This window comes from Chelmon rostratus, chromosome 9 (assembly GCF_017976325.1).
Source record: "Chelmon rostratus isolate fCheRos1 chromosome 9, fCheRos1.pri, whole genome shotgun sequence".
Classification (NCBI taxonomy): Eukaryota; Metazoa; Chordata; class Actinopteri; order Chaetodontiformes; family Chaetodontidae; genus Chelmon; species Chelmon rostratus.
The window spans coordinates 26466758-26533275 of NC_055666.1; the positions used below are offsets into that span (position 1 = coordinate 26466758).

General features: G+C 41.5%; 2 protein-coding genes across 2 annotated transcripts; one reads left to right on the plus strand and one right to left on the minus strand.

Moving 5' to 3' along the window:
• Positions 1 to 9681: 9681 nt before the first annotated feature.
• Positions 9682 to 48805, minus strand: slc36a1 (solute carrier family 36 member 1). The gene is made up of 12 exons (XM_041943963.1): positions 48634 to 48805; positions 45350 to 45485; positions 43641 to 43755; positions 43406 to 43496; positions 42524 to 42612; positions 39825 to 39914; positions 38890 to 38974; positions 36499 to 36726; positions 34672 to 34770; positions 33611 to 33777; positions 31719 to 31888; positions 9682 to 12302 (listed from the first exon to the last, which is right to left on the minus strand). Exons 2-12 carry the CDS (start codon positions 45384 to 45386, stop codon positions 12028 to 12030), a joined length of 1446 nt encoding a protein of 481 aa, XP_041799897.1. The 5' UTR covers positions 45387 to 45485; positions 48634 to 48805; the 3' UTR covers positions 9682 to 12027.
• An 807-nt stretch (positions 48806 to 49612) lies between these two features.
• On the plus strand, positions 49613 to 53117 carry atox1 (antioxidant 1 copper chaperone). Its single transcript, XM_041943964.1, has 4 exons — positions 49613 to 49757; positions 50276 to 50351; positions 51585 to 51732; positions 52040 to 53117. Exons 1-3 carry the CDS (start codon positions 49752 to 49754, stop codon positions 51707 to 51709), a joined length of 207 nt encoding a protein of 68 aa, XP_041799898.1. The 5' UTR covers positions 49613 to 49751; the 3' UTR covers positions 51710 to 51732; positions 52040 to 53117.
• The last annotated feature ends 13401 nt before the right edge of the window (positions 53118 to 66518 follow it).

A 66518-nucleotide genomic window follows, 5' to 3' on the forward strand; every position in this document is an offset into this window, starting at 1 on the left:
CGGCTCTCCGTTCTCAGCACTGCCAAGAGACTTTGCACTCAGTCAACTGTATGCAAATGAGCCAACTTCCTGTTATCCTGAAGTAACTTTACTGACATTGTCAGCACTGTCTCGGGTGGTTCACATCAGGCTAAATGCCAGCTAGCAGCTTGTGTCATCTGTGAGGTTTGAGCTCCAGAGTCACAGTGTCAGGAGCATCACTTAAAAACATCTTTGGGGTTTGAGTCCAGTCGGGAACATTGCTGCATTTCTGTCTCCTCATTTCCTGTCGTCTCTCTAGAGTCTATATATTATAACTTGGCTCTATAAGTCAAGCTTGTTAAAGGAAAGGAAGGTTTTGTCTAAATATTCCAGTTGCTATTATACATTCACATACTTGTGAAATACATGAATGTATAATATATGCTATTCTCTATATGTTATTCTCTTTGCTTCCAGGGAACTGAGCAGACCAGAGACATATTTTAATGTCAGGAACTTCTTTACTTTTTATGCATCTGCAGTCGAAAGCTGATGTACTGAGATATATGCAGGATTCAAGTTATCTAAACTTAATGAAGTATTCCACAATAATTACAAATGCAGTATAATTCTAGTTTGATCTTAATCAGGGACAGTGAATCGATCATCCTCCAATCTGATCAATCATTGCAGCTTTTGATGTAATTAAATTTAAAAAATGTGTGATTTTTCCTCATGTTCAAAGAATTAATGTCACATATTTTCAAGTTAATTTTAGTGGTCACAGCCTCAAATGGTCATTTCTTGACATGATCTTTGTTGATGTAATTCACAATTTACATTTTGCAGCTCAAATGCCTCAAAGTCTCGATCCAGTTGATCAGAGCAACACAAACAAAGCCCTGCATCACTGAAAAATACTTTTTCAAAATGTGTTGTTCCAGCGTGAAAGAAGTGGGAGGATGCAGCTGCAGACGGTGCTAAATCCTCGCAGGCTCTCCAGCAACAGTTGATGCTGCAGCCAGCGGTGAGCGATGAAACAAAGAGCAGAGATTAAAATAAAGAGGAGCAGGTGGAGGAGGAGAGGTGAGAGAAGAGCGGCGAAGAGAGGAGAGGAAAACAGCCTCGAACTGAAACGCTGGAGGAGAATAAAGGCGTGGGGAGGAGAGAGGAGAGGGGGTCTCCAGCAGGAATGAGGAGGAGGAGAAAATACAGGGTTAGAAAAAGAAGGAAAGGAGAGGACTGATGAGTGGATGAGGAGAAGAAAATGAATGAGAGGAGATTATGAAACTGACCTCGAATACCTTGAACTTTGAGCGTTAGAGGTCTCTTTTAGGCGATGACAGTGAACGCCACATGAAGCAGATGTGCTGAGTGGAAGTGAAGCATTTTCTTCTTCATTATTCTCTCAAAATATTTAGTCTCAGGCCACATTAAGACAATAACAAGCTGGGAACATGCTTGAGCTTTCATCCTGTTCTCATTCAGGTTGTCAAATACCGACGACTGAGCTTCCTTCTGTTTTGAGCTGACTGGCTTGCTAACAGTCATTAGACTAGCAAGCTTGTTAAAGATAGAGATTTTGTGGTGTGGTTTATGCTTTTCACAGCGATAAATGATTAAAGACAGCACTGTTGAGACTGTTTTGGTCCACGATGTCAAATCGGGTGTTAAATTTCACCAAAGTTGAACTTACTGCAAAGAAAATGCACAGTTTTACTTCACCCCCTGTAAGAAAAACAAATCGTGCCCTCGATGTAATTATTATCCACGTGATGAAGAGGGCAGGAGGGAAGAAGACGGGAAAGGAGGTGACAGGAATGAAGAGGTATCGTCATGAAAAAGGAGATGGTGATGTGAGAGGAGAGGAGGCGAGATGGAGGCAGGAAGGATGGACACGTTCTCTGAACAAAAGCAGGAATTTATTGCTGCTTTTGCGTCATGTGTTGTCATCTTCTCTGCTTCATTTCCCACGCAGTCATCTCCCTTCTTTCACTCCTCCTCTCTCTACAAACAAGTATAAATCAGCCAAAGCTGCACTTTGCAGGCCACTCGCTTTTCATGTGTTCAAAGATGCTTATATAAGGCAATATAATGAAAACAGCCCCCGTGCACGTTTCATCTCTCAGCTACAATCCTGGTCACGTGGTGATCGTCAGCTGTGAGCTTGAATTTCAATCAAGAGGAGAGGGGCTGAGAGGTGACCCCTGGATCCAGAAGATGTGCTCAGGTCTGTAAGGTCAGGTCATTAATGGACTTATGGGAGCTGACCATTGATTGTCCCCTACAGATGCAGCTGGAGAACCCTCCGACAGGAAGTGAATGGCCCTCACGTGTCTGCAAAAATACCTTCTGACCTTGCTGCAAATGCGCCGCCGGCGTAAAGAAGCCGATGGCTCATTTCCATTGTGTTTTAATTCAGCAGAAAGCACGACAGTTGGCTGATTAGTGACTGATCCTCCTCATAATGTGAAGTGCTTTAGATGTCATCTGCGGCTGCAGGCGCAGAGCTAACCTTTTGAGGAAAGGTCAACTTTAAAGACGTCTAATGATAATAATAATTAATATAATAATCGTGCATTTCAATACAGATTCAACAAACTCTTTAGACTTGTCATAATCACCCGTGATGAACGCCACCTGCGTGGGGGGAGCTCTGTGAGCAGAAAAAAGACTCTAGTAGCTTCTAGTCCTACTTTCACCAACCAGCAGACAAAAACAGTTCAGCAGATATCAGAGCAAACAGCAAAAAACAAAGTACAAACCTGATTGCAAAAATGTTGTGTTTGACATCTACTCACCTGAAAACAGCACAAAGACAAACAACATATTTAAAGTTTGACCTCATCAGCTTCATCGCTTGTTGTAAATATCTGCTTATTGTGCTTATTGATGCAGCAACACGTTTCAAACACGTTGGGACAGGAGCAACTAAAGACTGGGAAAGATGTGAACGCTCCAAAACACCTGTTTGGATCATTCCACAGGTGAACAGGTCGATTGGTGACAGGTGAGAGTATCATGATTGGGTGTGAAAGGATGGAGCGAGGTTCACCACTTTGTGAACATGTGATTGGATAAAGGATGCAGACTGCATGCAAATGGTCGATGATGTGGTGAACAGAATACTAATTTTGCATTATGTTTGTTTTAGTTCTGTATTTTATTTTGTTAATTTTGGACTCATGTATGAAATCCACATTTATTAAGATGGAGACACTATGTCTCTGAAATCCAGTTAGAAGGAAGAAATGAAAACACAGAAGTTAAACAAACAACATTAAAATGATGGTAATAATACTATTTTTCAACAGTGATATTATGCAGATTACTTTACCTCCCATTTTATTTCCATTTCCTGCCACCTTATACTTCCATTCCAGCACATTTCAGAGGAAAATATTTTACTTTTTACTCAACTATATTTATTTGATTCATCTTTGATTAATATTATTAATACAAAATATAAATCACATGATATATTGTTATAGGTTAAGCTACCCAGCAGTAATTAAACTAATTAATCACCAAATGATGAACACATTAATGCATCAGCAATTATAATCCAATAATATAAATATGCTTCTGAAAGGGACCATTCTGCATAATGACTTTTACTGTCTCTCCCTCTCCCTCTCCTCTCTCTCTTGCTCCCTCTCCTCTCTCTCTCTCTCTCTTCCTCTCCCTCTCTTACCCCCTCTCTCCCTCTCTCTCTCCTCTCTCTCTCTTCCTCTCCCTTTCTCACCCCTCTCTTTCTCTCTCTCTCTCTCTCTCTTCCTCTCCCTTTCTCACCCCTCTCTTTCTCTCTCTCTCTTTCTCTCTCTCTCTCTCTTCCTCTCCCTTTCTCACCCCTCTCTTTCTCTCTCTCTCTCTCTCTCTCTCTCTTCCTCTCCCTTTCTCACCCCTCTCTTTCTCTTTCTCTCTCCCCCCCCTCTCTCTCTCTCTCTCTCCCCTCTCTCCCCCCTCTCTCTCTCTCTCTCTCTCCCCTCTCTCTCTCTCTCTCTCTCTCTCTTTCTGGTTAACTTCGGAACTGGAAATGGAAACCGAGGAAAATGTTCTGTCGGCTGGCAGAGAATCAACAAATAATCACTTTTTCCACCTCTCTGGAGTTCATTCAGTCTCGAGTCCGTCTCTGAACGGTTGTGTTCTGGTCCTTCATGGGTCCTTTTCAGGGCTGATACAAATTTTCTGCCCCATTAAGACCCACAGAGCCCAGCATGTGCAGTTGTTGCTCAGTGGAGAAAAGTCTGCTTCCACTGATGTACTGTCAAGTATGAATACATTTTTTTCTATATTACAATATTATATATATTATAAGATAGTACTTCTGTGACTGACTAATTACTGGAGAAAGTCCAGCAGGCGTTCATCATGTTCAATCGTCTGTGTGTGGCTGCTGCTTTTCAATTAGAGGGCGATTGGCTGTTTTGCTCGTGGCGAGCCCCCCGCCATCTCAGAAGAGACGATCACCCTCCCAAAGAGAAAATATGCATTATTCTCTGCTCGGCTCTCTCACAGTTTTGAAATGGAAAACGTCTTCCCAAAGATGAGAAATAAGAGCGGGGAAGCCTTTAAGCCGAGCGTCCACAGGGAAGCTCTGCTTATCTGCCTGCTCTCAGTGAAAGGTGGTGCAGCTGCAGATTCCTGAGAGCGTCGAGGGAGCTTCCTGCTCTCCAAACTTCAAAATGTTTCAGCTCCATCCAGAACAACACTAACAGCTTTACAGCCGTCTCAAGGTAACAGCAGGAGCTGCTCTCATTAACACAAGCATCTGCTCGGCGAGGCGCAAAACCACCATTCTGGTCAGGGTTGAGCTACGACGTCTTAACATTTATGTCATGAAGTAATCCAAACAGTCCTCAAAATGTGTTACTACAGATAAAGAGATGAAACTGGGCTTACAGGAAGTGTTTTTGACAACATTTGAAATAAAAATGTAACCAGATTCAGTTTTACCAGAGACTAATATACTCATTTTCAGTATTTATACCATCGAGGTGTTTCCATACCATATATTGCATGATACATATCCTCTCTGATCCTCTCTTTTCTTCTTCTTGGGTTAATTTTTCACATGAAGTCATTTAAGGGACGATGAGCAGTTTTCAATATTTATATATTTTATATCCTGGACGGTGTACGTACACGTCTACACCCTAAAAGGCTTTTTCCCAAATTAAAGGAAACAAAATGATCCCAGTGATGAGATGTATTTCTTTCTGACAGAATAAAAAAGACAAGTAAATAATAAAATAAATAAAAATCAAAGTGTCCATAAAAATCTTTCAAACCTCTCCTGCATCATAATCTGCATCTCCACTGTGTGTCTGTTAAAAAAAGAGGCCAATCAGAGTTTTATCACTATATTTAATTATACTGATAAATAACAGTCAGAAAATGAAAAAAGGTCTTTCAGATAACGTAACACTGACGATTTCACTCACATGAAAAGTCTTTTTTCGCTGAGCATCTATAACGGAATAATAACCGAAAGGGAAAAGCATTTCAGCTTCACAGAAGTAAGGTGAAATATTTGGTTTATCAGTCATCTCGTGTCAAGCTCGGCTAATGAACGTCGTTCCCTGTTAATCTCATTCAACTCAGATGAGAGGACGGGCTGATTTATAGGCATATAGCCTCACTTTTCATTGGTGGAAGCTGCCCAAATGGTATAAAAAGTAGCTTGAATTATCACAGCCTGGTCAAATCACTTCCTGCCTGTGCCACGCCGAGGTCCAGGTGTGTTCTGGCTCGACACACAGCGGCTAATGTAGGCAGCTAACACGCTTGCTAACAAACACAAGCCTTTGGAAGCTATAGTAACCTTATTTTGGGGAAATGTGAGCTTTCATTGGAGGATTTCTTTAATTTAACAGGAGATTTTGGAGAGTTTGAAAAGTTTCCATCAACACCTTAACAATTTAAAAGTATATTACACATGATTCTCCTAAAAAACAACATGTAGGCTCAAAAGTAATCCCTCTCAGTCTTCACATATGACCCACTTATTGTTACCTGCAGAGCCTCTGCTCTCGGCTCGTATTTTCTTCTTTTCTTCTTGTTTTCTGGGCTGCAACCTTTGGGCGGCGGGTGTGGAGCTTCCAGCCAGCTCGCAGGTGAGGTTGAGACTATAAAAAGGTGGCGACCAGGCCATTTTGGTCCTTTAGCCGCCCTGCCAGCTTTCGCAACCACCAGGACTAGAGCTGCTGGCCGCCGTGCTGTTTCAGTCCAGCACATAAACACAGTTAAAGAAAGAGACAAACCGAGTCTTTTAGTGTCTCGTATGTGTGTTTTTAGCTGCTTTAGGTGCAGATGCTGCATTATGAGGGTCAAGAGAGCTCAGTTTACAACGAATTAGCAAGTGCTGAATAGGTGTCATTAAAGTCACAAAGACGATTCCAAGCTAAAAAGAAGTCATTTCAGCAGAAGAAGAGCTGGAAACTATTTAGAACAGAGGATGCATGTGCCACTAAGGGTATAATAAACCCCTTCAGCAAGAAAAACAGATGTATAAACCAATGAAACAGTTCTATGTTCACTCCTAGCACTCTAAAGGACATTTTCACCAATGTGAAGCTAAATGCAGGCATGCACGCAGTCTATAATGGCCAGCTCATCTAAAATGCATGGTGCTGCTGTCGGCATACATCAGTCTGCATCAGAGGCTCCCCTGCTCCCACACGGGTTAATGTAATTCCATCTCTGACTGACCGTAAGTGCACTGTGGAGCTTTATGGAGGAAAATTAGCCCCAGCAGATCTTTTTCTCTCCTTCCCAATCCAATCGGCCTCCCTCTCATTTGTATCAATTAGGCAGCAGGCGGGATTACTCGAGCTGCTTGTGCGCTGAATGTTGACGAGCGTTTGCACTTCGGGGACACGGAGGAGAAGAATACGAAGCGTCAGAGCTCCAAGGTCCTTTATTTGGCTTGGATTTACATTCTGACAAAACTGACAGCAAGAGTCGGTAACACTTTGCCCTCTCATGGTTTCTACTGACAGCATTACGAATTCTTTCACAAACAATGAAGACAAATGTTCCCTTTACAGATCTACACATTTCATATGCATGTTCAGGTTTTATCAAAGCTTTAATGACCTTCAGAACACACATTATAAGCCTGTTGTGAACACAAAGACCAAAAATACTGTCTGACATGACGTTTTTCTGAGAGAAAACCATTCACAAGTCTAAAAACTGACGTCAGCAACAACTTGCAGCAGCTATTTAATTCACAACGGCCTTCTATTAACCAGTGTGTTAACCTCTGCGATGTAAATGTGCAGCTACAGCCATTCAAGGGTCTTCATGAATTCATCCTGCAGCATTACGACTGGTGACAACATGTCCATCGTGAATTAGAGCGTTTTTAACAACATGAATTGTTTTTTCTCCTGCTGAAAATCTTCACCTTCATCTGGTTTAAAGGATAACTTTCGTTTTTTACAACCTGGACATTTGTAGCATTAAATACGCCCATTTACTCACCCAGACAACTTTGGTGGCATTTGGAGTCGTTTTGAAGAAATTAGCCCCAGAGGAGCGGCGCGTATATCCGTATAATGCGAGTACTCGGGGCATCCATGCGCAGCCTCTATATTCAAGATTCAAGATTCAAGAGTCTTTATTGTCATTGCGCATGTCAATGAAATTTTCATTGCAACCCCCATGTTAGGAACAGATAGTAAGAAAGATAAAAAGATGAGAAAGAATAAAATTAAGATAACTACAATACAATAAAATAAACCAACATGCAATAAAAATATTCGTAAAGCAATTAAAAATATAACGGAATGAAAATATAAATACTAAGGCAATAAAAATATACTAAACAATAAACAATAAAAGATGGAAGTGAAATGTGCAAACAGAATAAAATATACAAGCAAAATTAAATATACACAGTGAAATATCACGCATAATCTGCGGTGAAACTCGTTCATATTCCAATATTTGTTTATAATATGCTGGTGCTATTCCCCTCTGAGCCCGTGGTGGCATGTCATCAACATCCAGCGTCTCTAGGAAACTACCTCTGACGTGGATGATGTCATTTCCGAACGCCGGGCGCGAGCAGCCAGCCACAACATGGCTACGAATACGCAATAATGAACCATAGCTGTGCCAAACTACAGCTAAACTAGCCGACCGCCGGCTCAGAGGGGAATAGCACCAGCATATCATAACAAAATATTGGAATCTGAACGAGTTTTGCCGTAGATTATGCGTTAATAGAGGCTGTGCATGGATGCCCCGAGTACTCGCATTATACGGATATACGCGCCGCTCCTCTGGGGCTAATTTCTTCAAAACGACTCCAAATGCCACCAAAGATGTCTGGGTGAGTAAATGGGCATATTTAATGCTAGAAATAAGGTTATCCTTTAAAGCAAGCCAACATTTCATTCAGTTTCTCTACCGTGTATCCACAACAGGGCAGATGATGCATAAACAATTACAAGCAATCGTTCCTCTGCATGAGAAGTGGCTGACACGTGACACTCGACATGGTTGCATCTCAAAAGATCATACCCTATGTGTTTTTGTTATTTTCACAAAAAGACAAAACTCACTGATGAAAGGGGAAAACGCTTCCTTAAATGTCCACAATCATTATTATGAAGTGTAAAATCAGGTTTCTTGACCCCTCGGCTTGAATAAGAAGAAATAGCCGGCGGCTGATCAGTGCTGCGATACCTCAGCGCTGCAGGAAAACAGTGGGAGCAAAGTGTGGCAGAAAGCTCGCTGAATCGCTGTTAAATCATCTGTTGAATAACTGAAAGGGGGCGTTTCAACCTTTGATGCGAGAGAAGGTTCAGACTGTGCAGTCGTGCAGATTAGAAGACCTCGGGGTGCCTCCGTTTCTTCAGACGCTCGGTGGAAACTGGATGGTGGCGTCTAGGCTGACGTTGGCAGTGTGGGTGTAACTGGGCCGGAGGAAGGCGGCTTATCGAGCAGATCCTATGCAGCCTCAGATGGATGGCTTCCTGGAGCCAGCACTGCGAAGACCGTCTATTCATTACTGAGTGTGAGGCTGTAAATCTGCTCATCAGGGAGACCTTTTGTTCATTATGAACCAGCTCATGACAACACGGCATGTCGCCCGTACTCGATTTAATCTGTGCTGAACCTTTTTACATGTTAGCTAATGTTTCAAGGTCATTTGTGGGATGCTACCACGTCCTGAGGCAAACAAACAACAGAAACTCAACACCCCCCACATGCATTCGTGTCTTCCTCGTTCGGTGAGAATCTGTGAAGCGTTAACTGTCTGATTACTGATGGATCTGATAACAGGCTGCACTGTGGCTGAGCTTCACTTTATCATCTTAGTGTCCTTGTATGGCTTGACAGCGGTGGGAGTACGACTGGAGAAAGAGCTGTTTTATGTTTTTGCTGCTGGAACAACTGCCAAACCACACTGAAGACGGGGGGGAAGGAGGAGTCAGCTCAGAGGTGTAGCTTCACTGATTTCCCGCTCTATGCATCTTTAGATTTGATTTCTGGAAATGTTCCTGCATGAGGAGGGAACCGAACCATGACCTGAGGAAAAAAATCTGCTAGTTTTCGCTGCTGGTCCTGGTCCTGGTCGTGGTCCTGGTCAAACTGACTTCTCAGGGACTCGAGTTTTAATTCAACCATCATAAACCAACCAAAAGCAGGACAGGAGCAATAAGAACGAGTTTTAAAAGCTACCTAGAAAAAACAGTAAAGCACATGTGAATACTTCAAATGTTATTTATTCTGAGCAAGGAATAAAGAAACGAAAGACTGCTAAAATGAAAATGACTTTATCTGTTTTAAGTAATTTAGCGAATAAAAATCTGAAACGTGTGTTGGCTCCGGCGTGTCCAAGCTGAGAGTTTGGAGCTTTTCAAACTGCTGATAAAACAACAGTTTAACCGGAGGATGATGTGTTGGCCTCTTTCTGCTCAACTAAACAAACTGATTCATTAAAATGACAAAGAATTGATTGACAATTAAAAATATAATTAGCTGCAGCCCCTAAATGAGCAAAGAGAAATTCACCTTTGGGTAGCTGCACATCATCATGATCATCATCATCCTTCTCTTAAAGTGTCCAGTGGGAAGTATTTAAGCACATAATATCCATCCAAGAGATGGAGAAAAATGTGTGTTTTGTCATTTAAAAGTAGATTAAACAGTTATTTGTGACATTTACATGTGCAACAAATGGGTATATACACAAAGCAACTTCAGCTGCGGTTCAAACCAGCAGCTGTTACAAATCATTTACTCATAAGGCTCATAGCTTTCAGTTTTTACCACCTTCAACTGATAAATACCTGCATTTCTTTTGAAAGATAAAAATCAAAAAAACCTTCATTTTACTGCCACATAAACACTGAAGACACACAACAGTACAGAAGCTTTAGAATGAACTTAACAGTACGTGTTGGTACAGCATTTGTCTGCTCAGTAAAGCAGGTGGATGGCGTTTATATTCTGAATATAATACCTACAGCTTGTAACTAAAACTTATGTTTTATATTACATACATATTACATTATATTACATGTGGCGCCTTTCTGTAATTAATCCAAAACAACATTTTCAAGGTTAGCTGGAAGTCTTAAAAATCCATGCTGGTCAATAAAAAAGACTACTCAAAAGTACCATTAACCCTTAATTTAGTAAATACATTAAAACATAAAAACACATTAAAAAAAGAATCAGAAAAATAAAAGTTTTGAAGACATCGAGAAGAAAGGTGTTAAAGAAAAGAGCTCCAACACAAACTAAGTCTCTAACGTCTGATGTACTTTGTTCTCGGGTTGGGTTTCAGATCGATTTGACTGGTTCAGTCTGGGTTCTTATCAAATGCTGCTTTGATGCTCTCGCAAACCGTATCGAAGTATGTCGACAGTAAAAAAACACTTTTGAAACTCAATTCTTCACGAACAAGTTAAATGTCTGTTTTCCTTTGATTTTCATTGAGCCAGATGTTATCTATGCTATCTGTTTTCATGTAATTATGACAAGACAAAAAAATAAACAGACAAACAAACAAAAAAAAACTGTTCTTCCTCCCTTTGTGAAATCATTTTGTTGCTTACTTGCACTTAAGTGCATTCCATGAACCAAAGAAGAACTGATTTGGAACATTTCAGGAGTGTCTCATAATTACAAGACCCACAGCTCACAGCCGGGAGTTTATCTCTGAATTATGAGATACCGATCTCATATCTGTGACCATCGCATCAAGATCTCGTTGTTATGAGACACTAAGTCATAATTACACAACTAGTTTTTTCCTTCGGTGAACGTGAACACTGTACACGTGCTCGGGCGCAGCAGGCCGATCAGAGAAACCATGATTCTCATGAACACAGAACCGGTTCCACTTCAGAACCTTTTGGACCCCCAACCCTTTTGTTCTAAAAACATATTTCCTACAGTTATTGTAAAGTTAGTTACTTGATCTAAAGTTTTTGTGTTGTCTATCTTAAAGTAGTGCGCCATTTTACTGAATAAGGCAAAAATCAAAGTGCAACAAAAAAAAAATGTTGATTTCTTTTTTCTTTTTCCTGAATGAGGTGGTGGGTGGTCAAACACTAAAAGCTCTAAATGAGATGGTTATGAGTGCACACGTTAAAAAAAGTTCCAAAAGACCAAATCAATGCCAGTTTGTGAGGTAGTTTGATTTTTGACTGAAATATTTTAAAACATCATATATTCCGGCTGTCAAAATGAAAACTTACCTCTAAAAACCTCTAAACTGTTCAAATCTCTTGAAGGTATCTCCTACCTGAAGGAATGACTTATCACAATTACCGTATAATTAGATTGTACTACATGGCTGGACCTGGAACGTAACTGCCAGGAGACATGCATGTCAGATACAACAGGACGCGGTAGTGCAGCGGTGACGTGATGAAACACGCCGAGCGCTTCGTAATGCTTTAACATGTGATGGATGAATCCTAAAATGTTCGCCGTGTCCAACAGCAGCAAATCAAAGAAGAACAACAGAAAAATGTGCCCTAAAATGGTTTCTAAATGGCCTGTGTGTGACTTCCACCTGCCATCAGTCATTTCACTTCATCACTGGACCATGTAGGTGGAGAACGTCTCTTCGTGTTTATGTCCATTACGGGCGACGATTTGCTCGATGGCCGCGTAGGTTCCTGTGAGGAACCCCACCAACCCAATCAGGCTGATGAGGATGTTCTTGAAGGTCACCAGCGGCGACAGGCCGTCGGTGTGAAACGTTATAATCTGGAGGATGGGAGGAAAAATCAGCGCCAAGAAACTGCTGCTGACCGATCCAACCAATGAGATGACGAGGTCCAGCTCTGGTATCAGGATGGCGAGGGCACCTGGAGGAGGACGAACACAGAGACCCAATGAGACGGAGATTTCTAACGGTAAGAGAGTTAAAAATTAATTTTGGTTAACAGACTTCTTCATTGAAAGACTGATTGACTGGTGCTTTCATAGCATCTCTCCAGTTTATGGACCCACATCATTAGACACACCCCTTATATTCAGCACAGGAATTTGACTGGTCTGAGATCAAATGACCGAACTAAAGCCATGTATATGTGGATCCCTCATTGGCTGCTGTATTGTTAAACACATTGTTTAACTTCTGAAGTTTTCATACTCATTTTACTTATCTTTGGGAAGTGTTGTATGTTGACCCTGAAGAAGGCTACAAGTCAAAACCCGGTCCCAGTAGTCGTTCTTAACACCACAAGTGTTGCTGTGGTTTTGACCTTTTCAGACCAGGTTCCCCCCTCCATGAACTTATTTGCTAGTATGGCCTCTTTCACACATGCAAATTACTGAGATAACCTTCCAGGCACAGTGACTTTCAGTGATTATCCCTTTTCACACATGCAGCTACATTTCATTTGAACATTTCCGCCCTTTTCACACATGCCATGGCTGCTAGAATAGATGGGGCAAAGGACAGGCGAGCAGATGCTGAGAGCTTATGGATGGCGATTACCAAACAACAGAAGAAGAAGATGGGGCAAGGCCGGATGAACGTGTACGTGGTGGGAACATGGCGGGCAAGAAGCAGTTTTTTTTTTTTGTCCCCCTGAACCCTGAATGTGCTTGTCCCTGTGATGTTACTGCTTTCATTCACAACACGGCTGTACCGGCACTGTCCCTGACAGCAGGAAGTGTTCCTGAACAGTTCAGGGATAGACTGCCTGTTTGAAACTGACTTAAAGGATAACTTTCGTTTTTTACAACCTGGACTTTATTTGTAGCATTAAATACGCCCATTTACTCACCCAGACAACTTTGGTGGCATTTGGAGTCGTTTTGAAGAAATTAGCCACAGAGGAGCGGCGCGTATATCCGTATAATGCGAGTACTCGGGGCATCCATGCGTAGCCTCTATAAACGCATAATCTGCGGCGAAACTCCTTCATATTCCAATATTTTGTTATGATATGCTGGTGCTATTCCCCTCTGAGCCCGTGGTAGCATGTGATCAATACACAGCGTCTCGAGGAAATTACCTCTGACGCGGGTGACGTCATTTTCGTGCGACACGCCCTGCGAGCAACCAGCCACAACACGGCTAACTCTGCGGCGGTCGGCTAGTTTAGCTGTAGTTTGCGACTGTTATTTTTCACAAAATGGATTAATATTTTTCCGACTCTGAGGTGGTGGACGATGACTTTGTTTACGATGGACGTCCTTACCGTTTTGAGCCGGAGTACACGGACGAGGAGCTCGTTGAAAGGAGGACAAACAACAACAAATGCGTATCTCCTGGCCGCAAGTCCCACTCTGAGCAACAGAAGCATTCCTCCTCTGTTGTCATCGATGAACATTGTCCACAAGAACACCACCAGTTGCCGTCTACTCGTGGACGTGCAGCCGTTTGTTGTTGTTTGGCCAGCTGTTCCTCTCTCTGCCTCCGCATCGTCCTTTCAACGGCTAATTTCTTCAAAACGACTCCAAATGCCACCAAAGTTGTCTGGGTGAGTAAATGGTCATATTTAATGCTACAAATAAAGTCCAGGTTGTAAAAAACGAAAGTTATCCTTTAAGTGAAGAAATCCAGAGTCTGTAATAATATAAATGTAAAATCTTCTGTATTAATCACTGGGTTCAATATAGGCAGTTGCACTGGAATTAAACTTAAGTTCCAACTCTGTATAACAGAAAACTGCAAACATCTTTGTTTTGGGGAAACTCCAACGCGCAAAGTCAAACTCTACAGACTGTGTAATTCTGGTATAAACCCTGCTATGCACACACATCTCAGTGCAGAATACAGCCTGTTGTGAAGTCCTTAATAGACTAATTGTCATTAAGACTTAAACAAACTAGACTAAATGGGGATGAAGAGATTGAGCCTCCTCCTGTTCTTGACATTTTCTTGTGTTATAAGGAGTGGCAAAACCATCACTGCTTGAGGTCTGCATTTAAAAAAAGGTTTTGGATGGCGGAGAAATCCTGAATTGAAACTCCGACAGACTGTGACCTTTGGTCTCTTTACAACAGGCTTCATTTGATTTTGGTGATTGAAGAATCTAATAATACCGTCTCTCTGGCAAAGAGTATCTTTTCTGATTTTACCCATCCACACCTCTGGCACACCAGAATGATTTTATCTTACAGAAGAGATAGATGAGGAAATGACTGGGGAGGTAAGAGGGACAGTTTCTTCCTTCTCATCTGCTCTGCTGCACAGATCCGGTAGGTAAAATTAGAAAATACAGTAGAAAACAGGATGAAGCAGGTTCCGAAGACAGGAAAGGGGTGGATGAGGAATGAGGTGAATCGTAGCGGGGAATAAAGAGAGGATGAGGAGTAAAAGAGATGGATGAGGTCAGAGAGATGACAATGGAATCGGAAAACCAGGGGAGAAGACCACAAATTGAGAAGGACAGACACTCCCGCTGAGTGAAAATTAAGCTGTGATCGTGGGGTTTGTCGTTCACATGTCGGCAGGAGCGGTCACTACACTGCTGCGGCCGCCGGGGACCACAGTCACCTTCGCCTGTTGCCGTGGAGATGGCCATAAACAGGGTCGGGCAGCCGTGCTCGGACAAAACAAGCTCTGACCCCACGCTGCGCTGTAAGGTGCATGTTTTCTCTTCCTGCAGACAAACTCCGCACCAAAGCTCACACTGTTAAATGGGCACATGGGCAATCACTACAGGCACGGACACACCTGAACACAGACCTGAACACAGACCTGCTTGCTTTGCTACACACACACACACACACACACACACACACACAAATACACACACTTCACCGCTCGCTGTGTCTGTTAGCATCTTCTCTGCAGTCAGTAGAGAGGACGAGTCGGGTGTTCTTGTTCTCTGTATGTCGGACACCCATTACCGGCGGCTGATAAAAGACTCTTTGAACCTTAATCAATTGTGCGCTGCTGCGTGTTCACAAAGTCTGTCAAATTAACCTATGGGGTGGTGGCAAGGTCGAGCTTTCATGTGACAAGTACGGTGAAAGCAACTCGCCACCGTACGCTCCCGGGGAGTAAACCTGTCACTTCTGGGAAAAGGCCCTTGCAGCTGAAGGGTGCTCTTCAAACTGCATTTGAAGGTTTACGAGCCATCAAACAAGGCCGTTGCGGCCGTGAAGGAGGACGGAGAGGGGGTAGTCAGGGAGGGGCAGGGAATACCTTAAGAATGCGCTGAGCTTTCATAGCAAATAAACCGCAAGGGTGAAGCTAAAAGGCTGGCTGCCGTCCCCCCGAGAGAGAGGCAGAACGTGGATCATCAGGCGGCTTCAAAGGGCTGAAGAGGGAACGCTCCGAGCACACTAATTTGGTCGCGCAACCTCCGGTCTTCCAGAAACAAAGAGAAAATACTCCACTTTCTTCCCATCGGCCTGCTGGGGCTTCAGTGTGCGGGAGAGCACTCTAAACAGTGAGGCGCTCCTTCAGAGAACGACGGAGACGTTTGAGATGGAGAAAATGTGATGATGGAGTATTTATGATGTTGGGAAAAGGAAAGCGTGTTTGATAAAGGCAAGGTGAATGAGTGACCTCATCAACGGTGCACCTTCAAGGCCGAGCATCGCATCTGCATCTTTTAAAGTCTTTGTGAAAATGGCGACTGAAGAGAAACTCACTTACATACTGTACAATTATCTGCAGTGTGGGTTTACAATTAATCAAATGTATTTTTTGCAACTCCAGATAGAAAATTAAAAAAAATATATTAAAAGCGAGAAATTAAAATCAAACAATGAAAAAGAAAAATGAAATGAATATTGTCAGAAAGCAAAGCTACACACAAACAGCCTGGTGGCCACGAATGCACAAGGCTACATGAACTGGGAATCTGTGCACCCGAGGTCCTGCAGGCCACAAAGAATGAAGCAGGATTTATTTATTCTCTGATAGTAGGAATAACACAAAGCTGCGTGTGGATGTCAGGCAGGAAAGTGAACAAATGTGGAATCAACATCCGACCACAGTCTGCAGACGTCTTCTGATCTGAACAACGCTGAACAGATGCTGCGTGGAGAGACTGACGGTGGGACAACCGGCCATGAGCCAGTTCTGCAGAGCCTCATACTTGGAGCTAAACCCTGAGTCAAGACGGGTGGAGGCCCGAACGAAATGCAGAGTTTACAAAGACAATAACAACAACAATAGTCTTTAGGGCAACATGCTATCGAGCAGCTAGACACCCCGAGCTTTTATCTTTACAACCAACAGATTGAACAGATGCACTGGGCAGGTCGGGCCAGTTCAAATAAGCAGCCGGAAGAAGAAATGAAAAGACTCAGAGTGAAGGAGGGAAGTGGGGTCTGGGTGCCTTTAGACTGTCAGCGGGCAGTTTCTCCACAACTTTTTAATCCACTGGGAGCTGCAGCTCCTCTGCCAGGTGGAGTCAACTACCTCCAGAGCCATAGAGTCCGATCCAGGAGAAGGGGGTGCTCTGAAGTTGGATCAAAGATTAATAGAGAGGGTCTTGGTTTCCCTCGCAGTCAATCTGGATGTACTAGGCACTGTCTCATTTCCTCACCTCGCCGTCAGCAATCGCCAAGCAGGACGCAGCCACAGGACCCAGCTGCCTCCAGCAGCGGCGCACAGGAGCCGGCTTTCATCTGGCACAGTCAGAGCTGGCTGATCTGCTGCTCAGCGGACTGTAGCTCATTACAGATGGAGGGAGCTCAGTCTCCCCAACAGACTCCGAGGCTGTTTTCACTGGGACCAACAGCAAATGAACAGTCAAGGTCTGCATATGTTAATGTTAATTAGCCAGGAGTGGATCAACCCAGCATGGAGCCAGCAGGAGCAGCAGATAGATTAAACTTGAAAAAGCTGCAAAAGTACCGCAGCCAGAAACATAAAGACGTCTTCTTCATATTAATAACAGCAGATGGCCAATTATAGATCCCCAACCCTTTCCAGCAAGAACTCGGCCATCATCAGACAACGTCCTTTGAGTGGATCAAGCCAAAATGCCTCAACAGATTAGCAAAGTCATGATCTCCCCAGATCCTGTGATGGTTTAGCTAATAAATGACAACCCAAACAGCAGCCACATTTAGCCCATCTGCTCATATTCCCTGCTGGTAAATGTATTATTTCACAAAGGTAATTTTTTTTTAAGATATCATTGGAGGTGGTGTTTGTTTTAAACAAACTATAAAGCACTGCAGGAAACCCGGAATACTGAAGACGCATCTCATTTAGTCATGTGTTTACTTCATTTCAACAAACACAAAAGAACAAGAGACTCAGTTTAAGACTGAACGGTCAAATTATAGTTCCTGTTGAGTCATTAGTTAATATTTCGGTAGGTCAAATCCCACTGTAGTGTCCTCAGGATAGCAACTGTACTTCTTGCTGGTTGTCCTGAAGTTTTAGCTGTCGATCCCAAGAAAAGCTTGCATCAAACAGCCTCTTATGATTTTCCAACAAACTAGCAAAGGAACTCACAGCCTGACGGCCCTCCCGAGCTTAGCCACTCATTAAGATGAGAAGTTACTTTCTTAATCCATATCTACCCATCAAACTATCTGAACAGCAAGCTGAAATAATCTGGTGCACAGAGCAGAATGACTTTGCCTTAGATACAGGAGAAGGCGCTCTCCAGAGTGAATGACGACATGTAGCTGATCGACATGACGGTTACAGTAATTAGATGATGCGACAATTGACAACACTCTTTGAACATGCAATGGTTCGGTGTTTTGGTCATGGACACCATCTTTCCTGATGATCACAGGACTCTTTGACGCTCCAGCCACAGGACAATCTGTCGGCCCAGCCTGTCACTGACAAATCTATCAACCATGATGCTGGAAGACAAAGTTATAAAACTCTTGAATATGTTGATTTGGAGTTTCTCTGTTCTTGTTATTCCCAGCAGAGCATATCATTTAATCAAACAGCCATGGGCAACGATCATTAACTTGGCATCAAACACGCCACCTCTGTCACTTTGTTTGAACAGCTGCCCTCTTGCCGTCTTCTTGCCTTCCATTTCTCTGTCAACGTAACCTCTGGCTCACCTCCTTCTCTCCCACTGCTTCATCACTGTGTTGAGTCAGCAGTCAGCCTTTCTCCTCACCCCCATCACCACTGACTGAGGTGTAAAAACTCTCATCCAAACCAACAGACAGCGCTCTGGATTGATCACTTTAAAGTCATTGAACCTGAATCTGCCGGAGTGGTGAAGCTGTAACTGTTTCAGAGTCAGCATATAGTACATCCATCCATAGAGATGATAGCAGGTCGATTTAAACAGCTAATTCTGCTTATTCCAGTGCTGTAACAAGTAGTTGAGTATTTCATTCGTTGATTGATGGGGAAATGTTTTTGGGTTTTTTGATTATTGATTGGACAAAAGAAGACATTTGGAGGTGTCACCATGCGTTTTATGAAGTTTGACTTGCTGGTTGACTCTCAGCTGGTGCATCACTTTGGCCCAGAATGAAATATCATGAAAAATATGGGATGACTTCTTATGAAACTCCTGTTGCCTAAAGGACGGATTGCTGTGAAATTTGGTAACGACATTTATGTTCCCCACGAGATGAAGCGTAATAACTTTGGTGATGCCCTGACTTTTGGTTTAGCGCCACCAGGTGAAATTTTCCCCTTTGTTTAGGACTAAATACTTTGGTTTATTAGCAAATAACTGCAAAACTGATGATATTCCCATCAGCCACATTTGTGCTTGTTTAACACTAAATAGCAAATATTAACAAGCTCAAATAAAATGGAGACCCTGTTAGCTTGTTTCACATCAAGCACTTTCATTCTGAGCACCTTAGCATGCTGAAGTTAGCGGTTTGCTTAAAGCACCACCCTAAAAACTGTCTCACAGTATGCTAGCATGGCTGTAGATCATACTAATAAACAGTATGTGAGTGACTGATTATATTTATTCATTCAGATAGGATTGCTGTATACATGTGTTTAGAGGGGGGTTTATTATGTACTGTATATCATTGTATGTGTGTGCATATATAGATAATCTGCATACTCCTAAAAATAATTACAATTCAGTAATTAAATTTAAACTTATATTAAAACTGGAAGTAAAACTTTGCAGGGGTTTGAGAAACTTTCTTTGTACTTTGCTGTTATAGAGGAAAGTGTTGTGAATGTACCTTCATTTTCAGAACAGTTCTTTGTATATACCTCAAGCCAGTGTGAGTCATCATGGCTCCAACACAAAATAAAAATAATTTTCACTTGACAAAGAAAGATTATATGTGGGCCTGAGGAAGGGGTACATCCAGCAGGGGCTTGTAGAAAAGCAAGAACGTGTCCTTGCTCTGCAATTACTAGCTTTTGTTAGAGGGGGTGGCTGTCCTTGCTGAACCATTCCTTCTAGATACTCTACAAGTGCCTAGAATTTCTTCGGAAATTAAACAGATTATTTAAACCCTTGGGATACATTATAAGAGCAGTCAAAACCTGTGGCCAAGTGGAAACGGGATGTACGGTCATCAGAGTTACCAATTCAATTTATCGTGGTTGAAATTACGAAAATACACGTCAGAGAAGTTGTCATTAACAACTCTTCCCTATGAGCATGTGTGAGGATTCATTTAATCGGGAGGTGACAGTCTGCTGAAGGGACTGTAATCAATTTGGACTACGATGATTATATATTTCATTTCTACTTAATCTTTATTTAACTAGGAATAATTATTTTAGGCAGAAACAACACTGAGTTACAAACAGATAACACAAACCATATCAAAATGACACATCAGGTGGTTTGATATATATAAGAGGTGTATTTTGTCCCTTTCAGATTGTACAGCATCGTTTACACCCGACTAAAGCAAACAAGCTTTTGGTGTCTATGTCAAGTAGGCAGCTTTAAATTTGGAAAAAAGACATGAAGAACTTAAATAGAACTTTACCAGTCAGAGGTAATCATGTGCATGTTTGAGGGCTTTTCTGTGGAGTGATTTTAAGTGCAGGGACACAGCAGCACAAAGAGCCCCTGATCACAAAGGCATTCAATGATCTGAAGCTGAACCACAACATGCAAAGCATGCTCTATGTAAACACATATGTTACTTTACTGTTGTATTCACTGTATGTCACTGTAAAAAGGCCAAATGAGAACAAAGATGTATAAACAACACTTGGAACAAAAAGCTCAAATCAAATGTCAAGTAGAAACAAGGACAAACTACTTCATTACAGCATTTTAACAGTCTACAGAGACTGTGAGCACCCAGGCGTATTGAAAGACACCTCTCAGTTCTGAAATAAGAGAAATTTAGCACTGAACAGTCGCCTGGATGTAATGTGTGTGCAGGGTAATACGCGCTAACAGAAAGAGTGCAGAGTGTTGTGTGAACATGCATGTTTGTGATAAAAGGAACAGTGTGGCCTTCAGGGTGGAATTACAACAATGTTTACTTTTTGGCAGCAAAGCCAACAATTGTGGAAAATGATGGCTCTAAATTGTATGGCTGTGAGGGACAGTATTATACATAAGGATCTTTGCTGCTTGTTTAATGCCTAGTTTCATGAATAAATCCATATCAATCTCTTGTGAAACTATAATATAATACCTGATGTACATCCTGGACAAAATGGAAAGCGGGCCACTGGGTGAGTGATCATGTTTCCGACTTCAGATGGAAAAGTTCATACCAGATTATGAGGACAAACTGGTGGTATGAATGCGGGCAGTAAATTAAAATTTCTGCTTCAAATTTGTGGACAGAAAATCTGAGCAATATAAAGGAATGATAACATTCTCCGTTCACTCAACAGTTAAAAATAAATAACTAAAAAGTGTGTTTCTGCTGCTCTGCCTGAAAGACAAACTAAAGGTATGACAGAAAGGTCATAACCAATCAAATGCATGAGATGAAAAATCTCACACAGTGAAACAACAAAGGTTCAAAGAAGCCATGTTTTAATACACCACACAAAACCACAAAGCTATATATTCTCGTACGACACCATGATGAGCTGCTCTTTCTTTTTGGTGCATTGTACAACAAAATACCATCAAGAGACCTTTCTAGCCTGCCATGCCATTTGTTGGAAATGCAGCATTTCAATGTGTGACACCTGCAGGATCCCAAAAATGAAACAAACAAACACAAAAGAAATACTGGAGTTATTCAGCGGATGACAAAACCAAAAGTCTGAAGCCCTCTAGTGGCCACCTGAGGGTTCATCACTGCCTCCCTAAATTTAAAATTGTTTGACAGAACGAACAACAGGGAAAGCAACGGGGCCATCAGAGTCGAAAGGGTTTACCCTGTGGGTTAGGGTTAGGGTTAGTGCGCTCATTGTCAAAGGGTTGCCAATGTTCTTTTCACTTTAAGAAGTTGAAGAAAAACTTAAACTAATACAAAAGCCTCTTTCTTTTAACAACACGCACATTTAGCTGTAAGCGGGAATACAACAATAAAAATAATGATAAAAAGACCGCAGCACTGTAGACAAAGAAGCTCCCAGTGGACACTTGACTTTATCTCCTCACCAAACAAGGCTGAAGATGAACAAGCAATGGGATCAGGGAGAGACTTGTTGTCCTTTCCTGGCTTGACATCACACTGACCTATCTATATTTAAGAGCCCTCGGGTGCTTCTCTAGATTTTTTGGGGGGTCTGAAACTGCAAGAAATGCTTTAATGGTCACAGCACTTTTGCCGACCTGTATGTCCTGGCCTGGGAACAACTTTTGTCCTAAAAAAACCCCCACTGAGGGCATACAGTACAAGCTGCCGAGAGCTGTTTGGTACTTCCTAGTTACATCTCGGTTGTAACTGCTTAACAAGGATGAAGAAAATCAGTTCGGGTCACAGTGGGACAGTCGTGCCGTTTTCTGCTGACTTTCATGTGTACAAAGCTGCACACAGTCTCCAAACATTTACCTCCTGCTTCAAATGTGCAAACTCTCCAAACTTAAAAAGTCCTATCTTGCCAGGATACTAAGCTGCATGCGACATGCTCATATTTTCCAACTCAGCCACTGTGTGTGATGCTTTATACCAGAAGATACCAAGAGGATTAGACAGGAAAAGATCAAATGTTTTCATTTCCCTGGACAGAACACATATTAACTGATGCAGGGAAGATGATCTAGTCCTTATTTGTGCTTCAACGTCTTGATTCCTATGTTAAGGGAAGATTTGGCATCAGTGACACTCAACTAAATGTTCCTGTTCCTTTCTGTATTACATCTCCACTTTGTGATTCAGACGACTAATTTTGTCGAGTCTCGCCTTGTGGGGCTGAAAGGGGTATTAGGCTGTGTTCAGACCGACATTAGCACCAAAAAATGCAGCCGCCTCATTCATTCAGTGAGACCACTGTGTTGGTGGTGATCCTTTGCCCACAAACATTACAAAGGGTCTGGGAAACAAGAACAAAAACTGTCGCCTGGCAGAAAGTTGAACCTGCCATCTGAGTTGGCCTCAAACGTAAATGTCTCATTTCTACCTGCCGAACTTTCCGCAGCTCCTGTGCTCAAGCAACACGTCTTTGTCAATGCAGTTTCTTCAGCAGTGCCTTTTTTCCCTTCAAGGCCTGGTTAAGTGTCAACTCTTGGTGTGGGGGTGGCTTAATAATACCAACGAGGGATACAAAATTGGAGTATGGGCAGAGGAGGACAACAGCACAGCAGAGGGGTCTATACAAGAAGGAAAACAATCGAGACTCCATGTGGGGTTGTTTGATGTGCAGACTGGATCAAATGAGATTTCTAAGACGTGTTGGAAATTGATATCCTTTGGAGGGTCATAGAGGGGCTGGAACAGATCACTGCTGATATTGAGCAAGAGGAGAGGCCGCCAGTCAATCACAGGGGTGACACAGAGACAGACAACCATTCATGGACACATTCACACCTACGGCTAATTTAGAGTCATCAATCAACCTAATCTGCTTGTCTTTGGACTGTGAGAGGAAGCCCGAGCACCCAGAGGAAACCCGGGCAGGGCGAGCATGCAGTGACAGAAGGGCACCAGCCCCAGGTTTGAACACAGGACCTTCTCACGGTGAGGTGACAGCGTTAATCACAGCACCACCCGCTGACTGAAGCAGCTGAGGAATGATGTATTGAATGTAGCTTTTTTTAAATTTAGATATTAATAAAAGAAATACATTACATTTGTTTAAATACATCACAATTTTGATGCACTTTGAGTTGCCTCAACAGCCTGAAAACACAACGTAGGACTATATCATGCTCAAATGTAAGGATTACAGCTGCATCTACCCTCTGGTGTCAGAATTTTGAGGACGTAAAAATCAGGTCACAGGCTAGAATATGCTGAACAACCCTGATCTAGACACTGAGAGTGACAAAACATAACGAGAGAGAAGGCTGACAAAAGAAAGAAGGCTGGGGAGAAGTGAAAATGAGGGAAGATGGAGTTGCAGGGCGAGGCTGACCTTCCCTACCCAGCACGAGGTCCATGCTAAAGACAGAAATCCCCAGGCTGACCTGTCTGCTCACAGTCCGGCTACTGTGGCTGTGCTTCTTTTAGCTCGGCTGACACACTAAGCGAGCTGTGGCTCGGATGTTTGGCGACAGAGGTTGTTGTTCAGAGATAAGGCTGGTTTAAAAACTCTCTGCTTGTGACGGCGGGTTGCTGAAACAGGTTTACTTCACTACAAATTCTCAACACTATAACACATACGTTGATTGACCACATTTTGTTAAGCATCACCTCTGCACACTGGTGGTGGCAACCGTATAGCAATCTTTGATTGACCATCATTGTCCAATGTTGCTATGGCTACATTTACTTTAGCTACCAGGCTCAACAACCATCACCAGTACCAGCTGGGTACCACAGAAGATAATAATTCTCGCAGTTTTGGTGAAGAAGAACTGGACTTGTCCGCCATATCCCTGACTTCAACCTGATCCAGCACCTTTGGGATATACTGGAACAAGCCAGACCTCACCATTCAGCATCATTGCTGGGCCCCACTGATGCCCTCTTGGCTGAAGGGGAGCAAATTCCTGCAGCTATCCAACATCTGATGGAGACACCAGAACAGTAATGACTGTAATAGCAGCACATTAATGTCCATGGACATGTTCAGCAATCACATTTAAGTTTGGGTCCACATACTTTTGGTCAAGTGGTGTACCTCACTTTAATTTAATTTGGTTAATAAAAATTAGGGTATTTTCTTACTGCTTAAAAATGCACATGTTTCAGAAAAAGTAACATTTTATGGTCCTCTCCAGTTTATAACTGCTTTATAATTATTTTGTGGTGCTTTTCTGAAAGTACCCATAGTTACATCTGGTCTTCCAGTGTCACTGCTACTAACAGACAAGACAGAGAAGGTAATTCAGATAAGCTGAAATGGGTGCAGGAAGCAAAGGCCAAACAACAGAGGTGAATTAGCTCCACGAGATGAAAAGGTGAATGTGTGCACACATCATGTTTCTGAAAGGGAAAAAAATATGACAGCACTACAGTCCAGCAACATGCAGCGTGCATTCCCAGTGGCACGCCACCTTTGTGCCACAGTGCTCCAGGATGAGGTACAAAAAAACAAAGAGAAGAGGAGGAGGCTCACGCGACATCCTCATGTCCTCTCTTGTTCCCATCAACAGCTTAACAACACACGCTAGCTGCTCAGCTCAAGCCTGTGGCAAAGTGACTCAGACAAAGGAAGCACTTTTGAAAATGACCAGTGCAGCCAATATAGCAACCATACAGGCAGAAGACAATGTGGCTGAATATGGCTTGTGTATTTAAAGCTCCAATAAAGGGGATTATATGCATAGCAAGAATTATCTAGACATAGGTTGGATTTCCCATCAGTAGTGCTATTACATGGAGAATTTGTGTGATTGTAGCATCTTTCAAATCACTGATGGTGGCATTAGTGTTTGTTTGTAGAAAAAAAAATATGTATGGTGGTGAAAATTGGTGCAGTCAGTGTGTTGCTCCCAACCCATTCATCTGTGTTCCTTCGTTCAGAACTGAGGGTCAAAGGGGTGGGGGGCTTTATTGGTACGAATTACCTTGGCTGCAAGGCTGCTTTAAATGTGTAGCACATTTCAAACTCAAAGGCAATTCAAAGTGCTTTACATAGGCAAAGAAAAACTGTCCTTTTTGATACCACCTGAAGATGTCAAATCATACGGATACATCGGTCCCAACTGTTAACAACATGACTAATTTCAAAGTGTTGCTAGAATTGGAAACCAACTGAGAATAAGCACCTCGGGCATTGATCTTGTGAGCTGGTTCAGTTCTTCCGGCTTTGGGTCAAGGAAGTCAAATATTTAGCGAGTTTTACTTCTCTGTTAAAAGGATTTTCTAAGCAGTTTTTTCCTCAGCTGTACTTTGTCTAAGGATAGAGGGTTTTGTATGCTGAAAAGGTTGGACAGCCCAACATGTTATTTGTGATTACATAAATAACAGTGACATGACTGAAGTTTAAGGTGTATTTTTTCATTAGTTAACAGGCCAAACCAAGAGTTTACTTAAGCTTACTTAATGCTGCATATGTGATCAATTGCACAAATTACAATGCTAGTGTGTTATGGTCTTTCAGCCATTGTTCTGGGTTTATTGAAGCTAATTTTGGTTGAGCCTCAGTGTTCTCATCAGCAGGGGGGAGTTATGGTAGAAAAAAGTTCTAGCATTCAGTTTCCACAGACGTGCCTACACATACAACTGCAAGAAACAAGGCAAAGCCATGTAGCACGTAACAGACTCAAGAAACTGGTCAGGGGAGCTGGCTCTGTCCTGGACTGCCCTCTGGACACCATTGAGGATGTAGGTGAGAGGAGGAAGTTAGCCAAGCTGACATCGATCATTGACAACCTCTCCCACGCCCTGCACAACACAGTGGGGGCCCTCAGCAGCTCCTTCAGTAACAGACTGCTGCATCCACTCTGTAAGAAGGAACGCCACCGCAGGTCCTTCATACCAACAGCTGTCAGAGTGTTCAACTTCAGCGTTGCGTAATGTAGCACTGGGCCCACATTCAGACTGGTTTTTCCACTGATGTGTGCTTCATCATTAACAAAATACCTTGTGCAATATATATTCACTTTATCTGTACCCACCATGTGCAATTTGTGTTAAAACTGTGAACTTCTTTCAAGATTTTTGGCAGTATATTTTCATGGCAATATTTCTTATAGTTCTTTGTGGCAGTATATATATTTTTACATATTTTTTTCTTTTATATAGTCCTTTGTATAAAATGTGCATATATATCATCAGCTTATTATGTATTTTGTATTTCTCTATTCTGTTGCTATTTTTTTTTTCCTACTGCTATTGCCTGCTGCCTGTAACACCCGAATTTCCCCGGCTGGGGATTAATAAAGTCTTATCTTATCTTATCTCATCCCTACAGCTGCCACTCAGAGGTTCTCTGATCCAAAACAACAGTAACAGCAACAGTACGCTCCTCCACCCCTCAGCCTATCTCTGGTAAATTAGAATAGAGTGCTCACTTCAAAAGAAATCTTCCTGCATTGAATTGAACTGACCTTTCATGCTGGAGCACAAGTCAAAGCACAGCCCAGCAGAGAGAGAACGAGAGGGAGAGTTTGCTTAGGGCCGGTCTCTCCTTTAACTCTTATCTGACTGAGCTCAAGCTAAAACCAATGACGGGGAGAGGCGAGGATTTGTTGTTGTAGCAACTAGAGATATTGAGTAAAGCCAAGGTTTGTTTTATGGCTCTGCCACTTGAAAACCTTCCACAGTAAAATCATAGCAGAGGAACAGAATAACTTTGGGACATCAGTCACTACTAAACTTAATGTGACATTTTGCACCATCATTTGAAAGCCCTTCAGACGTTTCAGATTGCCAGTAAGGTGAACTGATCTCACGTTAAGCAACTTAATTTGAAAATGTGAAAGAACATACCAAGTAAACAAACAAAGTCAGATATTCAAAGACAAAATTCCATAATTCCTCCAAACACTGGAGACTGAGACATTCAAATCTTAGCCACCTTTTCACTTAAATACTTGTTCGCTTTTGCAAACTTTTAAGATGAGACCTCCTTCAGGAAAACGTTCAGGCTCTGCAAGTCTTCCAAACACTGACAGACGTCTCTCAGGAAATTACTGCTGGAGTATTAATGTCTATGTGATTCCATTTCCTCTTCATTTTAAAATATACTTCTTCTCTTCGCAACGTTTTTAAGAAGACTAAATCTGAAGAGCGATGCACCTGCTCTGTGTAACACCGTTCAGGGGTTTGTTTCTTTGAACGCTGACAGCCTCTCTGTTGCTGCACACTCAGATAACCTTGCAACGCAGACCAAGAGAAGCAAACTCGCATCGCTAAAATATGGCAGCAGTGGTGTAGCAAAGACAAAAGCCTCTCCCTCCGGACAGCCAAGAACCAACATCTGTTCTCGATTCAAAGACTGAGACTCTCAGAGGCATTCTCTTCAAGATTTACTCTACACATACGCAGACGACGATGCACTGCTTTAATCTCATCGAGTATTCCGATTCAAAACCAAAAGCAATCTTCTGCTCGCAGATGTGCATGTAGGAGCAACACGATTCCTCCTCCAGTCCCCTGTGCCTCGCTTCCTTCATTCAAGCATGCATCACTGGGATCCCACCGGAAGCAAGTCTTTTCTTGTTGCTGCACCATCTCCACATTCACAACGCACACTCCTCTGCGCCCGAGAAACCACAAACCACCATGCAAATGACCTGCAGACATGAAGGGGCACATGCATGCATTTGTTCCTTTTTATTAGCTTATCAACATGCATGTGCAGAAACTGTACAGCGTGGCAAATGTCATCTGCATAATTCTCTACAGGCTCCAATCACAGCTAATAAAGGAAATTAAAATCCTAGGGCGAAGCACTGAGGTTCTCTAACTGAACAAGTCTGCCGTGACTTGAGGTTTCATTCCATGTGAAGAGCAGTGAGGAGGGAATGGCAATGAGGCTGGACATTTCTTCAGACTTGATGATTTCTTACTTATTACTCTTAGCCTGTCAAAGTATGATTAAATCAACTGGTGCTGATGCTTTTTAGTGTGGTACTGAACAACATCAGCGACATTTCTGTACAACTGTTAAATAGCCTGCATAAGATATATATGTGTCTCAACAGTACACCTTATTCCCTGCTCCATTTCCCTCACTGACTGCATCTTCTGCATAATAAAAAGACCGTAAGCACTCCTTGGTGCTGAGAAACTAGCATCTGTATCAAACTCAACTTGAGATCGCTACATGTATCTGCTGTATTATGAACCCTTTACATCTCCCTCCAGACTGATGTGATTTAAATTGTGGTCTTAACATCCATCATTTAATGGAGGCTTTTATGCTGAGCACTTAACATCGCCACAAGGGGTTGGACACATAATACCTTCCCAGAAAGTGAAACTTATTGGATATTGTTGGCTGTGGGGGTTACAAATAACATTACACCTGTGAGGCTACACATGACCATACACAGGTTAGAGGGTGCAAAAAGAGACATAATTAAAAATGGGGAAAAAAAACCAACTTGCAGCTAATCCAATGACACCGTACAGGCAGTTACCAGAGTTAGGAGAGAAATTCAAAAGTCCTATATAAATAAAAATTAAAATAAAACAGTTTTTTTTAAGATATAGACATTTTTTTTATTTTTATAAGACCACAGATCAATTCTACAGTATGTTAAAAATCTTGTGACAACTCAAAAATTACACATAAGTGTAGTGATACGTTTCGTGATGAATTTGATGCTTCGGATCATTTTTCTGTGCAGGTTTGGTTGTTTGTGAACAGAGTAAATCTTGTTTGGAATGGAGATCCTGGTAGATAGTACGAGCAATAAGTGTTAATGAGCTGTCACATGTAAATAACGGGGAATACAAACTCATACTCATCTTCAGCAAACTGTATTTTGAAGCAAATGATAAAAGGATCAGTATTTTACAACAAACCACATTGCTACTGATTTGATCCAGGCCTATACCCATCTATTCTTTGTAAACACAAAGAAACACGGACTTGAGCTTCCATCCTCCTCATTATTTGTAGATTAGCCATTGATTTCAGTGTGCCTGCTGGAAGCTCATTCAGTTCCTTGTTTTTGACCGAGTAAGCTGTTTTGAAGGCCTCATTTGGCCTTTCTTTATCTAAACAGCAGCAAGAACATTAGTGAATCCTCACTCGTTTTAGAACGAGGAACTGGTTAGTCCATTCACAATCCATCCATCCAAAATTAAATTAGTACCAACAATCACATTTTTTTTTTACAGAATGTAATGAAAGCAAAATCCAGCCTCACTGGAAGGATCAATCGAGCAGCAGGTTTGTTTGTTTGGTGAGGAACCGTGTTGAGTAGGTGACTCGATCTAGCCGTTTAGTCGCTGCTTTTATTAGAAGCACTTTGTAACAGCGTCTATCTGATAATCCAGTCATTTTCTGTCACTTTTACAGGTAGTCTCTATGTCTTTGCCTCGGAGCTGCCCTCAGGTGCTGGTCCACCTGTACTGAAAGATTTCGTCCATCACATCGGCAGATCAAAAATCAGCATCCATTTTTGTGAACAGGATACTGTAGGTGGAATTTTACTTTCAGCCTATTTAATTCAATTTATGACTGGAGACATTTGATGATAGACCAGACTTCAGCAGAATTTCCCAGTAATTACTGGATGACAGAAACTCTGCCAGCTCTTACTGGGGGGTCCTGAGGTGTTGGCTGGAATGTGTATCCTCAGTAGTGTGTTTTGGGTCTGCCCTGGGATCTCCCATGTTCAGAATAACTCCAAGAGAAGGCTTCCTCGACCACATCACTTGACTCCTTTCAGCGCGAAGGAGCAGCGGTTCTACTCTGAGCCCCTTGCAGGCGTCTGAGTTTCTTACCGTGTCTCCAAGGATGAGCCCACAGACACCATGAAACGGGAAACTTATCCCATCACTTAAATCCATTATCTCATTCTTTTGGTCGCTACCTAGATCTAATGATAAGTTTGAGAGGGTTCGAATGTCGATCAGCAGGTAAATTGGGAGCTTCACCTTTGGCCTCAGCTCTGTCTACATCATGGCAGTCCAGTGCAATGCCTGTCTGTTTGTTGATCTAATGCTCCATCCTATCCTCACTTACAAGACTTAATAAACCCACAAGACGAGTAAACTCCTTCACTTGAGACAGAAAAGTCCTGATTGTGAGGCGCTGACCTCTAATCTGGAACACATCATTCTCGGTTGCAAACTGCCTCGGTCTGCGCCAGAGGACACGTTCTGATGAAGCCAACTGAATTACAGCATCAGCAAGAAGCAGGAAGCAATCGTCTGAGGTGGACACACTCCACTCCTAAGCTACTTCTTAACATTCCATAGATACATAGATAGATAGATAGATAGATAGATAGATAGATAGATATCCATATACACATACAGAGGGTGGGTGAAAACCAGGAGCATCTTAATTTAAGAAAAATGCAAAAATAACTTTTAAGGTGGTATTTTTATGTTTCACACAAACAACCAAATGAATGCATTCCTATAACACATGGAAAGAAAGGTCTCACCAGCTAATCTCACACCGGCTGTTTTGACATAATGTCTGACTGACGGACTCTACTGACCACAGAAAATAACCTCCAGCAGCTACGGTACAGTGTAGATATACTGTAGAGACATTTAAAAGTTCCCCACTGCTCCGTTTACTTTCATTGGAAATTATTACACAACTCAAAATGTCACTCACAAATAAGGGGTCTTACAGAGATTATACACACACACACACACACACTCTAATCAGAGTTAATCCTGGCTCCGTTGGGTTTGTCAATGATGCCAGCGATGTAATTAATATGCTATAGACACCACTGGCATCTTCTTTTGTTCACTCAATAATTTACCAAGAAAAAAAATACAAATTTTGTAAATTGCGATGAGCGTGAAACCTCCATAATTTCTACATTTACTGGTTCTGCGAGTGTTTTATCTGATTAAACACAAGTGTCCCCAGGACCCCCCAAAATGAAGAAATGTCTACTTGCAATGACTCATCACAGGTTGCATGTTGCTACCAGTCCAACTAAAGAACAGTCTGAATTGTTGAAATAAGAGGTCTGCAGAAAATAAGTATCCAAAAATTTACCATAGAACAGCAGAGATAAGTCAGAAAAAAGACAGAAATATTTTGTAGTGTTCTGTTCACTCCCTTTCTGTTTCAACTTAATTTCTGTGTCCTGGTTTGCTGCTGGCAAAATACATTTATAGTATTTCAGCAAAGTAATTCCTCTTTCACTGAATCCAGTGTAATGACTGACTGCTGATGGGTGTTTGGATTAGTTTGTCGACTGGTTTAAACTTACATGTGAAGATGACCAAGACGGTGCGGAGCAGCAGGTTGACGGCGGTCTCCCACCTCTCTGACACACGAGCCACGACCGGCGGTATGAGAATCTCTGCCGGAACATAGAACTGCAGGGCGAAGGTGATGAAAATACCGAAACAGTACAGCAGCTTCACAGCCTGGTACGTCCTGGAAACAGTGATTGGGAGAGGAGGGAATACTGACACAGCGCCACAGAAACATGAGCAATAAAAGAGACTTAAACAGACTAAATGAAAACTGTTGTTATAAATGTAAATAATTCAGATTTAGATTTTAGTCCACTCAACTGCAACTAATTCAGAAAACACAAGCATCAACACAAAACCTCAATTTTGATGTTCAACATTCATTAAAAACATATTACAAGATGAATTAGTTGGTAATCCTTGTGAAACAAACAGCTAACATTGACGATCTCCTGCTCGTTTTTTAAAAACTGAGATGCTGGTAATTACAGTCTTTGAGTTTTCAACCTCGTTGAACAGCCAATCTATTCCACTAATTAGCTGCATCAGTCCAGTCACGGGAGGCATTTCAAAAGACGTCTGTCTTCTTTCACCATGACAACAGTAACAAGTATTGAGCAAACAAATCCAATGTGAGTATTTGGTTTTAGTACCTTTATTATCCCTAAGAAACTAAATGAGTTCATGCAATGAATGAAATGTGTGCACATGTCTGAGTGCTTTCCTCAGAGAGAGGAAGATGAATGGTCTTAATCAAAACCTCTACAAACCACAACAGAAGACGCACACCACAGATTTGCTGGCAAAGTAACCTGGAACGTTCAGGGTCCCTGAGGCCATGAAACACGTACATGAGAGTAGTAAAGCATCAAACATGAGGACTGGAAGCCAGGTTTTAATATGTTAAATGATTATGTCTCCTATTCATTTGTCACAATTTAAGGTGATTGAAGGAAATCTAGTCTGAATGAGTGTTGGAGCGAGAAACTTCATAACAACAGTTTGAAAGTTGGTTGTCCAGCCCAGTGATGGCAGCTTGAATTCAGAAACTGAGTTTTTGCAGAACTTGAAGATAAGGTGAGTCATTCTAGAGACGGATTGGCTCACTCATCTCGCCTCCCCTTCCTCGGTCCAAGCCACATTTTGCTTGTTTCCCATTTTCAGAGCCAGGGCAGCGTACAAAAACTAGCCCTTTTAGACAGCGGACCGCGAGGCGATTCTAATCAATGAACATCAAGAATCTTTCTCCAGAAAGACTCACCCCCACGTTTGGGGGTGGTCTGTCTAAAACACCTTAGACAAGATTAGCTGGAAGGATCTGAAGCTTTTGTAATTAAAAACAAACTGTGTGTTTTAGGGAATTTGTTTGGAAATGGCCCTACAAGCTTGAATGGCAGTAGAGGGATTTTCCTGTTTTTTTGAAACTGGCCACTAGGTGGCATCAACACTCACTTTCTCATGTGCCTGAAAATACACTGATAATTCTGCTGTCCTGTTCGTGATGTAAAGATATAATTGGTTGAGCTCTCTTTTTCAACTATTGCTGAAAAACTAATAATCTGACTCTTTTTTGTGTTTATATGTACATGAATGAAATCTTTCAGATTATCTTTAAAACAGGCACCTCTTTTTTTTTTAAAAGTACATCAAACCAAAATGCAGTACCAGCAGGTTAGTGCTGGCAAGTTTTTTGACGGTATTTGCACCTTTTTCAGCCTAAAGACTGGGCTTAAACTCACTGGATGGGAAAGCTGAAAGCCTTTTGTTCTGCATGTTGAAAAACGAAGCCAGAACTGAATAGTCTGAAAGGACAGCATGCTGTCCAACATCAAATCCTTTTGATCAAAGGCTACAATTCAGAAACCAGCATCTATAAATGACAACAATGTTGATGTTATCTTACCAGCAGTTTGGCAGGTTGAGAGTGATGCTCCCTCCTATGTCATCTCCAAAGCACATATATCCTATGGTACCGAGGCTGATGTAGAGGAAAGTGACGATGCCCATCCCCAAATACAGAACCGAGATGAAACTCTGAGATCTCTGCATTTTGTTCTCCAGAGGAAGAACCTGCAGACATTGACATTTGAGCATCATTAAAAGTAACAGTCTAAAGACTTAAAAAAAGAAAATATCTCAACAATCTTCCTGTGAGTTTTTCATTTTAAAATGCCACTTCCTCTAAGGCTGTGATGTCTTTATTACGCTTATAGACGTTATAATGAAGGTTAAATTTGTGTTGACATTTCAGCAAAACACTGAGGCTCTCTTGATCTGCACTCCACATACTGTAATCACAACCGTAGCATGACTCATTGACTTTGGATCTACGGCAGGTGTAAACGACATCTCTACAGTTCGGCCACGTTCTTGAGAAGAAATCCTCTCCAGTTTAAAGGTCACCTAACGCTGCCTCTTGCTGCTATCTCAAGCTGCTCTGCAAGATGACCTCTTCCTCAGGCAAGAAAAAGTTTGGGCCTGTTCTGCAGCATCACTTCCCTCTGCCTGGGCCCCATGTTTGTTGAGGGGTACGCCAGCTCCGCCTACCTACCTACTGATATCTGATCATAATGTAAACGCCTATAATTTCAGGTTTGAACGCAAAGACACCTGATCAGATGTCATAATGTATCCAGACACACATTTCATGTCAATAGGAGATACCATTGAGTTTAACTGTTTCGATCAGGCATGTCAGACTGATTCCATAAAGGGCCATGTGGCTGCAGGTTTTCGCTCCAACCAAGGAGGAGCACACCTGGCTGGAATCAATTAATCAGCTGATCTCAGTCTTCAGCTGATAACTAAGTGATCCCTTGATGTTGATTGGTTGGCCTGGTGTGCTCATCCTTGGTTGGAATGAAAACCTGCAGCCACACGGCCCTTTATGGAATCGGTTTGGCATATGTGGTTTAGATGTTAACGCTTTCTTCATCTAAACAGAGCTATGAGTCGTTCACGTACCACTCCGATCCCTTCGAAGGCAAAGATGGCTGTCCCAAAGAAGAGAGGGTAGTCTTTCGCTTTGCCGACCTTTGGTAGGTTGATGGGGTACGTGATGTTCTGGGGGTAAAAAAAGAGAAGAAATCTCAACATTTAATCTACCTTCTGCAAAAACTGGATCACTTTATGTGATATTATAATCCAAGACGTTGTTGCATGCTCATCTCTGACCGGCTGATTTGTTATTTCTGAAAACCAGACCACTGTTCCACATCTAATCGTATCATATTTCCAGTCAAGAAGTCCATTTGGATAATCTGTGATCAAATTAAGTAACAACACCTTGTGCCGAGGGGACATCACTCCTTGGCCCTGTTGGACAGGTTTGCTGCCAAAGCTTGCAAATTACATTAGCTTGTAATAAAATAACAAGATTGGGGTTTTTGATAAGCAGCTGTGCAATAAGCAGGATAATATAAAGACAACTGGCAATACTGCAAAATAAACCCATCTGGGAGAATAAAGCCATCAAACTTCATTTCTTTTGCACACTGTAGGACAATCCCATGTGCATAAATGTTCGTCCTGTTTAACGACGACTCAGAATTAAATGTATCTCCTGAGGAAGCATCAGTAGTCAGCTGGACTCACAGCTACTGACAGTGTCTTTGCTGTAATAAGGAAACTATATAACTATAACTATAAACCTTAAAACCACAATGTGGAGTCATTACAAATTAAATTGGAGGATCACAATAATATCATTATATATTGTGGGGTTTAAGGCAGAGCTAAAACACTGAAAGGGCACCAAATCAAACCAGGCAACAAACACACAAACAAAAAAATCCAGATTGTGTTGTTTTTATGCTCTAGCTTTCCCAAAATTCCTTGCTCATGTGATTCATCAGCCACACCTTACGGGCCACATATATCTCTTAGTAGTGAATCTTTGTATAGTTTCTGATGCAAGAAATTGCTTTTTTCAAGGCAAGGACATTTCTCTGGGAACGACTGCTATATATCTGCACAGGGCAGAAGCTGCATGATGAAATACTCTATAACGGAAAAAGAGGTAATCTGGAGACTGTGTCACTATCAGTTGTCCTGTTATCCATAACAACCCCAGAGTTCAATCCACACAGTAGAAACAGAGGAACAGATTATCACACACAGAAAGTAAAGTCAGGCTTTAAACTGGCTGCTTGGAAGCATAAATAAAGAAAAGATCAGATTATTGCCTCCACTGAAAACACATTTCCCCTTATTTACAGATTACAATCCTGCACACAATGAATCTCCACCTAACAACCACGTACCTGGTTGTATAGTGATTACTTGGATTTCATTTCCAAAGCATACTTTTAATGTTTGGAGTAATAGATCAGACAAATATTCTGCATTTCTGTCTGGCCTGTCATGAAGTCGGTGATGCTGACATTTTTGTCTTCCTCGATTTTGAATTTCACAGTGCGTACACGTGTATAACTAACAAAACACTGTCTTCATTTCAGCAGAAACTTCACTCTGGCCTGTTCGATTTCTAACAGATGTGCTACACTGTGGGCATGTGCATGACGAAGACACAGAGCAGGAAAAGCATCACTGTGGCAGCAGAAAATCATCACTACTCTGTGTGCTGATGTATGCAAATTAAATGCGTGCGCTACTTGGGTTCCTGTGCAATGTGGTTCGTAACTTTCTGTTAGAAATCTGGTTCATTGTGTGCATGAAAACAGAGTCAAGGGAGAAAAGGTGAAGCTGAGAAGCACCACTAAATCTCCTCTGAATTAATGAAGGTGATGGAAAACAGATCAGAAACAGGGATGTGATAAATCTGGTGTTTACCATGAGCGAATAGAAGTAGATGAGGACCAAGCTGGCGGTCATGACCAGGTTTGCCACCAAAGAGAGGGGAGCCAGGTACTTCAGGTTAGGGGTGAAAACCAGCAGGATGATGGCAGGCAGGAAGCAGAGCATGTAGAGACGGGAGTCGAAGCTCGGCACGAAAACCTGGGTCTGGTTGGTGTGGTTCACATGGCAGCTGAAGGTGGTGGCGTTGGCTGCTTCTACCACCTGGTAAAGGCAGGGGTGGAGGGAAGCACAGTTAAAAGAGTCTGTTTGTAACTGAGAGAAGGAAGGAAAGTGAGTCTGCTGAACATCTGTGCCTGAATATGATGCTTTTATGACGAAGTTTTCACATTTCACCTGTTCTCACTGAAGGGTTGACAACAGGTATTTGGAAAAGTGGGATTCTCAAGCAACACAAAGAATTCAACTAAGCATTTCTAGAACACTAATTTGTTCCCAACATTACAAACAAGGTGACTGAAACTTAAAGACGTTTGACTGGTTCAGTGAAATTCACTCAGTGTTCTGGCTGGTACTGAGCTGAGGATAGAGACCTCATTGTGGACAGATACTGCCATCTAGTGGTTAGAAACCCTACTACACAAATGAAGTAAATCCAGGACCACACTTCACCTCAACGGACAGAATTCACGGACCAATGCAAGAAGTGTTTGGTTTGTTAACAGTGAGATTTGCTTAGCGTGTACTTGACTTTATGTAAACTAGATTGTACTCAGCTTGAACAATGCTTTTAAATGAAGCTACTAGTCTCAAACTGCAGGATAGAGGTTTTGCTTTTCAACTTTTAGTCAGTGTAGTTTTCAGTGAGGTAAATAGTTAAATTCCCAGATTTCCGACCATGACATGGGATCAATAACGTGGTAATGAGGTCACCGGTCAAAGGTCACAACAACCATAGATAAAACAGCAGCCATACAGAGAAATGCTTAATAACATTCAGACTCTCTCAATTTTGAACTCATCGTCAGCATCTTTCACAGTGTCGTCTTTTCTGAACACGCTTACTGAGGCAACTCTCCTATCAGTCTTGGATTACAGTGACATTTTATAAGTGCATGCTTCAGCGGTGACTCTGAAGCATGTGGCTGCTGTTTAACCCTCTGCACTAAGATTTATGACTGGGTGATCCTCTCTTTCTGTAAAGCGTGCGAAACGATGGATTTTATTTTTTATTAGGCCCTTACAGTTTTTTACCCCCGTACATTACTTCTTTACTGTGTTTTAATGTGGGCCCTTATCAAACACGCCCAAATAATGTGAAATTAAATTACACTTAAAGGTTTTATTATTCTGCAACTTTTTAATTTCCATTTTTATCTAAGTTTCTTATTTATATTTCTTGGTGTCCAGAAGCTTTTGTCTATTTATTTTTATACTCAGATACATTGTAAATAAGGGTCTCTACCTCAGTGTATTTCAGAGCTAAAATAAAAGTGTAAAAGTGAATGAATGAATGAATATTTGAGTTTTCTAGTCAATTAACAGTACAAATGAAAAATACTGCCACCTCAAACTTAAGATAACAAAGATAATGAGAAGCTCAAAAACACAGAACATAAAGCAGAAGCACAACAGTGTAAACGATGAACATATTTTCTTATGCAAGAGTTTGTAATAACAAACTGGAATAAAGTTTGTCAGAGTCCTCTGAAGCTGTATTTGCCTCATGCAGTAAGAGTCTATTTGTAGCTTCACCACTGCGTGCTGTTCCATGTACAGTTGATAGATGTTGTTTGGGTGTATTTAAATGTATTCTGTTAAAGCTGGCTGGAGTAAATCCTCGCTCCCTGCTGTTATGGAAATCACTTTCATTCATCTACTGCTCTGCTAGTGACCTATTTATTGGTATCTAGCGTGGCTTGTATAAACTTTGAGCGTCTGCTGAAATCTACTCACTCTCTAGACAGTCCATGTCCATACATGGACAATACTCTTACATAACTATGGGAACTGCCAGGTAAACTAAAATAACCTGATCATCCGAACTGAGGTCATTCTGTAAGTCCATAATCAGAGTAAACAGAAGCAGGTTCACACACTTAGCTCAACCTCCACATTTATTGGGGCACGTAAGCAGCATCAATCTATTCTGACATTCAGAGCTGTGGAGGTCAAAGTTCAGAAGATACACTAACCTGTATGTGATGTCGACACAGCAAACAGTGTAACACAGTGGTTTGACAAACAGTAGAACTATTCCATAATATGTAAACCAGAGAAATCACATTATCGTGATTTTAAGCACTCATGTCTTTCCTTTTAATTTTAGGAAAACTGTCACTTAATGCCTTGAGTGTGTGTGTGTGTGTGTGTGTGTGTGTGTGTGTGTGTGTGTGTGTGTGTGTGTGTGTGTGTGTGTGTCATGACCTGCTTGATATTGTCACTGAGGAAGACAAAGTAGACACAGCAGAAGCCCAGCTGGGTGATGATCAGAAACAAGTTCACCGTCTGTCTGAGTGACACAGAGAGAAAGGAGGTCAGACAGAAGGTGAGAACGCAGCAAATATTGAGCCTGGATGATCACTGTGTGTTCAGGCAGTGGCTTCGAGATCTGACACAAAGATGAACAAGTTGGCTTTCCGACAGAAAATGCTGATATCTATATACCAACATTCCTGATTTTGATATTTTGTGCATATTTTCAGTGCCTTTAACACATGTTAGCAACACTTCATTTCATGGGTCTATTTATATCTGAATCATTTTCTATAAATGTCCAAGAAACTCCCTGAAAAAAATGAAAAAATTACTATGTAATTTGGTACTAACTATAGAAATCCAGAATTACATGGTTGTCTGAAGACATGTGAATGTTCAGCTGACCTGCTGTGCACGGACTGAAATACTCAACAATTACAAAGAGTAATTTCACTGGAAGTGGACCAGTTCTCTCAATTTTCCCACAATTGTTGGTATCAATTGGTACCAAATTAAAACAGCCGTTCCAGAAAACGTTGTAGAAATTACTTGGAAACTCTTCAGAAACATAACAACCTATGAAATAACACATTGCTGGCTTTTCTTTATTAGATCAAGGATTCAGTAATTGCATCATAATCATATTTCATACTAGTAGAGCCTCTAAAACTGTATTTACGCCCCCAAAACTCTCCACTGACCTTTAAAAATGAGACAAGTAACTAAAATACATACATGAGTGATGACATCTATCTCTTTTCATAATGTGTAGATGATGCAGCTGTATGGGGGAGACTTGAATAAAAGATGAGAACAGCCTTCAGCCAGCTGATATCTTCTCTAATGGAAACCTCTGAACTGAGTAGGGAAAACATATCTCTTACTTTCCCCACTGCGAGTGTCTCCTCAGCCACGACACGTTTTCCATCCCGTACTGCGCGGCCTCGCCGTAGGTCAGAAATGGTCTGTTCACCCTGGACAGAGAAACAGAGTCATTGACTATTGGGATACAATTCAGACATTGTAAATGAGACACACATTTCATGCTGCATTGGATAACATGTATGATTTCAATGTGCCCTCGGTCACAGAGGGGGGGGTGTAGAATTAATTTGCCTGGTTACAGACATTCACACACAGTGGAGGGAAACCTTTGCAGTGAAGTCAGATCAGATAAGAAAAACATTAATGAGAAGCTGCCAATAAAGTTTAGTGATTATAGCTGCAGAGAATAACAGACACGTGTGAGCTGGGGAAGAACGAGCACAGCAGCTAATAAAAGGCAAAGATTGAAATTTTTTTTTTTTCTTCATCCATATGTGGATGGATAAGTCCTGTACATGCTTAGTAAATGCAACCTGTGGCTTCTGCTCGTATATGAGGGAGCAAGAAGGAAGTGAAGACTCTGGCTCTTCAATACAGAAACCTTAGAAACAGGAAGAGCAGCATTTGTCCCATGAGCATTTTCTCTTTCAATTTCTCGGAATGATATGTGACTGTCTTTGTAGGAGCTGTTTCTGAGGCCTGTTGTAGACGCTCTTCATTCATGCTCTCTATCTGCCTAATCCTCTTTAGCGTGGCAGAGTGGAGCTGCTGTATATGAGCAGGGCAAAGGGCGGGAGGCACCGTGGACTGTCAGAGGCAACACACACTCTCCACCTGAAAACCAGTTAAAGTGCACGAGTGTGTTGTCGTCACACACTACCAGCTGTAAAACAGATAATGGATCATTCCAGGGTTTATTGCCTTGTTGGTTCAGATTCATAAACTGATGGTTGGCAACATTTATTGCAGCACTATATTAAACGTCTGATCGGTGGAGCTGATCACAGGTCACATTTACATTATGTGACGCTCGAGGATTTGACCAGAGCCTCGGTGTGGGTACGCTCCAAAACTCTGTGTCCATATGCTGTTGATTACACAGTAGGAAAGGGTGGAGAGACGCACTTAAATAGAGTGTAATCTGTCAGTCAGCGACAACAAACAAGTCGCTGTTGGCACGGTGGACGGCTAAGTAAACAAATGACAAGGAAAACAGTTGAAGCGCTGGGCTTTCACAGCCATGCAGCGTTAGATTATTTGGCAGAAACAAGCCACAGTGGACCTGCTGTGAGGGAACGGAGGTAGAGACAAGAAATTATCTTCAGGCTGTGTTTTTGGAAACAAACAATTGCAGGGGAAGAAGAAGTGATTTAAAAGCCAGTGGAAAAGGACTTTCAACTGAATGCACTTTATCCCAGCTTGTTTTTCTCTCAGGTTTTGGAAAAAGTATCCCATATTTCCTAAAAACACATCAAACAGGGGAAGGGTCTGACCCCAGAGAAGAGGAGTGAAGGTTTAGATTAAGTGGTGGGTTTAGGGAGGGGACACACAACAACATATACTGTTGAGTTTCTCTTTTATAGTGTTTACACAGAGGTAACTTTGCTTCGAATATCTCCGGCTGTTTTACAGACGATGCTGTTAATCAATGAGTGAGCCTGAATGATGGCAGTGCTGGACTTACAGGATTTATGCTTCAATGTAGTGATTGATCTGTCAGCTAACTAATTTCCTCTATTAGTCACTCCTGTCTGGTTTGTTTTAATGGTAAATGGCCTGCGCTTACAACTCTGACACCACATCAGCTGGGACGCTGTGTAACATAAATAAAACAGAATGTGAAAACCTGCTAATCCTCTCTGACAGAAACTCACCTGAAAACAGCACAAAGACGATATATTTAATGTCTGAGCTCAACAGCTTCATTGATTTTTGTAAATATCTGCTTATTCTGAATCTGATGCAGCAACATGTTTCAAACACATTGTGACAGGAGCAACTAAAGACTGGGAAAGATGTGGAACGCTCCAAAAACACCTGTTTGGATCATTCCACAGGTAAACAGGCTGATTGGTAACAGGTGAGAGTATCATGATTGAAAGGCTCAGTGGGTCACAACGAGGATGGAGCGAGGTTCAACACTTTGTTAACACGTGATTGGTTAAAGGATTTTACTACATGGACTCAGAAACACTTCAGAAAACTGTTGTCAGTAAACAGTCTGTTTCCAAATGATTGATTTTGTTTTTATTAAGCACCTTAATGGACAAAGCAGATCTGGCCTGCCACTCGAATCGTCGACCGTGCAATTACTGGACGACTCCTCTACACCTGAGTCTCAGTTGGCTGTAGTTTATACTACTTATACTACTGACGTTTAGAAATTCAAAGTTTCTCAATTGAATTTCTGGCTAATGTTACTTTAATTTAATTTAATTATTGCATATCCTGATACAAACTGATATCATGAAATAAAACTTAAAACGAGTTATGTCTGGCTGGACAGGGCACTAGCATCAGTTCAATAGAAAGAAAGCATGTTGAGACAGAATTGTGGTCTGTCGTTGTGGTCTAAGAAGACTAGAGTGCATCATGAGGACATGAAGTCTTTGCTATTTGCTTGGTGAGGTGGAGCTGACATTGTTTACAACTGACATTTATTTCGGAGAGATTTAAATTCGACTGCTGGAAGGAAGTTAACGAGAGAAATCCAGTGCAATTAGTGGTTTTCCAGTGCTCTCGGGGTGTTTGTACTTACTTTGCACTGAGATGGTGTGAACACTTCACCAGCAGCCTCATACAGTGGACTGCGATGAATCCCATACACAGCAGGCTGACGGGGCCGAGCTGGAGAGGGAATTACACAATTTATCATGTTGCAAAGTTACAATATAATACTGAAACATGCTGTTAAACATGAGGATGTCCAATGAGTGAATTAAAGACAGTCCAGTATAGTTAAATACTTGTGCTCTGCCCTGCTGATGTCCATCAGAGTATTTTGCTCTTTGCTCTCAGATGTTTCTATACAAATCAAGCCTGTGCGTGAGAATCTAGAAGTGGCAAAGCAGTACAACAGTGGAAGCTTAATCATCGAGGTCAGCATAACCACTTTCCTTGTTTCAGTTTTGAACACAGTGAGTATTATTTTTGCAGCAGATCCAGCCTGTCTCACCAGTCTGACCACAGTCTTTCACTTTGGTGCAACATGCAAATGATATCACACCACAACCACAGCACGCTACATGATCTGTGAGCAAGGATCACAGTCCTGGAGAGTAATACTCCTGGACCAGAACTACCAGAGAAAAATACAACAAAGAAGACAAACAACCTCTGATAATTAAGAGCATCTTTTTTTTTTACTCAACTTTATATTTATTCAACATATTAATGCACTCATGAATATAACTTACTTCCCCTAACGATACTTCCTGCTCACGACTGCATTGTCAGACAACCAGAATGCACAAAAACATAAACCTGACAAAAGGCGTACTCTGCCTACTCTTAATCAACACCGGCCTGACCACATCTGTGCGATGTCATGAATATCTGACAGGAACGGGATCTAATTTGGTGTCTCCAGACCAGCCATGTGACCTGGAGTGATGAGATTATAACATCTCCGTCTACTTACCACCAGGCCTGCATTCTTGACGGCCAGGGGCAGACCCAGCAGCCCTGTGCCGATGTTCCCTTTCAACAGGTGGATAAGAGTCTGACAAAAACTGGAGAGGGGGGAGACCAACAAGTTAAAATCTGCATTAGACCCAGCCCAGCTACATTTTTATTACATTTTCAAACCACTGAGACAGATGCTGTCTTCACTGACTGTTTGCTGTTCAGTGCATATTAGATTTCATAATACATACGAGGTTCCCGTCCTTTCCCCAATCCTCTCATAGTGACGCTGGGGTCTGGAAGGTCCCGGAGGAGAGGGACAGAGTGCATCCATTTCTGATGGGTTTTGGTCAGAGAACAAAGAACCTGAGAGGAGAGCAGGGGGGTGAGAATAAGTGAGGCACTGATGTCGTGTGGAAGTTCATGAGTTACCTCAAAACCACTGCATTTTGTTGGAAAAACAGATTTTCTTCACTTCCAAGGGCTCTGCACACAGCTGCATTAGACTGTGACTTTATAAGAACTTAAACAGATTTTGGTGTTCATTTCATGTCCTAAAATGAGACCAAAACTAAATAAGAAGCAACAGATCACAATGAAAACTGCGACAAAACCTAAAACATTTTCATCAATAAATAAAAACTAATGGTGTGAAAACAGATGAATGGACAAAAGAGCCAACTACTGTTTTAACATTATTCAACAACCTGCAGAGTCCCACTTTATTTGCATTTCAGTAACATATCCTTGCCACTAATGTTAGCTAATGTTATATTCATGGTTTAATGCAAAGAAAGACAAAACACAACAGGCACACCAACACGCGGACATCTATAAAAAGCTCAACTAAGCTTAACTAACATTATCAAAATCAAGAGCAAAGTAATACAGATTTTTTAGGCCAATCAAATTAAATAATTTTAGTGTAATCAAAATATATTAACTGGCTTTTCATTTTGGTATCTCCAGTGCTCCATACGAACAGCACCTAAAAAATCTCTTTTAAATTCCCAGTGACTCAACTAATGGAGAGATTCCTACAAAACTCTCTGCTGTGAACCAGCTGACTGTAACGAACACATGCCTGTTTGGTTTGGCTATTCATCATTGTGAAATGGAACAAAATGACTTGGACTGCACAGAAGGCATGACGCCCTGCTCCACACAAGGCTACTGCTACCTGCTCGTTGATAGATGCGTTTAATAATGAGGCACGCCACTGATTTACCAAAGACTCTGCTGGTAGTTTAGTTCAGCAGTTTACTTTCGTCTCTCGTGACTCATGTTACCCCTTTTGAAGCAGAGAGAGACTGTTTGGAGGAACTGAGCATGTTTCAGTGCAGGGGGGCAGAGTGTCCATTGTTGCATCAGCAGACAGAATGTCTACCCACAGTGTGAAAACTAATACTGAAGCGAAACTGAGGGCCATCTTTAAAAGTCACAGGCTTTGGAGCCCGGCTCCAAAGCTCTCAGCTGGACTCCTCTTGGCATGAAAACAGCCTTGCCGGCTCGCCGACGACTAAACAACTAATACTGACCATGTTCATGACTTTTCAAGCTTTGGACTTCAGTTTAATCCAGTGAAGCCTGTCTTTTATGATGGTGATTTAGAATAGAGATTAAATAAAACTCACGGAAATGTTTTGTCATTTGTCAAGAATTTGCTGGGATCTTTGAGTTCTTTTACTTCCTGGATTAAATCAATCAGAGATACTGCACCTTTATCACGACATGTCGAGCATTTAATTTATTGCTGTGACCTCTTGCCAAACAAGACAACAGCGGTGCCAAAACATTAAAGCTGCTTTGATGATTCAGTGTCTACCTGCTAATTGGGATTACCTACAGTATAATCCCACTGCGTCTATGTGTATTACACTGTATGTACCATACCCAGACTACAATCTTTCATTGTGTTTTAGTCTGTGAAGTGGAATGAGGTGTGACGTGATTTTCATACCTTCACCTCGGATGTCTACATCACTGGAGGCCATCATGTTGGGTCAGTGGTTTAGTGGATGGCTGGGTGTCGTCTCTCCCAGCCTTGCAGATCCTAATGCTGGGAGATCAGGGAGTCCAGCATTGACAGCTGCCCACTGCAATACAGGGAGAGCAATTCAGTGTTAGATTAGGGAAACGTGATCATTAACTTCAGTGAATGTAACTTACTGAGGCAGCTCATGCTCTTTCAATAAAAAGATGGCCCTTTCAATCAGTCATTGTCAATTAACAAATACGAAATTCAGAGTTGTGGTTCGCGATATTTGGAATTCTGTAGGTCAAACAACAGAATAACCAAGATACTAATTGGCAGATTTTTCAATAATGACAATAATCGCTAGTTGTAGCACCAAAAATAAATAATATGTCAATTAAAAAGTAAGGGAGGTTGAGGACCGGATCTGTAAAAAACACACATTTCCACATAATCTGACCTGAACGTTCGTACCAATTAAAGTTCCAGACCAGATTCCAGATTGTTGAAAGGGGTGAATCAGGGATAAATCAGACAACGCTCCTGTAGTCTCAACCCATCTTAAAACAACTTGACAATCACTCAATCGCTGGCATAACGCAGCCGAGAAAATAAAGAGTTACTTCTTTATTTACTTCATATCTCCACTTACAAAAAGCATCATAATGAACTCCCTCAGATACATTAGAGACATTTTGTGATTGAGAGTCAACACTTGCTAAAATCTTTCTAAAAACAAGTATGAGACTGTTGTGGAAAAATTTCCCAGTCTGCCTATAGAGAGCCAAACAAACCACTCTGGAAAGCAAGTAACGTGCACAAAGTGTTTAATCTCTATAGAGAGGAGACACAGCCACAGAACCACACGGCAGTAAGCAGTTCAGAGTTGTGCTCCCTGATCAGATGTTTTCACCTCATTCTTATAGTCTGACATGCCTTTGGTCTTAACAGAACTGGTTTAACAGATGGCAACAGAAAAACAGTAGTCTGCAATAAAACTTGATGATGTCCTGTTCTCAGGAATTTACAGTTAGGTGGCACCCTTTGGCACCCTGGGAGTTAATTCCAGTAGGTTACAACAACAAATCCACCAGGACATCCTCTAGTCAATATAAAAGTAAAACAGCTAAGACTACAGATCAACTATATAAACTCGGAAAACAAAATAGAAAAGTACAGAAACATGTAAAAATTCCATCACAAGACGGTGTAGTGATCAGCTGAAGGGCTGACAGACCGATGTGTAGCTAGCTCTTTGAGCAAGGCACTTAACCCGAGCACACTTAGCCATGACGTTACATAAGAGGAGCATGAGAGCTGTTAGTTAAAACAGGGTGTGTGAGAAGTGTGTGTTGCTGCTGCTGCTGCTTCTTTGAACCACACAAGGATTTGTACAAAGGCTTTGCTGTCCACCTGACGATTCACTGCTCTGAGAACAGCAAAACGGTTCAGACTGTGCCGCAGTGTTTAGCAAGCAGGAAGGAAAATTGTTTGTATTTATCCTGTTCTGTGTTCACCTTACATTAGCATAGTGAACAAATGGAGAGCAGGCCAAAGTGTCTTAATTATGAGCTGCTCAGCAACTTTCTCAGTGTGCCGTGACATGAGGGGACTTAACTGAGCAGCATGGAAATACAAACAGCATGGTGCGCCAATTCTGGCACCTGTACTTATTCTAATAGTGAATGACATGTCCAATACTTGTCAATAACACACACACAAAAAAATTATCAATATGTTTATAGAGCTTGATGTGTACTCCACAGCTTCTTCATAGGACAAGTACAGAGACAAGAACTAACCTGTGTCAAAGAAAAATAAATCTTCAAAGCTCGTCACTGCATTTTAAAATGGAAACATAAATCTAAACCGTCTCATGTTGCACTGGTTTTACAGCCCACTGACCAGAGTACATATAATTACTTTAAATAGTTCTTTCAAGCGACACCCTCAGTTAGAGGAAATTCACTTACCCAAAGAGGGAATGTAAATAACTTTTATTGAATTTGGATCCTTTTATAAACTATTACAATACCGCCAGTTCATGATCTTCTATTGAAAACAAATCTTTGAAGAAAGCTAAACTTTTTTCTATTACTTATGCTTATCAGGGCTGCAGCTAACATCTATTTTCATTCATAATTAATCTGTGGATTGTTTTCTGATTAAACAATTGATGATTACGATGACGCTTTGAAAGAGCTTATTATGTCTGAGCAGCAGTTGAAAACCACAAAATATTCAATTTCCAACGTGATAAAACTGAGAAAAGCAGCAAATCTGCCACATTTGACAAATGACTGGTCAGCTAATCGACTACTTGACTGATCCTTTCAGTTTTAAAGCTTATGGACCCATTTATATACACAAGAACTATTTTTGTACCAAACCCCCAATAATCTAAATTTAGAAAAAGCACGCTTTCTAGTGCCCTCTCAACAACAACGTTTTCCTATATTCTACAATGTTAATGAAAAAAGGCATTGAGTTATTGAAGCTCAAGCAACAAAAGCTAACGTTACAGACAGTGACCTTTACAGTCAAAGGTCTGAATTAGTAACTAGTATTAAAACAGATACATGATGCAGCCTCCAGTGTTTACAGATGATAAGGTCACACAGCACATTACGTGTTCGTCCAGGGTGCGGCCAGACCGGACCGACTGTTTAACCGTCCCCGTTAGTTCTTAAATGTTTTAAAGTGTTGTCCTTTCATGAAAGCACAACAACACACACACACAGTGCAGACCGACCGGATGAACCTGATAATCTCATTTTTTAAACTAATCTTTGGCCGGGAGACGTGTGTGTCTGTCGCCTCAATGGACGGGGCGATTAGGCAGACAACCAGGAAAAACATCAGTGATGGGATCAGGCCGGCAAACATCACCATTAAATGAGCTTGTGATTAATTGTGCTGTGCTAAGAAAGCAGTTAAACGGGGCTCTGCTCACACGGTTTACTTGATGTTCGTCTCCGAGAAAGACGCACGCAGACGAAGGACTGAAATAGCGAGAATGGAAGACAGGAGCTAAAATGGGAATCAACAGCGTTTGGTTATGTATGTTAACAAGAAAATAGCTAACTACACACTACTAATAACCTGTTACTGGCATGGAGACATAGCTGTTTGTTTGTCGGCTCTACGAAGCATCTTAGCTAATGTTATGTATCGTTAAGCTATGCTAGCCAACGTTAGCTATATGTTCCGATGCCATCTTTGTGTCCGTAAATACACAGCGATACGGCTCATAACGACTACCAACCTACCTCGGCGAAACCGTTTGTTTCCTCTCCTCTCCTGATCTCGGACTGGCTTTATTAGAGGCTAACCTTGCCGCAGACCTCTTATTTTCATATCGCGCTCATGTTTGGTTGATAACAGCGCTGTAACACTGCACCGATTGAAGGTAACACAGGAGTCAGCTCGGCTCTGCGCGTCAGAGAGCCAGCGGTGAGGTCATGTGACCCGGCCCAGGCGCGTGTCCAGCCGTTCGACGTGCTGTTGCCATAGATACGGATTATAACGTTATAGTGTTGCATTTAGCACGTTTAAAATAACGTTATATTTAAGCTACTGTTGAAATATTTCAGCTCTGGTTGCGGGAAAAATATTCTGTCGGGAAGCCGGAAACACATTAGACTAACGTATAACTGACTGATGGCAGTAAAACAAAATTCAGTTGGCTGAAATGTATTTTTTTCTTACTGCAGTTTTGTCAAACCTGTTGATAAAAGTATGTTTTGGTTGAGTCTGTATTTCATGAGAAAATTTGGCGTCATTACTAATAGGGCTTTTATTTTGGAAATAAAAATGTTGGATTGGAAGCGCTTGGTTTGTGACCCGGAGCGGCCAGGCGACTTTTAAGCTTCATTAAGATGTTACCTGCGAAGTTTGTCTGTCATTTTTCTCTCTTCATCTGGTGTGATTTTGTCACCCATTTAAGTGAAAAGGCACTAAATAGCATAAATCGGTTTGAAAAATTTGCAATAAAGAGGGAAACACAGCTGTGTGATAGCTTGCTGTGCGTCAAGTTAGCCAAAATAAAAGCAGAAGTTCATCGGGTTTGCATTTAACTATATCACAAAACAAAGCTAATTCTTTATATGTAAATGTACTAAATGTTTATACTTGACTCAAAGACGTCAACATCAAAATATGTCCATGTACAAATAATGTTGGCTACTAATAATAATGCTAATAATGGCTACTTTTTTCATACCGGAAATCCTGTTGCTCCGTGACCAGAGCTAACTTCACGCTGACCAGCTAATCGGCCAGTAAGCATTTCTGGAGATTTTCACAGAATTTGCAACATTTGCAAGTCAGTCAGAGGCAAAAGTCCACAGCTGGGTTGACAGCCGGGTTGCGCCACATCACTTCAAACATGACAGTAAGTTACGACCGATATTGTAGCTTAATCTTAGCTTAGTTAATGCAGCATTTTACTTTAACAGTGCTAAATAGCCTGCAAGCTAGGTTAGCTACAAACTTGCTTTAGCTTTCTAACAACATTAGTTATAAATAAGCAGCCGCCTCCATTTGATAGCATGGTTAGCGGCCAGCATAAATGGAGTCTAATCATCGACTTGATTGAGCAATAGCGAGAATTGAGCAGCACATAAAGTTAGCAGTTATTACTCAGTTCAGTAATAACTTGAACAAGTGTCACGCTAGCTGTGCTAGTTTTAATATCACAGTTGGGTGAATGGTGGATAATGCTAGTATTGACGTTGGGACATATGTGAGCTAACAGTGTGAGCCTCAGTTAGTGCGTATATGCAACATCTTAGACGTAAATACCCTTGATGTAATAGGGGTATATTTAATGATAAATATGATCAATAACAGAATCATTCCCCCGTAAAGTGACACAGTAAGGTAACAGCACGTTTAATCTGTCTCCTGCAGAAGCACGAGTTTGAGGTGGAGATGACCTGTGAGGGATGCTCTGGAGCTGTTACCAGAATCCTCAACAAGCTGGAAGGTGACACTCCTCCTCTCTATCTTGTTCTTCTCTGTGTGCTATATGAGAAAAGACACTCAAATTACCAGTGATCAAACTCTAATTTCAACTTTTAAATGCACAATATGTAGCATTTCTGCATTAAAATGTCCACACATGACTATACATTATCCCCAGAGTGGTATTCAAGATAAAGGAGCGTTTCATTTATTCGCCTGTCAAAGGCGACACAAGAAACACCAGAAGATACCTCAGAGAGTGAGGAAGGAAGTCAGCGAACTTGACTAAGTGTGACATGAATAAAACTTTAATACATTACCTCATAGGTCAACATTTCTGCCTGAGTTGCTCTAGATATATTTTCTTTGACAGTGGTCGTTGTTAAACAGTGACAACAACAACTCCCATGATCCCACGCTACTCCATGATGTCATAAAACTGCATCTTTTGTTATTGTTTTGATTGAGAGACCCTGAGTGGCAAAAATGACATACTGTGCTCTTAAAGTCGGCTGCAGTTATTGATTTGTCTTGTTGTGCTGAAATGCATACAGATAAACATTTAAAGAGAATTTTTTATCACCCTCCCCTCAGCAAAACATCTAACACCAGAGTGTATTATTTCCCACCCCTCTTCAAAATATTTTTTCTCAATAATATCATGGCTGCTTTGATGAATAGTATTAATGTTAGATGAATGAGATTAAATTTTTAAAGCCCCTACGGCTCTCTCTTTGCTTTCACAGAGAATCTGGTAAAAATGAAAGTGCAGTTTGAAAGCTTTTAAAAACAGCTTGCATCACTCCAACCCCATGACTTCTTGGCTCTGAATGTTGAGTCAGCCAGCATGTCACCTGATGCGCTGTGGGGCGTTTTGCATTTTATTTGGCTCAGACATTAAAATGTTGAGTACACCTAGCTCGTGCCAATCTCAGAGTCCCGGTAGCGATACTACAACACGGAACTGGTTTTGTTATACACACTCAGCCCTTAAAGTACATACTGTACCTTCCTTCAGATCCTCAGGCATCATCAATATGTGACGGTAAGTTAGTGAAAAGACTGACTTTGTTGGAGAAATGGAGCCAGAAATATAACATAACCAACATTAGAATTAGAGCATGTCATTGTGCAGGGGGCTGCACAGTGTCTTCAGTGTTGTCTCCATTGTGCACATTGTGTGCGTATCTTCAGTGCACGCAATGTGTGCTTCTGGCTATTAAACAAAGAGCCTCTTTGTTGTCTCTGCCCTCAGATGTGAAGTTTGAGATCGACCTGCCGAAGAAACTGGTTTGGATCGAGTCCGACAGAGATGTGGAAGTTCTCATGGAGACACTGAAGAAATGTGGCAAGGAAGTCAAGTACAATGGCACTAAATGAAGGAGTCTGCTTCATGAGAACAGGTGACATGATGGGGATAAAGTGCTGTCATAGATTTATGTTTATTTTCCATAGATTTATGTTTCTGATCTCCCCAAACTTACCTCTGTAGTGTTTGATGGAGAAATGAAACTCTTAATTATTATTACTTCTATTGAATATATTGCCTTTAGAAACAGTTTTGCCTTAATCAGATGACAGCGAAATGGAAATGATAACAGTTATTGTTATTGATCTTTCTCATCTATGGTAAATTTGCTATGGATTTACAAATATAATGGCACGGGTTGGCTTACCTCTGCTGTCTGTATGTGTGTGTATTTTCTTTAGGAAATCATTTCTACTGATGCAAAGTAAAGGCTTATCCTGGAATTAAAACTCTACCTGTCAGGAAGAGTCTGATGGATCCTACTGACCCCCCTTAGGTGCCAAGCTGCCTACACGCACAAAAATCCCCTTGGATGCAGATCTTCTCTCTGTTTTGTGATTTACAAGGTCAAAACCGGCAAACATCTTTGGAGAATGACAACAAGCCCAAACATCATGATGTTAGCACTGTGCTTGGCATCCTCTCATTGCGTTTGTCTTCCATGTGATGGAGGAAGAGGTGATGATGATGTCGTTTCTCCTCCAACACAATGGCCTGGCCTGGATAATCACTCAACAAGCCCTCTTCAGTTTCCCCTATTCAGTACACCGACTGACGTACCTGTATTTTGAGAAGAAAAATTGAAATCACAGCTTCTCTACGTCTTTAAATTTCCTGAAGTGGCTGTAATGTTTTATGTTTTGTATTGGACAAGGCAGGGCTGCACAAAGACATCATATACGCTCTTGAATATGAACTCAAGATGTAAAATCAAAAACATCAGAACATGCAGCCCGATACTTGAAGCATTGTTACCATTTTCATGTAATTATATTTGTAACCGTAAAACTTCCAAACAAGACACAAGCTAACTTCCTTTGACACAATTGAAGTACATTCCCTGGATTGTAAAACACGCCAACTATTGTCCACGTTAACTGAACCATTACTCAGTGTTGTTGCATTTGCTGGATTTAACATACTGAAAAGTCATCCTTGTATGAACGTGTCTGTAGATCTGCATCAAGAAGGAAACCCAGTCTGTCTCTCTCCCCTTCAGGGACCATCTGCTGGACTTGATGTTGTAAAGCTGCTTCCTTCCATTGCCACAGTTAACACTACAATAACCCGCTGACACCACAGGTCAAATATATCACATTTATTGATATTTACTTACAGATATCTTTGTTTTCTCTCAACAACGTCAAGTCCGTGTTGTAATTCACTCTGTCTTTGTGTTACTTTGTGGAAAAAATAACCACCTGCCCTGAGCTTTTGTCTGTCTGTTGTGTGCATACTGGGGAAATAAAATCCGTTCTGCCTCAGTTGGTCACAGTTTACTGTTTTATTGCTTTTTCTATAGCTTTGCTATGAGTAGTACTCGTGTAGATGATATTGATAATAAACATGATCTTTGTAACATTTATTAAAAATGACTCTTCAGCCACTTTATGTAAAGACAAACACAGCAACTTATTGTTGCTAAGAATTTATATGGAGGAATCACAGAGTCGTAGTTAATTTCTTTGTCCTGGAGCTTGGCCTGTCGATCCTGACACAAAATGAGAAGGAAGGAGTATTTCTGTGTCTTGAATCTAGACACGCAAAGATCACAGACAGCTCAGTGTGATAATATGTGAAGTGCTCTACTTTACATCAGATATAACTGTAGTGATGCTGTCTACATATCCAAGGAAACATTTTTATCTTCCACTTCATGAAATGAAGAAATGTTTTAAAAAGTGAATTTAAAGATGGTGACGAGTAGAAACTCATGAGTGTCAGGTGAAGGAAACTCAGTGGTGATGATGATCATCATTTAAACTGCTCTGCTGATCATGATAGATGAGTTGCAGCAGAGTGTTGATCCTTAATGAGAATTTGACAATAATTTCACTACTGTACATAAAATCCTTTGTTTTTCTTCATTAAATCAGATAACAGTTGTGATTAAAACATCCTTTTCTTGGAAATCTGACCAGGACGGCAGCGATAATTGTATTACATTTAAGGCTCGGGCTCATTTGGAAACATCAGCTCTGTGATCTGTGACAGTCACAGTTACTGTTATTGCACACTGACTGATTAACTTGTGTTTTTGAGAAGTTTTGCTGGTATACTTTTCTGTAGATTGCCACATTGATTCTCTTTGTCCTCTAACAGCACCATGTGCTATCTTGTTCTTACTGAAAGAATAAAAAAGCCAAATAATGTGCTCTTTTCTGCTTTAGATCTTTCAAAAGCAATTGAACCATTTTGGTCCTTTTACAGCGTAGACATTACATGAGTACATAAAACCAGACTGAAGCTAAAACCAGTTTCCTTCACTGCTGAATAATAATGCTGCCCTTCAGCGGGAACAGATATTATTGGTTATTCTAATGAACACGCTGTCATATGCTGTCATCTTTTTACCACAGACCCAGCTTTTACAATAGAAAGTATGTTAACCAAGAGTTGACAGTTTTGTCACTGTGTGCTGACAAACGCTGAACCTGCTGTAAACTGTAAACTGAAGGTGTGAAAATGTTCAGGTTGCATAACAACTCAGTGCTTCAGCCACCAGGAGGCGCTGTGTGATCAAGATGTGCCCTCTTTCTTGACAGCTTTTAATTGTTCGTCTCCACTTTAGCTTACTTCTCTTTCCTGAGGAGCTCAAAGATGGTTTGTGAAGTTTAAAAAACAGCTTCCTTTTTTATTCAGTGTTTTCTCAGCCGGTTGGAATTAAATATTCAGTTGTGCAGTTTTTCTGTGTTCTCTGCTTTTCTCTTCATATCCTCTTTAATAAAAACTGCAGTGACTCAGAAACATGGCTGGCGTGAGTTCTGTCATGAGATATTCAGACGGTTGGGAACAGGAAGTGGGGAACGCTCCTGCATGAGTTTAATGTTTCAGACTTAGAAACTGGGCTCATCGTGTCAGACACGTCATCAGCAATGAAATGCAAATGACTGAGCCCCCCCTTTCCTGGTCCCATCAGACTGAGTTTGAAAGGCAGGTGTTTTGTTCTGTGCCACATTATAACATGTAACATATGGCCTGGATATTTTCTGAAATTGGTATTTTCATGAATATTTCAAGTTATGCAATCACAAACTTAAAGATAATACTTTACTGATCCACCAAGGGATCAGCAGCACAGCAGAGAGGCCTGAGGGAGGTACAGGATACAGATCAGTTTAAAAAATTAAGAGCTACTTGTGCAGTTTCCTCATATTCCTTTGTATGTAAAAATGTGCATAGAATATACTGTACAAGACCGTGATGTGTTATAATGTGAATTCATAGCTTCAATATCCAAGCTTTCGGCAATGAAATGTGAGATTTTGTACATTATTATATGTCTGTCTGTTGGGCTGCAATCACAGACAGATCCACAGACGTCCCTTCACAGCTGGCTCAACCGTTGAATGACGCCCAGCCGGAGGGTCACCAGCGAGGTGTAGAAAAGGGTGGCACAGCAGGTGTAGAACATCCAGCCGAGGTGCTGCAGTAGCTTCTCAGCAAAAATACCTAAACAAACCAGAATAAGACCAATATAATGGTAAAAAAAAATAAAAAAATCAAAGGTCAGATGTGATGATAACAGCATTTGACATAAAAATGAAACGTCACAATGTGTTGCCAATCTCAAAGAAGGTTTAATTTCAGTTTCATAGAGTAATTTAAAGTATATTCATAGTTAGTGGGATAAAATGTGCAAACAGACCAAAGCACTAACCAGCTTCAAGTTTAAGTATAGCGTTGTTTAATTGTTTAATGTGAGCACAGCAGTCAGAGACAGCAGACTGGAAGCAGACTGAAACATCCTCGACAAACTGTAGAAACCTGCAGGCGGATGATTTAAAATGTTTTACTTTGTGATGGTGGTTGACATGTTCTTGTCTGTTCCTGCATGCCTGATCAAAGACACCTCACGGGCTCAGAAAGACTAGCATGTCAGAACTTCTCTGTCTTTAGAGTCTACAACAAACTCCATGAAGCCTTGGATGATCAGCGACGCTCCTGATCCTGCGGGTATGGCCCCGCTTCATGGTCACCTTCTGCATGTCAGTCACAAAACGCGATAAGATGTGGTTACTCGAGGTCCAGTGCCCAACATGAACCTAATCTGACACATTAAGGAGTCCATCTTGAAATACATTTGTCTTATTGTCGGGGACAATAGGAGGCCCCAGCTGCAGGCTTGACTCAGCTTTGATGAGTCTCTGCTGTCTGTCAGCCTCAGCTGGACGCTCCGTGTTTTGAGCCTAATTTTAGCATTTAACATTTAGCATAAAGTCTTTATCATGCCATTTTAACATGCACATATTTATCCTGACAACATGATACAATGTTAGCCTGTTAGCTTGGTGGCATGCAGCTAGCATTTTTGGTTAAAAATTTAGCATTTAGCATGTTTAGCATGCTAGCATGATACTATTAATGGTAATTCAGTAATACACACATTGAGGTCCAGTGGTGGGCTGCAACTAAGTACATTTAATCAAGCGCTGCATTTAAGTACAGTTTTGACGCACTTGTACTTTACTTGAGTATCTCCATCATTTCCAGTATGCTTCCTCATATTTCTACTCTGCTACAGTTACTTTGCAGATGCAGATAATCCAAAAAAACAAACCAACTAATAAATTATGGTGCAATATTACAGATGAAGCTATGCAGCAGTTTATAAAGTACTTGAAATTAGCTCCACCGTTACCAGCTGGAACATTAATGATGCTTGCACAAGGTACATAAAATGTACCCTATTAGAAAGCAGCACTGAATTATCTGCATTAATCCAGGAGCCACACACAGACACTGTTTTATTGTCACTGTCGTCCGTATGAAAAAATCTGTAAGGTTTGATGAATTATAATCTCCGTAAACTAAACATGACGTCACGGTAAATGGATGCTTTCCAGCCAGGCTGGAAACGTCGTGCAGCTGGAGAAGCCGACGTAGGCGCTGCAGAGGGCAAAGAGTCCCTCGCTGGCCCCCGCAGTCTGAACCAGCCACCGAGGCGAACAGAGACTCATTGTGTACAGCACAAACTCCACAGATAACAGGGTCGTCGGCACAGTCTCTGGATTCCTCATGTTACCCTCCCACACACACATACATACACTGTCTCTCTTCAGTGCATCTCATAGTTTGACTTCCTGGATAATGTTCGTTAATTTTTATTTGCTGGAAGAAGCTGTTGATGGACCTCTTTGCTCTGGGAGATTTTTAGTGCATGAATTAATTAAAGCAGCACCGAAGAAGAGGCTCTTCCTCAGCATACACAGCCTTTGAGCGAGGCACATAACGGACAGAAAGCTGCTGTACTTTTCACAAGAAGGCGTGACGGTGTCTAACTCTCCAGTGACAAACAAATTGAAGCTGAAGAACAGAGAAAAGAAAACTCTTGACACGCACTGCTGGGATTTATCTGTACACACAAAAGATTTCTGTTTGCCCACAGTCAATACAACTAATGTAATATACTGAAGCAAATACAGCCTGTTGGCTTCTATTACTAAGCTAATGTTGACCCGCAGGTTGCCACGTTCAGTCCATACACAGTGATGAACACACTTTTGTCGTGCATGCTGGATGCTTTTGCCCTTTTCACTGGCTGAAAAGACTCAAATCTGTGCACTCTTTGAATTTATTAGTATATCCTGGAAAAGTTATGTTCATTGACCTTCACTGATGCTCTTCTAGCTGAAGGGGAGCAAAATCTCTGCAGCCAGGTTCAGCATCTGGTAGACAGCATGAAGCAGGTTTTGGAGTCTATGGGTGTAATGTTCAGATGTCCACACACTTTTGGCCACATGGTGTAGTTCTGATTGGCTGCAGCCGTTGTAAGACTATCAGCCTCAGCCATATTAGGCTTAGCTGCGCTAATGCTAGCAAATTAGCATATTAACACACTAAAAACTCTCTCCCACACGTACACACATACTCTGTCCTCAGCTGACCAGTAGCAGGTAATATATGTGTCTGTGTGTGTGTGTGTGTCCCGTGGGTTGGGGTGAGGGTGGGTTTGGGTGTAGTTAGGGCTGTCAGATCCTGTCCAGTGTGCCAAAACAAACACACCCGTCAGCGGGAGGTTACAGCCAGTCGGGGAAATGTGCAGTTTGACTGACGAGAGCAAACAGTCAGCCGACCCTGTGGCTTCACATCTCTCTGGGAGTCTCTGCCGTATATTTCCTCTCTGTTTGGTGAAACTTTATCATCCTGTTCTGGAGGGAAATTCATGTAGACCTTAGCTCATAGCTCATATCATAGGAAATGTATCATGTAAATGCACACTGTTACTGGAGTTACATCCTCCTGAATGGAGAAAAAGGAATAATACACAGGTTAGATTAGTTTAGTTTTATTTTTGCACATAAACTGGTGAAAGTAGTGGAAACAAACTCACAAAGTTCAGTAATTAAAAGATTTAAAAAAAATTAAAAAATGGAAATAATCTGCCACAACTCCTGTCTGTACTTTCTGTGTACTTGTCCTGTAGCTTTGATGTGCATGTAGATTTTTTCTTTTGAGAACGATGAAGGAGAAAGCCTGTTATAAGAAAGACTCGTGTAGGTGTGGACGAGGCATTATGGGTAAATTGGAGACAGCGTATAATTGGTACATTTCCAACACTGCTAGCATAACCCAGAGTCTTTTAGCCAGTGCACAGAAAGCCAACAAGAATGTCAGATTTCTCTATTGGCAAGCTTTCAATGATGAATTATAGTCTCATATAAAAAAACAGGTAAGCAAACATCACTTGTAAACTCTAATTTTATTATTTACCAATGCTTTTTGAGACTTTAAAATGTTTATCTAACCTAATTCAATTCATTCATTTAACACTTGCTTCATGCTCACCGTGTACAATACAGTACATCTTCTTGGACCAGTGTGTGTCACACAATCCTGCAATTCCCACTGTGGCCACTAGGGCAAAATCACCTCAACTGATAATAAGTGTATGTGGTCCCCTCATGATAATCTAACAAACAAATTAGTGGGGAGATGTCAGTCAAACAACAGTCTCACACAAGCCCTGACAAGGCGAATGAAGCGGCTGTGTGATCTGTGGCGCTGTTGCGGAGGGACTCGAAGGCTCCAACTCGACTGTAACGTGGCACGAACAACGTCGAGACATGTCCGAGAAAACCAGCGACACAAAGCTATGTGATATTTATTGTTGCCCAGTTCAGCTTCCGTGTTTTGGCGAGTGCGAAGACGATTCCAGTTGTGATCTGCATTCCAAAATAGCAAGAGTGCCCGAACGTGGATCAGATAGTTCAGAATGAGAGTACAAGAGCACATCAGACTGGAATGTGATATGTGATTATCTAGAATGTCTACTATCAGCATGATCTAGTCTTTATTCCTCATCTGCAAAGAGACGCATGTAATGTACACACAAATGCAGGACGAGCAGGAGACAGATGAAGCCTGAGAAACCGATGAAAGCAGATGAAAACAGACCCTCAGAAGCACGTGGATGACGTGTACATGCATGCACATGAACACAAACACGTATACATATACTGTATGTGGTTTAATCTGATTGAAGACTGTGTTGGCAGAAGCTGTTGCAGCAACCAAGATGACATTGTAACAAGCCTGTTACAGCCAAAGATACCCACGAGGAAAGATTAATTACACTAATAAGCAGAGGCTATAATGTCGGGTTTTGCCCCGGGCTTTGCACAGTCATGATTGATGAATACTTCATCAGCAAGTCTGAGCCTTCTAAATGGTGTGAATGTGATTACCCTGGACTTAAATATTGTGACATTTAGCATTCTGTTGGCATTTAGCAGCAGTCCTGAGGATGGCGGGAGGCTCCCATTATACCTGCGTGCTTCTGCTGAAGGAGACTGAAAGCTCAGGTAGATATTTAGCGTTTTTAGAGACGCATGTACGAACCTGCAAAGAACACAAGTGACGGCTGGAGTTTTCGTATCTGCTGAGGTTGTAAGCCAGTTTGAATCTGTAGGTGTATTAAAGTATTAAAGATGGTGTCTCCCCTGGAGTTTTGCACTATGTGAGGCTGTTTTCCACCCCTGGATAACTAACATGTCTGAATACAGTCTCATCAAGACTCCTGATGGACTGCTGGAATTTTTGTCTTGGAAGTCTTCTTGGATTTTCTCTTGTTCCCATTTATCTTGCGTGCTGTGTTTAACTACAGTTGGCTGATTCCCCGTCAATGTACAGCTACGTTTCAGGTCAAGATTACTATCTCTGAGAATCACGTGTGGTCTGTTATCTAGAAATTTACTGGAATAGAGTTTTAGAGCTCATGCTATGGCTTGGCCTCTCATCCTGTCTTCCTGTTTTGGGCCACACTGGTTGTGTGTCTCTCTCGAGATGGTAATTTCAGCTGATTGAACACTTTGTCCTACAACTACTGCAGGGATGATGATGACATTTAGTGGCAACATTAACAAACCCTCGATGAATGAATGACAGTGACGTTGGTCATCCCCTGCCTGACAATTATTATTAGTTACGTTATCCCTGCAAGCTTTAGTCGTCTAAAATATGAAATTAAGGGGCCTGTTTTCTATCAGATGTGAAGGAAAGTTGTTTCTGCCAGCTCCTCTGCTCTTCTAAAAGTACTTCGTGTCTGGCAGGAAGTGAATGTGTTGTCAGTGTAATGAGACGAAGCAGAAATAAAGATGTGCCCTCCATCCATCCACACTGCAGCATAAAAATAAGTTTTATGTTTTATGTGCTGAAAGCTGAAAGCACTTTAACTTTTTACTGCACAGCCTGCAGTCTCAGCCTCTGATGTGTCCAGGCAGTGTGTGTGTGTGTGTGTGTGTGTGTGTGTGTGTGGTACCACAGCCAGACCCAGTTAAAAACCTGTTGAGTGAGTGTGTATGTGTGTCTGGTGTCGGTACACTGTGTCCGAGCTGCAGTTCATCTCTCTGGTTTACACGTCACCAAACTGTGTGCAGCTGCTGACGTTTGCTGCTTTCCCTCAGTTCAGGTTTCATCCTCCGCTTCAGCAGAAAAGTGATCTATTTTATTCCACACTGACAGGATGCACTTTCTATCAGCTCTCACCAGCCGTTCATCGGACCTATGATAGGATGTTCATGTTTTGTATGGTTGCACCTTCCCATCAAATGGAAATATTCTGCAGGCTTTGTGCATCATTTTAAACACATTTCCCCCAAATGCAACCCAGACAAGTTTCTAAATACTGAATGTTTGGCTGCACAGCCCGAGTTTGTAACGCTCCTTGAGGTTTAATAATGGAACCGTCCGTTATACCTGCAGCACAAAAAAGCACCAGTTGGTTCTTATATCCTTTCATTTGTGATGTTACGAACCAGCTTACTTGTAATTGCAAAGATCTGGGAACACCAGCTGAAGCTGAATGGCATGTCTTACAGCAGGCTGTACAAACAAACCTCATTGCAATCAAGTAAACAACATCACAAAGTGAGAATGAAAAGCTAAATTCAGAATGAATTGAACGATCCTTTCATCAGTTCAACACACTCAGATTTTATTGCTTTTGATTTTCTATGTCTGGTATGAGCAGCAGGTTGTGGTTTGCTCATCTTAGTTCACTCAGGTCCTCCATGATGACATCTTTAAGGCGACTGGCTCAAGAGGATTTTAAGAAAAGAAAGTAAATGTAAGTAAACGGTACATTTAGTCGGGCTTTTGTGTCAGACACACTGTCAGTATTTGTGGTTTCAAGCAAGGAGTTGTACTTCACTTAACTTGAAAACATTTTGGAAGGAGATTCTGTGACCTTTGAATAATCAATTGATTGGGAAACATTGGGAAATAGCTTTAATTGATCTAAAATCCAAATCACCAAATAATTGTCACAGAATTTACTGGTCCCCCATTTGAGATAAATAATGGAGATAAAGTAGCCATGTTCCCAAAGGAGTCTCAGTCATATGGTGCAGGAAACCATTACAGGTTTGTACACATTTCCAACCGTCTCTACCTGTAAGGGGAATTTAAAATATTATCCATGGATGACCATCACGCCATTTGTTATCAAGTCGACCAAGTGTGCTGTCATCTGCGCTCAATGCACTCAAACCACATGCAGCCATTTGTCATCAGCTGTACAGATGTTTTCTGACCACAGACTTTTTCAGTCTTCACATTCGTCTGGATAATTAAGTTTGCAGCTAACTGTGGCTGACTGTAGGTGATAGCTTGTCCTTTACAAATCCCTTCAAACTGGACTGAAACCCCGGCGGTGAGGCCGTGAGCTCATCCGCTGTCCCCTGTGTTGGTGTAATTACAGCCTGTAACCCTCCATCAGGGTTTCGTCCCTGTGTGGTGGATCAGCCAGACGGTTTTGAGGAATGACTAAATCACAGACTTCCCTCGAACGCACAAACAGTTCGCTCTGTCACGTTTTAGGCACGCCGCCGTCCACACGTCATAGTATTTCATAACTTAAAAGCATCTAAAATACCAAAGGATTGGATCTTTCTGGAGTTATTTGGACAGTTTAACTGAGAGGAGACCTTGATCAGACCCAAAAACTTTGCTGCAGCTGCTGCCACTGCACCCGCCCCCCCCCAGTAAACAGTGGAAAGTGGATGGGTGGAGGGGTGCTGAAGAAAAACATAATGATTTTCTCTTCAATTAAAAGGGTAAAGTTTGTTTCTAAACCGCAAAGACCGCGGGTTTGATTAGCAGCAGCGGTACCATGTGTTTGAAGGTGAGCTAGACTACAACCTGCAAGGCGAGGGTCACGTGACTGACAGTTGGATGCATCAGGAGGCTACTGTTAGCTTTGGTAGCTCCTCTACCTGCAATGCAGCAGCTGCGCTTTAAGCTTGTTAATGAAACTGACACATTTAATCTAATCACCTTTATAGAATTCTGCAAAAAATGACTTGACATTATATCTTCATGGAGATTCAAGCCAAAACACAACTTAACATAACACATAACTTCTAGTAAATCAGGTTTTGAAAAACATATTTTAGGTTCAATGCAAGTTTCTTTCAAATTTCTATATCACAGGTTTATTATGACAAAATTTTCCCTCCAACTCCTGAATGTGTTGGTTTGTTGGTCAAAAATTCTGTCCAGTGTGGTCTAAGAGTGTTCAGCCACCTGCAGACGTGATAGCGGATCAGTTCGACTTCCCCATGTTGGTAACGTGACCCTTAAAACCTCAGACATTAAAAAACAAAACAAAAACAACAGTTAATTTCTGTTTCAAAGAAACGGACATGACTCTTGCAGCCAATAATAACTTTTATTTGGTCTCATGATGTTTCTCCTCATTTAGTTTCATTCTTGAGGGCGCTGTGAAGTTTTCTGTCTAATTTTTCTGGTGTTTTGTTTGGTCGACCAGTGAGAGGCGCTGCACAACAAACATGTCATTTACACCTTCAACTACGTTCATATGAGCAAACAAAATGTGCCTAAAAAGGCCCATAATTTCTTCTGTGTTTGTATTTGTACTTTGTGCCTCTGCTCTTGTGTGTCGAGCAGCAGGACGAAGAGGAGGAGGAGGAGGAGGCCCGGATTGACTGAAGGCAAAACATCTATCAAAGTGAAAAGGCTCCCTGTCCCTCAGCATACAGTAGTAATCATTTTAAGAGCCGGTGTGACTTTATAGAGGAAATAGTGGTTGAAAAAAGCAGCTTTGATGTTTGTTATTGGGTTTAAATATTCTGAGTCCTCTGCTGCCTTCATCTACCGCCTCCCTCCCTTCACCGCTCTCTCATTTAGACAGCGAGACTCACACTGTGAACGTTTACTTCACTGTTTACGCACAGAAAAAAAGAAACTTAGTTAAGTTAAATTTAGTGAAAACATCATGGAAATTTTGGGGAAATAACATCATTATTCAAATGATCCCAAACACAAATATTTATCCTGTTTGTGAGTTAGACTCAGTTTAACTTTGTTATGGATTTCCACTGAATGAGATAAGAAGCACATTAACTTATAGTTTGTCATCATCAGTGAAAATGGGTCAAAATGGAAAAAGTCAACTCAATAAATTAAAAGATGTCGCAGTGCAATAAATTCATGAAATTATAATTTAGATCATTTGGTTTTAGCCGGTTATCTAAAAAAACGACTTAATATTCATTCACATTTGGTTTAAATAGACCAAACGACAGAACCCAACAGCACCAAGCACTTGAGAACGCTCTCTCATCCAGATTCTTGCTGGCGTGGCGTTTCTTTAAACTGTGACGTCTTTAAGTTTACTGTTGTCAGAAGGAAAGTTTGGAGCACGTGCAGACTTTAACAGATGACACATGAAACTTGGATTTTGCTGGTAGATGTTGTGAGGACTCAAAGTAGGACACAGAGACTAAAGAGGTGAAGCAAACACAAGGCAGCTTTACTTTGTCTTTGATCAGAAAAAAGGTTGGCAACGTGTAGGCGGCCTCTGAAGGCAAATACCATTGTGGCTAATTAGGGGGAATAAGGGACAGGTGTGCAGGCAGGTACTGATCAGGTGAAGGAGGAACACTTGGAGGAGCTGAGGACAACTGCTGGACAAAATCAGCCATTTTCACACAACATTTTGACATATCAGGCGTAAATAATAAACGACGGCTGAAATCCATTTAGCCACATCTGTCTTAGGGTCCTGGTGTCGTGCATGTGGCTAACATGCACACTTTTCCTGAGTATCACTGAAAACCGAGCTTGTTCCAGGATGAAGAGATTCAGACACTGTGTTTGCAGCGTCGACGTGCAGACGGGGTGTGATAACAGAGCGAGCGCCGTTATCTCCTTTGTTTACATGACGCAACTTTGTGCAATGGTGGATGGGGCCAAAATAGTGCTGTTGCTAATGTAGCTAACAGACTTTTGCATGTTTACATATAAATGTGCAGGAACTCTTCCACTTTCATCAAGGAACAGAGGCGTCAGAACGTTCTTCAGAGGTCACTGATATATAGGCTTCTGATTGGACAACATGGCTTTAGTGGTGGGGTTGTCTGTTGTGAATTGATCCAATATTAACCAAGTTAAAATTTTAAGTATTCTACAGTCCAATAATTGGTTGCCAGGCTAATTCCCCACAAGGATTTACTTTGTCCTTGTCAGATGACACATAAAACTTACCCAATCTTGAATATAAAATACATAAAATATACAATACCAATACGTAAAATGTAAGCTAAAATCTACCACAGCTCATATAAAATATGATTTGCACTGTAGCAGAAAGCTGGAGTCGCCTCCACCAACTGTTGCCTGACAGATTCATTATGAATATTTCTGGAGTTCATCGTCATGGCAGAAATCAGCTTTGTTGTCCACCGGGATCTGGGCACAGATCAGTTTCTGAGGACTGTGCAGCCTTAGATGTGAACTGAGACAACTCTCTAGTTTCATCTATTCAGCTTGTTTGAGAGGACGCCAAATCTTTTTGTTTTAAATACCCTAAAAGTTCAGTTTTTTCTGTTTTCCTTCTGTTCTTTTTCTTTTTTGAGCGCATGATGTGGCAGAGAAGTGTGTGTGCCTTTCACAGTATTTCATATTGCTGCACCTTGATCTTCTGGTCGTTCGGATCTCAACGTGTTCAAACCTGCAGAGCTGCAGCTGGATAATTTAGCAGCAATTGAGAAAACATAATTGTGGCTCTTTCCTTCATCTCTGCAAGACGCGTTAACTCGGATACAGAGAGACAGCTGCCACGTATACACAGAGAGAGAGCAGGGTGGGTGAGAGAGGTGAGGGAGAAAAGAGAGAAAAGGGTGTGAGAGGAGAGGGGAAAATAAAAGAGGGGAGACAGAAAAAGTAGACAAACTGAGGGAAAAGGGAGGAAGGGATGATAAGTGATGTGGGAGGAGGAAAGAGAGAGTCTCACGGTATAACGACACCTCCTCCTCCTCCTCTTCTCTCCATCATCGGCTGGACTGTGGCTTCCAGGCAGAATGGAAAACGCCACGTTGCAGTGCAGCTTTTTTTCTCCCTCCCTCCCTCCCTCCCTCCCATCCAGCTGTTCCTCACATCAGCTCCGCTCTGCACTGTGGGAACAGGCAGGAGCAATCTACCGGCCCAGAAAGGGAAAAAAAACAAGCTGAACAAACCCGGAGTGAGCGTCCGCATGAAAGAGCGTGAGGAAATGATTTGGCGCTTGATTGCTTCTGTCTGTCAATGGACAGCAGGTGTTTGAGAAGTGAATCATGAATCTGGGCTCTGATGAGGTAAATGTTCCAGAGGCTGAACGTTTGCAGTGAATTATCTAAACGCTGAGTTACGGCCTCACAGGGACTCTTTGACATCTAACATATTCATGAGTAATATAATGCAAGACAAGCTTAAATATAATAATGTATATATAAATCAATTCATACTAAATAAAAGAGACCTGATGCTTGCATTTCTTGCAAGCACTTACATACAGCTTACCTTTCCGCTGTGTTTATGGTAAATGTAGGGAATAAGGGAGTAAACTTCAATCGTAAGTGGAAATGCACCTTTTTTGTTTTTAAAAAAGCATAAAAGAACTGTGAATATGTGCAAAATTACAACATTAAAAGTCTACAGCCATGCCAGCTAAATGCAAACATGCTCAAATGACAATGCTAACATGCTAATGTTTAGCAGTTATGATGATTACCATGTTCACCATGTTAGTTTAGTGAGTTAGCATGCAAACGTTTGCTGATGGGAAACAAATAGAAACTGTAACGTAGACCAGACGATGGCTCGAGGTGAAGTGTTTTAAGGAAGACCAGTTTTCATCCTGAGTGGAACACGAATGTCTGA

Coding starts and splice junctions, on each gene's coding strand:
- slc36a1 (XM_041943963.1), bottom strand. CDS start 45,386: ATGATGGCCTCCAGTGATGTAGACATCCGAGGTGAAG. Junction 42,613..43,405: donor TCAAGAATGCAGGCCTGGTG/GTAAGTAGACGG, acceptor TTCCCTCTCCAG/CTCGGCCCCGTCAGCCTGCT. Junction 33,778..34,671: donor CCTTCGAAGGGATCGGAGTG/GTACGTGAACGA, acceptor CAATGTCTGCAG/GTTCTTCCTCTGGAGAACAA.
- atox1 (XM_041943964.1), top strand. Junction 50,352..51,584: donor AATCCTCAACAAGCTGGAAG/GTGACACTCCTC, acceptor CTCTGCCCTCAG/ATGTGAAGTTTGAGATCGAC.